The following is a 72,089-nucleotide window of genomic DNA, read 5'->3' as shown; positions in this document are numbered from 1 at the left end:
ATAATAATACTATTAGACTATATCTTTACTTAAAAAACAGTCTGTCAGATTTCCAGTCCTTCCAATTCATTTCTTACATGGAAATATGGATTAGCATAAGCCAAAAACTAAGGACTAATTAGCCTAATCTGTTGTTTTTAATTATTTTGTTGTCATGGAAGACTGATTGGGCTTGTCACGCCCTGGCCACAGAGAGGCTTTAATTCTCTATTTTGGTTAGGCCAGGTTGTGACGAGGCTGGGCATTCTAGTTTCTTTATTTCTATGTTTTGGCCGGGTATGGTTCTCAATCAGAGACAGCTGTCTATCATTGTCTCTGATTGGGAATCATACTTAGGCAGCCTTTTTCCCCACCTGTGTTTTGTGGGTAGTTGTTTTCTGTATAGTGTATGCACATTACAGAACTGGGGCCTGTTGCACAAAAGTAGAATTAAGACATCCGGGATAAATGACTCAGCTGAGCTCAATGAAGCCAAAACATGTGCGTCCAGGCTTAATTGGTTGCACAAAGACCAAGCCAGGATGAGCAGACACGGATTCATTAAGCCAGGTGAAACCAATCCTGGATAGGTGCGCGCTCACGGCTCACTCAAATAGACCCCGCCACAGATCACAGATTAACTGATTTACCATGGCAACTAGAGACCGCCTGAATGCGTAAGTAGTGCACAATTACACACTCACCGCTCCGCTGAAACATCACAATTACAATTCAAATATTTAATTCACATCTCCAAAAATGCAGTTGTACTGTAATTATGAAACGGTTAAATTTTTTATTGAAATGCACTGCAGATATGAGTGAAATTGTGTAAAGTAACTCCATCACACTGTATAAAGCTATGATACATTTTTTGATATTTTTACTGAAAACAAGACAAAAATACCAAGTAATTTTTTGCAGTGTGACTCCATTAAATGTGTGTGTGTGTGTAGATTAAACATGAACGGGCCAAAACGGACATGGCAGCAGGTCAAAATCAAATACAAGAACATTCTGCAGAATGGTATGGTCCCTGACTAATATTTAACAAAGCACAAGCATATATTGTACCCAGAAGGTGCCTGCTCACACATTGTCTGTACTGTTTTAGCAGTGAAAAAGAATACCCACAGACAAGGCACGGGTGGTGGGTCACCAAAGGCTGACCTTACCCCAGCAGAGGACATGGCCTTGGAGCTAAATAAAGGCAGGCCCGTCTTAGAGGGGATCCCTGGGGGGGAAAGAGACGAGCATAGGTTCCTCCCAAGATGCCACCCGCTTCATTCAAGGTATGTCCTTCCATCTCTACATGGGATACAACCACATTCATATTGAATCAATTTGGACTGTCTGACTTTGGTTTACCTATTGCCTTGCAGTGCCTGGCAGCACTGTGTTCCTGTTAGAGCCACCAGCACAAGCACCAGACGATGCTGATCCAGTGAGTACTCCATCAAAGGCATACTGTAGGCCTGGCATGTCTTGTCTACTAGCTTCAATATGAATCCGATTAAATGTGATAGGGTGAAGGCCCCAGTGCAACAGCACATGATGGAGACGATGATGAGGAGGAGACCATCTCTCTGGATTCCAGAAGGCATGAGGTATCATGTTAAGACTGTGAAAGTACTATTTACTCTACAATGGTGAGGAGTCCTCATCAAAATCAAAAAATCTAATTTCTTTTACAGGACCCAGATGCTATACAGTGGGAAAACCAGCCTGGCAACATAGTGCGTATTAATAAAAGGACACCACATCCTGCCAAATTCCAGCTGCGCTAATTGTATTGTGTTCACAGAGCTCACAAGCTATCAGAAAGTTGTATGGCAACCACCTCCGGCGCCAAATAGAACTGGCAGACATAGACATTCAGTACAAGAAGAAAAAGATGGAAAATCTTGCACTGGAGTCCGAAATAAAAAAGAGGACAATTAGGAAACTGGACCTTGAAATAAAAAAACTTGAGAGGGAGGTGAGATATGCCTTCAATGTACACTGTATGCTAACTGTAACACAAATGTATTAATCATTATTTTTCTTTCCTCCCCCAGCTCCAAGAAGATGACACAGCTCAAAATAAAAATTAGGTATATTCTCGTAAAGTCAAGTGAGCCATGACATATGAGCTCTTATTGTGAGCACACAGGACGGTGGCATCTTTCTAAGGTTTTTTTTATTTTCCCAGCAATCAGTACAACCAAGTCATCGTTATAAGGCATCGCCCTCTTTTGCCCACCCCCAGCACCAGGTGTGGCCACTAGCCTATATGAAGGCCCAAAATTGTGTGTTCCTTTCTGCTCTGACAATGGCATGCCCATTCGTGCGAGATGTGGTGGATGAAGAAGCACTTGTGCTGAGGAGAGCCTTCAGGCGAGAAAGGGTCTTCAGGGACCGGTTGGACCCACTGGCCTTCCCTGATGACCATCTATATGAAAGATACAGGTTTTCTGCAGATGGCATCAGGTATCTATGCAGACTACTGGGTCCCAGGATTAAGCACCGCACTGCACGGAGCCATGCACTGAGTGTGGAGCAAATGGTTTGTGTGGCCTTGCGCTTTTTTGCTAGTGGAGCCTTCCTGTACTCAGTGGGGATGCAGAACAGCTGAACAAGGCCACAATTTGCCGCACAATAAGGAGTGTGTGTCTGGCTATCAAAGCATTAGCAGATGTCTTCATCTCCTTCCCTGGCCACAGAAGACTCTGTGACATCAAAGAGGAGTTCTATAGGATTGCAGGTAAGAGGATCTACAAATTACAGGACAACTGTTAACACATAGTAGGATACTCATTACTTTGTGTGACAGGTTTCCCCAATGTCATTGGTGCAGTGGACTGCACACACATAAGGATAAAAGCCCCTCAGGTGCCCATGAGGCCGATTTTGTGAATAGGAAATCCTTTCACAGCATTAATGTTCAGGTGAACATAACTTTTTGATATTGTCCATTGACGAACACTCTGCATTGCCAGTGATGTGCATTGATTGGTGTAATATTCCTCATCTTATGATTTCAGATGGTCTGCAATGCTGACTGTGTGATCAGCAATGTTGTGGCAAAATGGCCTGGCTCAGTCCATGACTCCAGAATCTTTCGGTCCTCTGAAATCTATCAGTGCCTATCACAAGGTAAGCCACACAACCCCTATTTATAACCATCATGGCTGTGTCAAGAATATCACTGTGTTTATGAGGTAGTAATGATGAGATTTTGTGTTGACAGGTGAATTCTCTGGTGTGTTGCTGGGAGACAGGGGGTATGGCTGCCAGCCTTTTCTCCTGACACCTTTCACAGACCCCCAGGAAGCACAGCAGGCCTACAACCATGCCCATGCCAGGACCAGGGCCAGAGTTGAAATGACCTTTGGCCTCCTGAAGGCACGCTTTCACTGCCTTCACAAATTAAGGGTCAGCCCTGTTAGGGCATGTGATATTACTGTGGCTTGTGCTGTCCTCCACAATGTGGCCTGCCTGAGGAAGGAGAGGGCCCCCAGAGTGCCACCAGCCATGGACTGGGACAATCCGGCAATCTTCCCTGATGACGACAGTGGTCGGCTGCTGAGGGACCAATATGTGTTGAATTATTTTAGTTAGTATGTGTGCTTTCAATTTTGGTTAAATATGTCCTGCGGTGGCAGAGGAATTTGGGTTTTTTGGGTTCGTTTTTTGACGAATTTGGCCTCTTATGGTGTTTGTGCGGTATACTGTGTGTAATACAAGGCTGCAGGGAGGCTACTGCATCCATTCATTTGTCTGTTCAGTTGATGTGTATGGATTTGTCCTGCATTTATTTTAGTGTGCAGACATGCAGGGTGTGTTATATACAGACCTTTGAATGTGTATGTATCATTTTGTATAATATGCTTGGATTCTGTGCTTTCCATCTTGTAGAGTCACTGTGACTTCAGTTTCGAAAGGAGCTGATGGTTTACCTGCTTTGTTTTGTCCTTATTCAATAAAGGAACATAATGTTACACATTGTGTTTTTATATTCATATGGAATGTGTATTTGTTTATATGACAGAGTACTAGGGCCACACTGAAGAAAAAGGATAAAGTCATAAATTTATGAGGCTGGTTCTTTCTGCAGAAAAGCTACATATTGTTTTTACAGTTTTGATACTTATGACAATGTGATACTTAATATTCTGGCACATCAGCATGTCTTTGTTTATGAAACCATACTGAAGTACAATTTCACGAAATGCCCCACATCTGTCATTTTAACAACTGTCCTCCTTTAAAACAACTGGTTACAATATTATGACTTGTGTTTTTTTCCCCTCTGTGGCCCTAATATTCTATCATTTTATATATAGCCTTATAGTCTATGGGAAACTGTAAATTATCTAATGATAGCAACATCATCTAAAAATCCTTTTTTATCCAAAATCATTGAAATGAATGATCACAAACGTTTAATAACAGTGGGTCTAGTTATATGTGATAACAATGTATAGTGAGCAGTGAAATAACTATTGGTTTCCATTTGTGGTGACTGCTGACTGACATTAGGGATGAGATTAAATAGATCCTGGAATTTAGCCTGGTCTGGAGCAGGCTAGCTCCACAGAATAAATCTCCATGGTAATTTATACCATAACATATCCTCCTGCCCCCTATCCATCTTTAGTGCAACCGGATTACGGATCAATTGAGCCAGGATCACCAAGATATCCTGGCTTAATCCCTTATCCTAGTTTTGTGCAACAGGCCCCTGTTTCGGGATTCCACTCTTGTTTATTTTGCTTGAGTGTTTTTGTGATCAAATAAAATCATGAACACTTACCACGGTGCGCTTTGGTCCGATCCTCATTACGACAAAAGCCGTGACGGGGCTCTTTGCTTCAGTAGAAAAATAAATGCTGCTCTCGGAATGGCATGGTTTGAGCAGTACCAAGAAAGTGCTATTTGCATGTTAAAAACTAGATGGTACATTTTCAATTAAGAAAATAAAAACCACTCTCAAGGTCTTAAAATAAAATCTTATTTTGATAGTATAGAGCACAATAACACAGATAAATTTAGAAGGGAGGAACTAAAACTTGTATTATTTTGGCTGAGATCTGCACTAGGCCTTCGCGAGCTGTTGTTGCAAGAGAACATTTTTTACTGGCTGTCCATTTCCTCCGATTCTGTTGCAAAACGTTTGTTTCTTAAACGGAAGCAAATGGAACGAAACGGGGCGGCTTTTGAATTTGTCCATCAACAACAACCACAATCCACAACAACCACAATCGCCTCTCCTTCCAGTTCTCTGCTGCCAATGACTGGAACGAACTACAAAAATCTCTGAAACTGGAAACACCATCTCCCTCACTATCTTTAAGCACCAACTGTCAGAGCAGCTCACAGATTACTGCACCTGTACATAGCCCACCTATAATTTAGCCCAAACAACTACCTCTTTCCCAACTGTATTTAATTTATTTATTTATTTTGCTCCTTTGCACCCCATTATTTTTATTTCTACTTTGCACATTCTTCCATTGCAAAACTACCATTCCAGTGTTTTACTTGCTATATTGTATTTACTTTGCCACCATGGCCTTTTTTGCCTTTGCCTCCCTTCTCACCTCATTTGCTCACATTGTATATAGACTTGTTTATACTGTATTATTGACTGTATATTTGTTTTACTCCATGTGTAACTCTGTGTCGTTGTATCTGTCGAACTGCTTTGCTTTATCTTGGCCAGGTCGCAGTTGTAAATGAGAACTTGTTCTCAACTTGCCTACCTGGTTAAATAAAGGTGAAATAAAAATAAAATAAAATAAAATCCGCAGAGGGAAAATAAATGAGAGAGCAGCAGTGTGATTCACATCAGTGCGCTATGTAGCCAAGATATCAGTATCGCTCATCTCTAAGGCTATGTACCACTGCTGTCGTCCTTACCTCCAAGCATTTATTTAAATGGAATATTATGTGGATGCCGACAGCAGTCACTCCATTAGAAGACAAAGCTTGGACTGTAGCCTACAAAAGCCTTTTCCTGCGATCCATCAAACGCATTTGGTGTGTCGCGTTTTAGTTCCTCCCTATTGTGTTCAGACACGCTCAGACAGAACAAACTTAAACTTGCTGATTTGAATGTCATTGAAATCAGAAAAGTGTCATAGTTTTTGCTCAAACATCCTTTCTAAATTTAAAAGTAATCATAGAAATCAATTTTTCCCAAAATATCTGTAATGTCATTACAATATTTTTGCTGTTAATTTAACAGATTACAGCAATAGTTTTTTTTGTAGTCTATTACATGTAATCGTTACTCCCCAACCCTGGCTGCTACCCATAAATACCTTCTATTCTTTCTAAATTAATTCATACCAAACACACTACAACACTCAACTGCCAGTATTTCAAAACAGACTCATTGTCATCATCAACAGACATTAACCAAACCCAACATCACACATTAGTAAAAGGACCAGTGTCAACAAAGACAATAACACCATGAATATCAGAGAAAATAAAGCATGATGAATGTTTTGGAATAAAAGGCACCATTATCATACTTTCCATGCAGCTAGAATAACAATAGCATTACTGTAAAGCCAGGGATGCCCTGCTGTATTGAAACAATTGCAAACAAGATACACACACACACACGCTATTCTTTCTGCATGACCAGAACCAGAGAGGCATGTCTACTGTTTCACTCTCTACAGTATTTAACAAGCAATCTAGCCCATGGAGGCCTGACTGGAGCCATGTAGGAAAATGGTCAGCCGCACACATTAGAAGAGGTCTGCCCTCCCAGCACTGAAAAAGAGTTCAACTGCCAAAAGTGCCTGGAAACCCCATTCCCCCAACAAACTTTTTGATTAACTATACCAGATACGAAAGTGTCTGCATTGAAGTGATGCGTGATGACCATATAAGGAGAACAGTAAAGCTTACTGTGCGGAGTACAGACACAACGGAGGCATCTCCTTAATGGCCCTGAACTGCTTGTGACAGGCGGAATCCTCCTCTGTTGTGGACTGGTCAATTAAAGAACTGTTAGTTCCACTGGGGATGAACTATGACTGACTGACCAAATTAATCAGACAGGGGCTACGTCCCAAATGGCACCCTATTCGCTTTATAGTGCACTAATTTTGACCAGAGCTCTATCCTTGCAAACAATGATGTGTCGTTGTTAGGACGTCCATCGGACATTACAAAATTGTCGCCTAAAGTCGTCAGGTCGTTGTGTCATGGTCCCCTGGAGGTTTTGTCTCGTTCACCTGATGGTTGCAAAGAAAATGTTCTTCCTCTAAAAAATGTTCTACCCAGGGCACACCACCCTAGATTCATTACACATCACCCTGTTTACTGTTGCCTAGCCCATCAAGGCCCTGATTGGTGAACTGCTCAAGTCGTAGCTCTTTTGGCAACACTAGGGACAACCACACAAACAGTTCTTTAAACATAGTGTTTTTCAATTTACATATTTGACATACATGATTACATTATGTATGTGTATTCATACAGTAATGATAATTTCCTGGGATTGAAACACACAACCTCCTGGTTCACAGCATTCTGAACTTCCTGCTACGCCATCATGTCTGTATTAACAACTGATTTCACCTATAGGCCTATTCCTACACTTTTCACTTCAAAGTAAATCTCAGCTCTGTTAAAAATACACGGAATAAAAAACTATTATATTTTTTATAGTGATTCAGTAACATTAAAACAGAATAATATGCCCCACCAAAATTAGACAACTATATTGAAAACCCAAACTCAGATTGATGAAATAAATAAATAAAATCAATGAGAGAATAGTCAAATAAACTGATAATTAAGTACGCAGGCACTATTTTGCTAAGTGCAGAGATGTATTTTAGGTAATGAATGTGTAGGGGACAAATCCGAAAGGTTGCGGGGCGGCAGGGTAGCCTAGTGGTTAGAGCATTGGACTCGTAACCGAAAGGTTGCAAGTTCAAATACCGGCGCCGACAAGGTAAAATAAATTGTCATTCTGCCCCTGAACAAGGCAGAATTTGTTATTAACTGACTTTCCTAGTAAACTACAAATCCCAGGTGGAGTCATATTGAAAAGTCACTACTAAGTTATGTAAGGTCATTGATTAAAGATTTTTACACCATTTTAGCTGAACAGTGTTCCACTTACCTTAAAACCCCCATACAATGTAATAACTTTACATATAATTGTTTGGGACACCTTGGACAATCAATCACATGACAAAAACGTCTCAAGAATGTTCAGGGGACCATGACACAACATCCTAAAAACGTCCCTGGGACAAACTGGGAACTACACAAAACCTCCAGGGGACCATGACACAGCATCCCAAGAACGTTCAGGGGACCTTTACGGGACCATGAGACAATGTACTAAAAACTTCCCCGGGACAAACCGGGAACTATAAAATGGTCCCAGAGAGAATGTTCCCTTGGGACCATCACGCGATGTCCAAAGGACAATTAAAATGAAATTCCTGTGAATGTCCTAAAAAGGACCTGACCTGATATGGTCCAGACATGGTCATGACATGGTCCTCAGTGAAGTACTGAGAACTTACAGGGAACTACACAAAGGTCTCCCAGAGAACATTCCCTTGGGACCATCACGCAATGTCCCAAGGACTAGTAAAATAAGACCTGAGAATGTCCTTAAAAGGACCTGACATGGTCCAGACATGGTCCTCAGTGACGTCCTGGTAACTTACAAGGAACTATACAGAGGTCCCAAAGAAAACGTTCCCTTGGGGACAATTTTATAGTTCCCGGTTTGTCCCGGGGACGTTCTTCAAACGTTCTCAGAATGTCAGTGGAATAACATCACACCAAAACCCTTAAGGGTCCTAATGGGAACATAACCAAACATCCTCATGACATCACCTGTTTGCTGGGATGGGCCCTGGACAAAATTAGTGCACTACAGGGAATAGGGTGCAATTTGAGGTGCAACCAGGGTTATTAGTGCCAAAGGAAGCTTTGCAGGTGCTGGATAATGACATAACAAATACACTGGTTAACTGTACTTGTCAATTGTTCCAAGAAAAGTGGAAACCTGTCACGAGTTTACAACATAATTGTCTCCCTTTGTCTTATTTAAAAATATATATATATTTATTTGTTCCGCTAAGTAATTATACATCCGTACCATTTATCTTTGTGCTGTACATTATGCAAGATCTATTTACAAAATGTAATGTCATGTCTAGTGAACTAATAAAAAAGATATGCTTGCATTGCTCACATTGCTCCTTTTCATTGGCAGAGAAAACAATGTATAATGTAAAAGACAAAACAATGATTATACTGGTAATAACATTGAGCCAATGTCCTAATAATCAGTTGCCAGCGAGGTTGGCTTGTCTAGAGAAGCTACTATTATTACAATAAACAAATGTATTCATACTAGGGAGAAGATTGGATATGGTCTGGCCTCTTTGTTTCTCTATTCACACAGCAATCTAGTCATATTTGACTTTGTCCCAAGATATTTACATAAGAGATAAAAATAGAATATACAGTGCCATGACAAATTAACCAATTTCAACATTGACAGAAATAATGAAAATGTGTTTACATATACAATGCCTTCAGAAAGTATTCACACCCCCTGACTTTCTCTACATTTTGTTGTGTTACAGCCTGAATCTAACATGGATTAAATTGCTATTTTAAATTGCTATTTGTGTCACTGGCCTACACACAATAGCCCATAATGTCAAAGTGGAATTATGTTTTTCGACATTTTTACAAATTAATTCAAAATGAAAAGCTGAAATGTCTTGAGTCAATAAGTATTAAACCCCTTTGTTACGGCAAGCCTAAATAAGTTCAGGAGTAAAAATCTGCTTAACAAGTCACAAAATAAGTTGCATTGACTCTATATGCAATAATAGTGTTTGCCATAATTTTTTAATGATGATCTAATTTCTGTACCCCACACATACTGCTTATCGTGCGGTAGCAGAGAGAGCAGTCTATGACTTGGGTGGCTGGAGTCTTTGGCAATTTTTTGGGCCTTCCTCTGACACCGTCTGGTATAGAGGTCCTGGATGGCAGGAAGCTTGGCCACAGTGATGTACTGGGCGGTACGCATTACCCTCTGTAGCGCCTTGTGGTCAGAGAGCGAGCAGTTGCCATACAAGGCGCAGACGCAACCAGTCAGGATACTTTTGGTGGATCAGCTGTAGAACTTTCTGAGGATCAATTCCAAATCTCCTGAGGGGGATAGGCGTTGTCATGCACTCTTCACAAATTCTTGGCGTGTTTGCACCATGATAGTTCGTTGGTGATGAGGACACCAAGGAACTTGAAGCTCTCAACCTGCTTCACTACAGTCCCATCGATGAGAATGGGTGCATGATCGGCCCTCCTTTTCCTGTAGTCCACCATCAGCTCCTTTGTCTTGATCACATTGAGGGAGAGGTTGTTGTCCTGGCACCCCTCTGCCAGGTCTCTGACCTCCTCCCTGCAAACTTAATGCCATATGAACATATTCCAGTCTGTGCTAGCAAGACAGTCCTGTAGCTTAGCATCTGTGTCATCTGACCACTTCCGTATTGAGCGAGTCACTGGTACTTCCTGATTTCGTTTTTGCTTGTAAGCAGGAATCAGTAGGATAGAATTATGGTCAGATTTGCCAAATAGAGGATGAGAGGGAGCTTTGTATGCATCTCTGTGTGTGGAGTAAAGGTGGTCTTGAGATTTTTTCCTGTGTCTGCACATGTAACAAGCTGGCAGAAATGAGGTAAAACAGATTTACATTTCCCTGCATTAAACTCTCTGGCCACTAGGAGCACCGCCTCTGGATGAGCATTTTCTCGTTTGCTTAGGACCTTACACAGCTCGTTGAGTGGGGTCTTAGTGTCAGCATCGATTTGTGGTGGTAAATAAACAGCTATGAAAAAGTTAGATGAAAACGCTCTTGGTAAATAGTGTGGTCTACTGCTCATCATGAGATACTTTACTTTACTTTACAAAACCTAGAGACTTCCTTAATATTACATTTTGTAAACACAGACCGCCACTACTTCTCTTACCAGAGGCAGCTGTTCTGACTTGCCCATGAACGGAAAACCCAGCCAACTGTATATTATCCATGTCGTCGTTCAGCCACGACTTGGTGAAACATAAGATATTATAGTTTTTAATGTCCCGTTGGTAGGAAAGTCTTGAATGGAGCTCATCCAGTTTATTCTCCAATGATTGCATGTTGTCCAATAGGACAGATTTTAGAGGCGGGTTGACCACTCATCGATAAATTCTCACAATGCACCCGGACCTGCGTCCCCTGTATTGGCATCAATGCAGGATGTCACGTGTAATGCCTCAGGTCATTGTACACCGTGGCCTAAATGATTGAATTACCTACCCACGCACCACTCTGACAATGCATAATATGTGCTCCAGGGGAGACTTCATTGAACTGATAACACCTTTCCAATGCTGTGGCGGTGCTGTACTATACACTGTGACCTGGCCTCACCTTCATGGACAGCGGCCTGTAGACCTTCAGCGCCTCAGCCAGTCAGCCTGCATCCTCGGCCATAGCAAAAACAATCTTCTGGTATTACCAAATTGAGGCCAGGTCAGGATCAACAATCCCAGCAACCACTGGAAAAACATACACATGTAATACCCCTTGGACAACACACATGACTGAGGTCACTGTCAAACAATCTAACATTAGCTTCCTTAAAAGAAAAATTGTCCCTGAGACACCCCAGACTTCTTAATATAATGAGTCTCGTCCGCATTAACAGTTTGACCAGGAGACTAAGTTCCTACAAATTCATCTGCTCTGACATGCAGCACAGCCGGTGGACTATAAATAACACATTGTAACATCATTGCCGATATTAAATCCCTGAGCCAACACATCAACTTAACAAACGGTTATCATAGTGCACGTATGCAGTAGCTGGGTCTTTGTCTCAGTAAATGAGATGCATAACCTCCCCCAAGGGTAACCGTAATGTAGTCTGGCTATGAGGAGGAGCGGGGCCAGGGTCTATATATTTTAAAACACTCCTTGGAGACAGTTGTGAGAAGGAGTACATAGAAGGCTGGTAAATCCCCCCTTGGGAATAGAATTACCATAAACAGGTTTTGTCCCAAATGGCAGCCTATTCCCTACATACAGTAGTGCACTTATCAAAAGTAGTGCACTATATAGGGAAAAGGGTGCCATTTGGGATGCGAGCATAAGCTTCCGCTTCATTGTAATGGGCTCTGCTATGAGATTCTTCAGCAGCTGTTACTGGGCTGGATTCTAAAAGACAACCACACACCTCTATTCACCCTTAGGGAATAATTAACTTAACCACTGTTTTGAAACATTAGACTATAAATACACTAAGAACACCTTATAGAGAATCAGAAAGAATCATATTGCATATTATAGCTCATGCTAGATGACCAATAAATTGTTTGACTAACAGGCTGTTGGACTAATGGTCAAAGTTATAGATGTAGTACACACTGGAAGAGCTTTTTGTGTTGCCACACCAGCGGAACCTTTCCAGTTGAAAAAGGTTCCTAGAGGAACCACTCTGAAAAGGGACTTTGAGGAACCTTTTTGTGATGGGAGGGGTTTCTTTTGGCCCTTGAGGAACTCATACACTTCTGTTAGCCTCATTGAAGCTACAAAACTGTCAGTGTTCAACCTTTACTCTAACAGGTGGCCAAAAAACTATATATCCTAAAGCCACACCCCTACTAAGCAGTGGTGTAAAGTACTTAAGTAAAAATACTTTAAAGTACTACTTAAGTATATTTTTGGGGTATCTGTACTTTACTATTTATATTTTTGACAACTTTTACTTTTATTCCACTACATTCCTAAAGAAAATAATGTACATTTTACTCCTTACATTTTCCCTGACACGCAAAAATACTTGTTACATTTTGAATGCTTAGCAGGACATGAATATTGTCTAATTCCCACACTTATCAAAAGAACATCCATGGTCATCCTTACTGCCTCTGATCTGGCAGACTCACGAAACACAAATGCTTTATTTGTAAATTATGTCTGACTGTTGAAGTGTGCCCCTGGCTATTCGTAAATTTAAAAATCAATCAAATTGTGCCGTCTGGGTTTCTTAATATAAGGAATTTTCAATGGTTTATACTTTTACTTTTACTTTGATACTTAAGTATATTTTAGCGATTACATTTACTTTTGATACTTAAGTATATTTAAATCAAATACTTTTAGACTTACTCAAGTAGTATTTTACTGGGTGACTCACTTTTACTTGTGTAATTTTCTTTTAAGGTATCTTTACTTTACTCAAATATGACAATTGGGCACTTTTTCCACCACTGCTATTAAGCCACGCCTCTACTAAAGGATACCTCTAGGAACTCCTTGCTACATTGAACCATTAAAAGTTCCTCCAAGAACCCCTCAACTAATCGAAGGTGCAGATATAAACCATCGACTAGCAATGGTTCCTTGAGGATCTTCAGGGTTCCTCTCGTCACCACTAATTATAAGAGTGTTGTAAATATAATAGGAGTACTAAGTTTTAGATCTCTCACCCCAAAGTATTGATTTGATTAAAATAAGGAAGAGACAACATCATAGTGTATTTACTCTCAGTCTCGCTTGATCAATACTAAATTGAAGGAATAACAAAATCGATGGGTTTGTTTACTGACCCATATCACATCACACAACCCAGTGGCTTCCATCCAAATAACAAGTTGAACCTGGATGCTTTCCAGGAGCTTCCTGCTCCTGTGCACTTCAGATAAGGGAACAACAATTATTTAAATGTTTCCTGAAAGTTCTGAGGAGATCATTCTTCCCCGGACGATCTTCCTCAAAAAAGTCAGACTTAAAGAAATTAAAGCACTGCTTAGCAGTGCACTTCCCATTAAGTCTGTGAAAAACGTCAGAGATAGTGGATATAATGACGAGGCGTTTGTGTCTCCGCCCTAACAATGGGATTTGTTGTCCACAGAGCGGAATGGAGGACTGTCAAGCTCTGGCTTATTCCTCTCTTTGGATTGGTGTATACATTTTAATACTTTTTTGAATATTTGATGAGAAATATTGACGTCAGCCGCCTGTATTCAATGGAGAGAGATGCTATGCTACAAGCCTCATGTACAGTATATGCATAGATGGTCTCGGATTTCAACAGGGACACCGCCGATATTAAGTGTTTTTTCTTAAAGTGGCCAGAATATTACATGCATCACACATATCAGTACACTCGTAACAACCTAAGCATTGCAAAACTTATATTAAATCAAATAAGCCTCACGTATCAAAATCAAAATACATTTTTATCTTGACTAAATTAGACAAATCTGCTTAACGTGATTTCGGGCGGAGTAAAGCCTCTTGCTTCGCCTCTTCCTCTTTGATAATGTCAACCCCTACAATTACTGAAATGAGATTCAAATGTCCTTTGTGCCTTCAAGTGAAATTCTCTGTAAATATTTCTAATCAGTAAAAGTTCATATCTGAAATGGCTGAGCCTGATGACCTTGTTAACTCTCCTGCAACCCTGATACAAGAAAGAGGCCCACTGCTGTAACACTTCACCCTGCTGAAAAACAGCAGACCCTCGTGTCCCTACCACAATCAGAGACCGTGAACAAACCTGAGTGACGTGGTACATTATTAATATGACAGTCTTCAGGGGCAGCTGTAGAGCAACAGAGGTGCCCAAAATGATCTTTCCCATGTGCATCTCTTGCTGAGAGAGTGGAAATAATGCATGTTCGCTAATGCAACGTCAAACTTAACATTTGGTGCCTATGAGTTCTTCTGGCAGTTTTATGCAATAACCACCATAGAACCCCCCACCACCAATTTTAGAAGTAGGTAAAATGGTCCATTAGACATTTTTTATATGATAAAAATATACTTTTTTTTTTTTTAAATGCAGATTCGTTGAGGGACTTTTATTTGAAGGCCTCTGCTGCTGGAACATGAGTCACTTCCCCCTGTCCCCACTGACTGTTCTCACTCTCGGTTGTAACACGCAGTGTGGTAGTGTGTGAGTGAGAGAGAGAAAAAGCAGTAGTTCTGGCTGTGTGAAAAACTGATAGGGAGTGTTTCTTTGAAGTCACGAATACTTGCTAGCTACAGAACTACTTGCACAATCACTGTCTTAGTCTTCATCATAGGATCAGTGAGTTAGCAATGGATGTGTCACCACTTAAGAAGAGAAAAAAAAGAGGACAACAGTTTTTTCATTGGAGTGTAAGGACTGTAAGTAATGTTATTGGCAACTGCCTGCACACCACCCCTGGCAAACTAGCTGGCAAATGTGAGTGCTTTCAGTTTAGATGTCTTTAACTTGATTATGGGTCATGATGGTGTGTTCCATGTGTTAAGACTTTGTTTGGTGCTATCATGATCATGGCAGGATAGTGAAAGCCATGAACAGACAGACAGGCAGAGAGAGAGAGTGGCCACAAACCAACAGGTAAGCCCACAGAGTTCATAGACTGATTATCTGTCATTGTGTGATCAATCTGCATGATCATATATGATCTCTGATGAAATTATAGCATCTTGAGTCTAGAGGGTGTATTACATGTGTTAACTTCCCATTGACTGCAATGTACTGAGAAAAACATCAACCCTGTGACACTCATCTTTTCCCATTAACTACAAAGTATTAAGAAAAGCTTTAAACTTTTTGCAAAAACGTGCCAGGATGAAATTTTCCCATGATATTATGTTGGCAGGAGAGAGGCAGCCATGATTATATTTGATTTGTGTGTATAATTGTGTAGAGTGGATATTGATTCATTACAGTTTGAACTTTCATACCTATATTTAAAAAAAATATTTAAACAGTTTTTAACTGTGTATGTTGCTGGTTATTACAGTATAAAAACGGTATTATAAGTTGAAAATATTAAGTTTCAAACCATACAGTATGTAGAGCAGCAGTAGTAACAACCTGACAGGGGAAGTGAGAAAAATACTAGAAAATGTATCATACAGTAGCAGAGAAAGAATACAAAATGGTTTGTTTATTTGAATATATTCACATTAACAGTTAGACTGGTATTCAGTACGGTATGAATGGCCATGGCCCTAAGACTGATTACACTGTACCAGTGTAAGTGCCCCTCTACAAGGCCCCCCATTAGCCTTGTTTTGCCAATTTGTAAATTAAGATGTCTGTATTTCTAGTGACCAAAAGTCACTGGAAATTTGCATTTAAAACCTGTTTTGCCCCCCAAAAATACTCACCCTAATGTGTCCCCACCCCAATGTGACAATGTCAGTCTCTCCTACGCCCCTGTAGACATGAGAGTCTGTCTGACAGACTTACAGTAGAAGTTATTCTGACCCACAGCATGCATGGCGAGAGCTGAGTTGACAGAGACACAAAATAAATCTGATCAGAACGCTGAATTTAGCCAAGCTGTCACCAGGAACATACTGTAGAGTATGTGAATGTAACAAGAGCATGCATATGATTACAATTAAATTAGCACCAATTATGCTATTTTTCTGCCTCACACTTCTGTTCCAAGCCACAGGCAGAGGGGGCCGGGTGTTGGGTGGGCATGAGGTTGGGGCGGCGGGGACAGTGGAACAGACAAAATGACAGAACAACAGCCACAGTAATATAAATGTCCCCGTACCAGCTACCCTGTATGACAGATATTCCAGTCGACGAGCCCCCAAAATAGCCCTTCTAAAGCATGTCAATCAGTCAGGTAAATGATACAATTGACTGTATGCTGTAGAGGTAATTAGGTAGGCAGATTAGGATTATCCTTATTGAATGTGCAGTACCAGGCCGGTTGATGGAGAGGGCACTAGAACCGCTGAGGACTCTTGTAAACGGGATCGTCTTTCTCTGATGACCCACTGCCGATGGAATGCTAGTGGCTTGAGCTCTACTGGCTTTGACCAGCAGAGTGAGTGGAGCCATGATTTGTTTTGACTGAGCGTTTCACTGGCCACAAGTCTGATGCTCGAATGCTGCCAGAATACCACTACACTCCATTGTTCACATCCTGGTCCTGGGCAATGGAGCGGTCACATATTGTCTGCGGCCAAAATGGCAACCTATTCTCCCTATGGACCCTGGACAACAGTAGTGCACTATATAGTGTAGTTTGCCATTTCAGATGTATCCCTTGTTAAAGAGCGACTGCCCCGAAAAAACAAAATAATCTCTTTGAAAACGGCCTTTGTGGCTTCGATATGAGTCAGAGACATTTATTCTTAATGGGATCATTTTGTTCATAACGTCAGTCTCGTCTTAAACGGAGTTTGGAACCTGAGTGCGTCACAACGAGTAAATTAAGGTTAGGTTTGGATGACAATTATGTCTACAATTCATTTCCCCTTTTGCATAGCTCCACATGCAAATCGCCCCTCCACTCACGTTGGTTCTCTTCATTGAATGGGGCTCCATTGTTTTATCGCGTTCAAAGGATCAGACCGTTTGAGACTGAAAAGGCCTATACAGATTGACAATGTCTCTGGCTCCGGTTCAACAATGCATACTTCCAGTAGGATGAACAGTCAGCTATGGTTTGCATGTCCTGCTGAATGACCCTACCATGCGGAATAGGTGGTTGGAGTTGGTTCCCAATGGTAGTGTGTATACTGGTAGCTAAACCATATACTGCTGGCTTTGTATCTGATTATGTACAGTATATTTTGATAACCATTATCTATCATCGCTAGCATAGCTGACGTTAGCTAGCTACCTAACTAGCTAGCTACCTGGCTAATGTTAGCCTACCTCAATACAACTCAGATTTGGCTTGGAAACACGATAACACTGATTCCTGGTCGTGAACGGATGCCGGGACCTACCAGAAGGAGCAAAGGTGGGTATCATAACATGTCCAGCAATGTGATTGCAAAGGTTTAGCAACCTCCAAAAATAATTTATTTTTCTGTACACTTGCTATTTACGAGTCTCCCTCGACTCCTATGAAAAGGACACACCATCATGAGGCCTCATAGTGACCTGAGTTACTGCCCTGATGACACAGACAGCTCCATCAACAAAGTGTTAATTTCATAAACAAAAATAGTGCAGAAAATATTTTTTAAACACCAATTTTTCAGTGGCAGTTGACGAGACAATAACTGACTAAATAGACACACAAAAAACTATAACTAAACGAAAAATATTTTTCATTTCAGTTGAAAAAAACGAGAAGAGACTAAATTATCTCTGTAACCGAAATCTGACTAGTAAGTGAACTGCAAGAGTTTTTGGAGAAATTGAGAGCTTTTCAGTGTTATTAATTTGGGCCAATCAAAAGCATGCATGAAATTAGCAAAATAGTAAGGCTTTCTCACTGCAATGTTTCAATGCTGTTATTGGAAAATAAATACAATGCCCGGTTCATTCACGAGTCATGTGTCTGCCGTCAACCGTTCTCCAATCTGTCGGCAACAAATCATTGATTTAAATAAGGCACACGCAATGTTTGGAGACACTTTACTTATCATGTTAATTCAAAAATTCAATTCAGACCCAAATGCAATGTTTCCACAGGAAAATAGACCGTTTGACCCACAAATTGACTGAGGAAAATACTATCAACCTCAAGAGACATCTGTAACGCACCATCCCAAAATATAAACCAAGTATACTAAACATTAAGAACACCTGATCTTTCCATGTCATACACTGACCAGGTGAATCCAGGTGAAAACTATTATCCCTTATTTATGTCACTTGTTAAATCCACTTCAGTCAGTGTAGATGAAGAGGAAGAGACAGGTTAAAGAACGATTTTTAAGCCTTGAGATATGGATTGTGTATGTGTGCTATTGAGAGGGTGAATGGGCAAGACAAAAGATTGAAGTGCCTTTGAACAGGGTATGGTAGTAGGTGCCAGGTTTACCGGTTTGTGTCAAGAACTGCAAGACTGCTGGATTTTTCACGCTCAACAGTTTTCCGTGTGAATCAAGAATGGTCCACCACCCAAAGGACATCCAGCCAACTTGACACAACTGTGGGAAGCATTGGAGTCGACACCTTGTAGAGTCCATGCCCCGATGAATTGAGGCTGTTCTGAGGGCAAAAGGGGGAGGGTGCAACTCAATATTAGGAAGGTGGCCCTAATGTTTGATATACTCAGTCTATACTCTCAGGTAATAACAGATTGACAATGTTATTTAGTTTGCTGAATACTATCAGACCGCTACTGATGACAGAACCTTGATTACAATATAGCTACAGTATGTCAAAATCCGTTATGGTCCAAACATCCTCTTTTTTTAGCAGCTAAAACCATGAGTTGGTCAAACAGTAAAGTGCATTAGCCTCATGATTCCTGTATTGGAAGGGTCTTCTGACCCACTGGAATTGTGATACAGTGAATTATAATTGAAATAATCTGTCTGTAAACAGTTGTTGGAAAAAATACTTGTGTCATGCACAAAGTAGGTGTCCTAACCGACTTGCCAAAACTATAGTTTGTTAACAAGAAATGTGTGGAGTGGTTGAAAAACACGTTTTAATGACTCCAACCTAAGTGTATGTAAACTTCCCAACTTCAACTGTATCAGGATATCAAGGTAAGACCCAAGTGTAAACTGTGTGAAGTAACAATGTTTATTGTAACACCAGGGGCAGGCAAGCGACAGGTCAAGGCAGGCAGGTTCAGGGTCAGGGACAGGCAGAGTTCAGTAAGCCAGAGGTGGAGCAAAGGTGCAGGACGGTAGGCAGGCTCAGGGTCAGGCAGAGTGGTCAGACGGGCGGGTACAGGGTCAGGACAGGCAAGGGTCAAAAACCAGGAGGATGAGAAAAAGAGAGGCAGGGAAAAGACAGGGGATAATGGGGAAGATGGGTGACACCTGGAGAAGGGTGGAGACAAGCACAAAGACAGGTGAAACAGATCAGGGCGTGACAGAATATTGTGTTGTAGGACAGCTGAGCTGACTGACATAATTAAGTGGATGGCGGCAAATTGTCTACTTTTAAACTCGGACAAAACAGAGATGCTAGTTCTAGGTCCCAAGAAACAAAGAGATCTTCTGTTGAATCTGACAATGAATCTTGATGGTTGTACAGTCGTCTCAAATAAAACTGTGAAGGACCTCAGCGTTACTCTGGACCCTGATCTCTCTTTTGACGAACATATCAAGACTGTTTCAAGGACAGCTTTTTCCATCTACGTAACATTGCAAAAATCAGAAACTTTCTGTCCAAAAATTATGCAGAAAAATGCATTCATCTTTTTGTCACTTCTAGGTTAGACTACTGCAATGCTCCACTTTCCGGCTACCTGGATAAAGCACGAAATAAACTTCAGTTAGTGCTAAACACGGCTGCTAGAATCGTGACTAGAACCAAAACATTTGATCATATTACTCCAGTGCTAGCCTCTCTACACTGGCTTCCTGTTAAGGCAAGGGCTGATTTTAAAGTTTTACTGCCAACCTACAAAGCATTACATGGGCTTGCTCCTACCTATCTTTCCAATTTGGTCCTGCTGTACATACCTACACGTACACTACGTCACAAGACGCAGGCCTCCTTACTGTCCCTAGAATTTCTAAGCAAACAGCTGGAGGCAGGGCTTTCTCCTATAGAGCTCAAATTTTATGGAATGGTCTGCCTACCCATGTGAGAGACGCAGACTCGGTCACAACTTTTAAGTCTTTATTGAAGACTCATCTCTTCAGTAGGTCCTAAGATTGAGTGTAGTCTGGCCCAGGAGTGTGAAGGTGAACGGAAATATACAGGAGCAACGAACCGCCCTTGTTGTCTCTGCCTGGCCGGTTCCCCTCTCTCCACTGGGATTCTCTGCCTCTAACCCTATTACAGGTGCTGAGTCACTGGCTCACTGGTGCTCCTCCATGCCGTCCCTAGGAGGGGTGCGTCACTTGAGTGGGTTGAGTCACTGAGGTGATCTTCCTGTCTGGGTTGCCCCCCCCCCTTTTGGGTTTGTGCCATGGGAGAGATCTTCATAGGCTATACTCGGCCTTGTCTCAGGATGATAAATTGGCGATTGAAGATATCCCTCTAGTGGTGTGGGGGCTGTGCTTTGGCAAAGTGGGTGGGGTTATATCCTGTCTGTTTGGCCCTCTCAGGGGATGTCGTCAGACGGGGCCACAGTGTCTCCCGACACCTGTCTCAGCCTCCAGTATTTATGCTGTAATAGTTTATGTGTTGGGGAGCTAGGGTCAGTCTGTTATAGCTGGAGTATTTTTCCTGTCTTGTCCTGTGTGAATTTAAGTAAGCTCTCTCTAATTCTCTCTTTCTTTCTTTCTCTCTCCCGGGGGACCTGATCCCAAAGACCATGCCTCAGGACTACCTGGCCTGATAACTCCTTGCTGTCCCCTGTCCACCTGGTCGTGGTAGTGCTCCAGTTTCAACTGTTCTGCCTGTGGCTATGGAACCCTGACCTGTTCACCCTGACGTGCTACCTGTCCCAGACTTGCTGTTTTCAACTCTCTAGAGACCACAGAAGTGATAGAGATACTCTGAATGAGCGGCTATTAAAATCCAACTGACATTTACTACTGAGGAGCTGACCTGTTGCACCCTCGACAACCAATGTGATTATTATTATTTTACCTTGCTGGTCATCTATGAACATTTGAACATCTTGGCCATTTTCTGTTATAATCTCCACCCGGCACAGCCAGAAGAGGACTGGCCACCCCTCATAGCCTGGTTCCTGTTTTTTTCCTAGGTTCTGGCCTTTCTAGGAAGTTTTTCCTAGCCACCGTGCTTCTACAACTCCATTGCTTGCTGTTTGGGGTTTTAGGCTGGGTTTCTGTACAGCACTTTGTGACATCAGCTGATGTAAGAAGGGCTTTATAAATACATTTGATTGATTGAAGGCCTGCGGGCATTCAACTTGCAATAGTTGATATTGTTTCCACAGTAACTTGTACACTGTATATCCATGATGTGATGAAACATTGAAACTAAGTTGCAAGCTACTTTTGCAGCAACGCATTGTGGAACAAGTGTTATACAAAAGCACATTTCAGACACTGGCTCATGCTATCTTGCCATAACTGATTTGTCAGAGAAATACACCACATGACCAAACGTATGTGGACACCTTGCTTTGTGCACGGGGGCATTGTCATGCTGAAACAGAAAAGGGCCTTCCCAAAACTGTTGCCACAAAGTTGGAAGCACAGAATTGTCTAGCATGTCATTGTATGTTGTAGCGTTAAGATTTCACTTGATTCCACTGGAACTAAGGGGCCTAGTCCGTACCATGAAAAACCGCCCCAGGCCATTATTCCTCCTCCACCAAACTTTATGGTTGGCACTATGCATTGGGGCAGGTAGCGTTCTCCTGGCATCCACCAAAACTAGATTCTTCTGTCATTTCATTAAGCGCCCGACGAACATTTTGGAAATCAGTAGTGAGTTTTGCAACCGAGGACAGATGATTTGTATGCGCTAAGCACTTTGTTGCTCCTAGACGTTTCCACGTCACAATAACAGCACTTACAGTTGACCAGGGCAGCTCTAGCAGGACATGAGTGCAGTGGCCGATATAAACGTAATGAGTGCAGTGCTAGATAAAAACCTAAACAGTATGAAGTAGAAAATATCTTGAACTGCCACCGTTTCATTTGAAACAGAAATGTGGCTCAGTATATGGACACTTTCAAAGTATTTTTGGCAGAAGGGAAATGGAAACTGACACGGGCAAAATATAACTCCTAAATCCCATGAAGATCAATATTGGGATCAATATCAAGTTTGAGGCTAAGAGCACTGATCCGCAGAGCAAGGTTGACCTCTGTCATTTTTAAAGACCAAAGAGTAAGCTCAGGTGTTACACTGTAGAACTGTGAGGCGGTCAAACAGTATCCATCAAGATCATCCGTTAATAAATGAAAGATTACTATATGACTGAAGTAATAACCGCCTTCAATCTGATTCAGAACCTTTTTTTAGCTGGAATATTTATGAATATAGTATATAATTTCATAAAAATAAATTAACTACAATATTGTTGCTTATCAAAGAATATATCCATAATATCTGTGTGAATATCATATTATGATATCATAATATGATACAGTGTAGGGTGGCAGGGCGGCAGGGTAGCCTAGTGGTTAGAGCGTTGGACTAGTAACCGAAAGGTTGCAAGTTCGAATCCCAGAGCTGACAAGGTACAAATCTGTCGTTCTGCCCCTGAACAGGCAGTTAACCCACTGTTCCTAGGCCGTCATTGAAAATAAGAATTTGTTCTTAACTGACTTGCCTAGTAAAATAAAAAAATTGCTACCATTTAAAGGGAATTTAATGAGATTAAAACTAGTATTGATGTCATTCCTAATGTCAAATCAACTCTCTTGTGGAAATTGAAACCTATTTGATCAGTAGACTATAGATCATGAATATCATAGTGCCCTTGCTATTGATTTTAATCAATAATGTTGCATATTAGGCTATGGTCGAGTCAATATAATTAATCAAGGTTCTTGAAAAATATAATTTAAGGTCATAAGGTATTCACATTAATGTGACGGTTGCATGATCCCTTTCAGATCTGTGTTTTAGGTTCGGTCAAACTTTGAATTCCTTGACAGTTTTCTGTTCATGCTAATTCACCAGGAGAGCAGGGTGTGATTAGGTTACTGTACTGAATCATGTCAGCAACATCACAGTCAGTTGCTACAATACATCTAATCCCATATTCATATTATTTATTTGATCATTTTTGTCACTTCAATCCCTCATAATCCAGGAGCTTGGCACCTGAATTGTAATAGGTAAGTGGTACCCTACTGTAATGTCTAAGATGCCAGTGCATTGCGTGTCATGCTCTTGGTCAATATGACCAGCAGGCCATTGGGCTCATGGACCAGACGGTCTCTGTGGTTATACTAACTAACCAAGTGAAAGCATGCAGCAGGGATATCATGCACATTGGTCAGCTATTATCCAGACAGATTTCTATTTTTGACATTTTGCAGGATCTCTTGAGATGCACAATCTCGTTTTCAAGAGTGTCCAAATGAGACAAACGAAACAAACAAACAATACTTAATAACAATCATATTATGGCAACTACTGCCTAATAACAATAATAACAACAATTAAATAATAATATTAACAATACAAATAAAAAACGTAGAGCATGAAAGGTTTTGTACAATTAATAAAAACTACTACAACTACTAAAACGACGAATAAATCGAAGTACCTATAATATATACATACTTACATATAGTACTTACAAATATCTTCACATGGTGATGTTTATTAAAACACAAACAGTTTGTTCTTAACATTTGAAAAAGTGTTTTCTTAAATTCACTGTGTGATTTTAATGCCCTGATTTCTATAGGTAAATGATTCCAGTCAGGTCTTTGTATCTTAAAGACCGTACTCCAACCTCATGATGTACCCATTGAATTTATGATTGCTGCTGTTGTTGAAAGGAGTAGTTGCCATATTATTACAGATATTGTTATGTAGGCCTAATTCAACTCCAGCTCCGGCTCCAGTGCTAAATGAGAGCTAAAATGAACAATAGGCAATGCTTTAATAAGCAATTTCTTGGTCATAGTTTATGGATTATGTTTAATATCATTGAAGTGTGTCATAGATAGTTTTAATTGCACGAATGCACTGCAACCAGCGCATGACATTTCTCACTCACACAGCAAATTTGCGATCAGAATTTGTTCTGGACCTGGACACTGTGAAGAGACCTCTGGTTGCATGTCTTGTGTTGTACCGATGAGTGTCCGAACTGTGCGCTAACTGCTTGAACAGAGGTACCTTCAACACATCAATGCCTCGCATAAAGACCAATAGTGATGCAGACAATTTCTCCTCAACTTTGAGCCAGGAGAGAGACATGCATGTTACTGACACTTTCCCCCTGTGCACATATAAGTGCGATACATGCTGCTTTGTTCTGAACCAACTGCAATTGACCTATGTCCTTCTTTGCCACACATGACCAGACAGCTGGGCAGTAGTCCACATGTGACAAAACTAGGGCCTGTAGAACCTGTCTGGTTGACTGAGATGTCAAGAAGGCAGAGCAACGCCCTGTCATGGACAGACCTCTTCCCATTTTAGAAACCATTGAGTCGATATGTTTTGACTATGACAGCTTGCTATATAGGGTTACAAGCAGCTTGCTCAATAGCAACATTGTTAATTAATAGATATAATTAGGTTTGCGTTGAGCGAGTGATTTGTCCCAAAAAAGATGCTTTTAGTTTTTGAGATATTTCGCACCGGACTGTTGCTATAGTTACCCATTCTAAAACTGACTGGAGATCTAAGTTAAGTGCCTCAGTTATTTTGTCAGGCTTTATTCAAGGTCAGTGGAAAGTCATTTGTAAAAACAGAAAACAAAAATGTCCCTAGCCGGTACACCACACTCAACTGAATTTGAATGAGAGAGGCTTCCATTAACGAAACGCCTCTGTGTTCTATTACACTGAACAAAAACGCAACATGTAAAGCTCTGGTTCCATGTTTCATGAGCTGAAATAAAAGATCCCAGAAATGTTCCATATGCACAAATATCTTATTTCCCTTAGATTCTGTGACACGGTTAGCTTTTAACAGCGAGGATGGCTATTTCTTGTCCCGGAATCTTAACTGACAGGTTAAAGTCTGCTTGAAAGAAAATGAACGGTTCCAGCTCTGTAGGAGCTGTATCTACTACGCTTTGTTTCGGGACAAACTGGATCACTCGGAGTTCCAATGCGGCAATTGTTTGCTTGGCGAGGATTATAGGCTTGAGGTGGCTTCGTTGATCACACAGGTCGCCAGCCTACGTAAGAAACTGGGGAAAACGCAGAGTGGAATGTTAATCTTTTCTACACTGGTGGCTGGACGGCGTTCATATTATGACTATCTCAAACTCACTTGGACAATACCTTTGATGATACAGTGGTAGCAATACAAGGTTATAACATATACAGAAAAGACAGAAATGCCAGTGGTGGAGGTTTTGCTGTTTATATTCAAAACCACATTCCTGTAAAGATTAGAGAGGATCTCGAGTTAAATACTGTTGAAGAAATATGGCTACAGTTTAATCTGTCTCACCTAAAGTCCATTATTCTGGGAAGCTGCTATAGACCACCAAGTGCTAACAGTCAGTATCTGGATAACATGTGTGAAATACTTGATAATGTATGTGATATCAACAGAGAGGTATATTTTCTGGGTGATTTAAATATTGACTGTCTTTCATCAAGCCTCTTGTTCAGCTCAGGTGTTTGGCGTTGCCGACCTTCTAGCTGCTGCCAAACCCGCTGCTGGAAAACGCCCTTTGCTCATCAACCCCGGACTTGTCTCGTCATCATTACACACACCTGGTTCCAATCCCCACTTTTTCACGGTATATCTACTCCCTCTGTCATTTGTCTTTGTCGGTCATTGTAAATGTTGCTTGTTTTCCTGAGAGGAATCTCTCCTACTCTTTCCTGAGTACTTTATTATTTTGCACTTTGGGTTTCGTCTCGCTTTTATTATGGTGCTTTAATAAATTCAGTATTTCTGAACTGGCGACTGCCTCCTGCCTACTCCTCTCTACGCTTGTGACACCGGGGCTGAACCTGTTTTTAATTCCATTTTCTTTATGGGAGCGTGTTTGTTAACAATATCACTGAAAATATTAAAAAAGAAGGTCCAAGCGTGTTCAACAGAGGGGATCAAGCTGATTCTATACCATTTTACAGAGGACAGTTCATGAAGGAAGGCATGCTCATTAGCACCAGATGGGACTGTTTTAGGTTTTCTCACGTTTGTTGTTTTTGTTAGTTATCTCATGTGTAGTGTCTTTATAAATTAAAGAACATGAATAACCACCACGCTGCATTTTGGTCCGCCTCTACTTCACCTAAAGAGAACCGTTACAGTTTTTTAGCAAGCGTCTATGACAAATCAGGACAGGTCGTTTCACTGAGCCATTACGAACACAGGCTGTAAAACAGTGATCAACTAAGGTCATTACAGAAAACACCAGACTGATACCTATCAGGATTATTTGTGAGGATAACATCAAGGGGAGTAGCATTTTGTGGGTGTTTGGAGTCATACCTTGTGGGATTAGAAATAATCTGACAAAGATTTAGGGAGTCCCATTGCTTTAGGACTTGGTCAGGTGGTTTAAGCATGTCCCAGTTTAGGTCACCAAGCAGGACAAATTCAGACTTAGTGTAAGGGGCCAGGAGAGCGCTTAGGGCAGTTAGGGTACAGGCCCGTGCTGATGGTGGACGATAACACTCAGCAACAGTCAACAAAAAGCTTTTTGAAAGTTTAATACTTAAAACCTGCAAATCAAATTGTTTGGAGACAGACTTGGTGGAGACAACCGAGCTCTGAAGGTGATCCTTGGTGAAGATTGTCACTCCCCCACCTTTAGAAGATCTGTCTTGCCAAAAAAGGTTATAACCAGAAAGGTTAACAGCAGTGTTCAAAACACTCTTCCTTAACCACATCTCAGTAATGACCAACACATCTGGATTGGAGCTGTGAACCCACACTTTCAATTGATCCATTTTCGGTAATAAGCTTCTAGTGTTAACGTGCAGAAAACCCAGGCTTTTACGAGAGCAGAAATCAGTGAAGCAGATATCAGAGCACACGTCAGAATTGGGGCTATCAACAGTAGATGGGCCAGGGTGTTGTTGTGGAGTTAACTCTGTAAACACGCTGGATGATTTAGAATCCATTGAAGAGCTTGAACGATTCATTGACGAGAGATACTTACGAACTCAAAGAAACATGTCGCTGGTTTCGGAGGATTCAAGCATTGTCAAGGACAACCAACCAAATCTACAAAACAAAACCAGGTTGGCCAATAGGTATCAACGATGGAACCAAACCATCCCCTAGTAAGAGGGCGCGTGTGGCGAGTGGGGAGAGGTTTACTGATATGGATGTTGACTTGTTAAAATCCATTAATGAAAGGCTTGCCAAACTTGATATCTTGGATATATTACGAGAGGACATCAATGCATTATGTGCTAGTCTCGAATTCAGCCAATGTCAGATTGATGATCTAAGGAAAGAGAACACAGTGCTGAAAGGTACTGTAGACTCTATTCATAGCAAGGTGGAGCTGAAAGGTACTGTAGACTCTATTCATAGCAAGGTGGAGGTGGTGCAAAGGGAGAACAACCAACTTAAAGAAACCTTGCTTGATGTACAGTGTCGATCAATGCGGGACAATGTCATCTTTTCAGGGATACCGGAGAATGACAACAGGCTGTGAGGACACAGTCCGAGACTTTATGTCAACTCAACTAAAACTGCCCACCGATGTTGTGCGCAATGCCACTTTCTCCAGAGTCCATAGAATAGGCAAGGCCTCTGGAAATAGGCCACGGGCTATTATTGCATGTTTTGATAAATTTAAGCAAAAGGAAATGACGAAGAACATGGGGAGAGAACTCAGAAACACTGATTTTGGAATGAATGATCACTTCCCCACCGAGATCAATGAAAGGAGAAAAAAACTATATCCCATCATGAAGGAAAAGCGTTGCCTGAATCAACGAGTCTCCATGGTGATGGATAAACTTTATATCAACAGGCAACTGTATCAGGACTCTAAAGTAACTCCCTGGTTATTTTAATTTAATGTTTAAAACTGAGTTTGTGTGTTGTAGTGTATCATAACAACTTCAACTATAAGAAATACATGCTATACTGATCTCCACTTGATAAGGAAAGGGCTACATATAGCTCAGGTTAATGTATGTAGCCTTCCTAACAAAATAGATGAGGTTTTTAACTTGGTCAACATAAATAATATTCATATTTTGGCTCTGACCGAAACGCATTTAGATGCATCTGTAAATGATGGGCAAATGAACATTCAAGGATCTAGTCTACTGAGAAGGGACAGGAACAGGAATGGTGGGGGTGTAGCACTGTATATTCAGAATCATATACCTTTTAAGAGGTGGGATGACCTTAATGTAGGTCAAATAGAGGCACTATGGGCTCAAGTACATCTACCTCACCAGGCACCCATATTGGTAGGATGTGTGTATAGACCTCCTAGCTCTAAGGTGTCTTATCTGGATGACTTATGTACTGGGTTTGACCAGGCCACAGATACCAACAGAGATGTATTTATCTTGGGGGATTTTAAAATAAATTGGAAGGATCACAATAATTCGAATAGAACGAAATTGATGAGATATGCTAAGAACTGTGGTTTGAAACAAATGGTTAATGATACTACTAGATCTTCAATTAAGTCATTCAGACACATGCATTGATCTGATTTTCTGTAATATACTATTGCAATACTTAAAAGCCAGATCAATGCCAGTGGGCTGGACAGACCATAATATTGTGACCATAACCATGAACACCAAGGCTCCAAAGAAACCCCCTAGGATTGTGGTCAAAATACATTTTAAAACATTTAATCATGAGTTATTTCTAAATGATTTGGCTGCTGTACCCTGGGAGCTGATTTATCTAGAGGATGATTTAATCACGCTACAGAATGTTTTATTGATTTGCTCACTGAGGTAATGGACCATCATGCCCCTATAAGAAAGAGAACAGTTGGTGCCCGTCCATCTCCATGGATTGATGATGAACTGGGTGAAGCTTTTTCTCAAAGAAATATGGCAAAAGTCTTAGCAGCCAAGTCAAAATTAGAAATTGATGAACAGAATTATAGAACATTACGTAATTATGCAGTTAAATTGAATCGAAGGGAAAAAAAGTTATTTTACAACAATGCTTTTACTGATTGTAAAAATGATTGTAAAAAGGTATGGAACACAGTTAAGGGCTTACTTGGTACATCTATCTCATCATGCCCATCTAGTGTGGAGGTTGACGGGAGAATAATTAAAAAAAACAGTTGATATTGCCAATCATTTTGCAGATTTTTTTACACTGAAAATGTAATTACTAAGCAACAATGTAGACATACATTCTTCCAAACAAGCTATTGTCCAATGGATTGATGATCATATTATGAGCAATAAGATCTTCTCTTTTAGTCTACAAACGGTGTCAGTGGAGGAGGTGTTAAACCTATTGAAGTCATTACCTGATGGTAAATCTACAGGTTATGGTCTTATGGACAATTTATTGCTTCGCTGTGCTGCTCCCCAGATTGCAGTTCCACTGAGATACATATTTAATTGGTCACTGGAAAAGGGGTTGTTTGCAAATGTATGGAAGCATGCGAAACTGTGTCCTATTCCGAAAGACTGCAAAGAACCCATTTCTCCTGCCAATAGTCGACCAATTAGTCTATTCCCTACACTCAGTAAGATATTGGAGGGTATTGTGAGTAGACAAATGTGGGAGTATATGGAAAAGAATGATCTGATTACAGACAATCAGCATGCTTATCGCAAAAACCATTCCACTACCACTGCATTGGTTGACATGACTGACCAGTGGCTCAATGCTATGGATAATGGCAGGTTTGTAGGTGTACTATTTTTAGATTTCAGTGCAGCATTTGATTTAGTGGATCATGAAATTATTTTGACAAAATTAATGCATTATGGTTTTAAGGAGGTAGCATTGAATTGGGTACAGTCATATCTAACTGATAGGAAACCTATATCCACCTATATCAATGGTTCATTTTCTTCCCCTAATGTGTTAAACTGTGGAATACCGCAGGGCAGCTGCCTTGGGCCACTTCTCTACTTAATATACACCAATGACCTTCCCTATGCCTTGGTTGAAACTCAAGCTACTATATTTGCAGATGATACTACAATTTATGCAGCAAGACAATCGGTTCAACAGGTACATCAAGCTTTGCAAGGAGATTTGGAGAATATCAGGAAATGGGTTTGCCAAAACAAACTTGCTTTAAACACCAAGAAAACCAAAGTTATGTTGGTCTGTTCAACTAGGAAAAGGCCAAAACAGCATGGGATACAATTAAGTATGGGAGGAGTACAAATTGAAGAAGTGGCAGAAACCAAACTACTGGGAGTGCAGCTAGACAACTGCTTATCATGGTCGTCTCAAATAACTAATCTATGTAAAAAAATATATATATATTAAAACAGCATGCATAATCAGAAGAATAGCTAAATATTTACCAGGGAAAATCCTTCAGCAAATAACACAGGCATTGGTTGAGAGTCAAGTTAACTATTGTTCGGTGGTCTGGGGAAATGCATCATCTAGTGAAGTTAGGAGGCTGCAGAATGCACAGAATAAAGCAGCAAGGATTGTTTTAAGGCGGAGATATGGTTCTTCTGTTGCAGTCATGCGCAGTGTTCTTGGTTGGTCATCAATCGACAAGATAATTGAAAAAAACATGCTTATTTTATTTTATAATATACATCATTTAAAACGGCCAAGTTCTATTCACAATGGTATTCAGTTGGTAAGAGACAGACATTCCGTAAATACTAGGAATAGATTGTCCACCATCTATGCGTTATCCAGACAGAAAAAAGAAATGGGCAAAAGAACATTTCGATTTACAGCAATAAAGAAATGGAATAAATTAACTGAGCAAACTAGAAACCTTTCAACATATAAGTTAAACATTATCTTAAAACACTTTAAATATTGTATATAGAAATATTGTGGGACTATAGTAGATGAAGAATCAATATTTAGTAACCACCCTGGAGGTGGTAGTAACCACCCTGGAGTTGGTAGTAACCACCCTGGAGGTGGTAGTAACCACCCTGGAGGTGGTAGTAACCACCCTGGAGTTGGTACTAACCACCCTGGAGTTGGTAGTAACCACCCTGGAGGTGGTAGTAACCACCCTGGAGTTGGTAGTAACCACCCTGGAGGTGGTAGTAACCACCCTGGAGGTGGTAGTAACCACCCTGGAGTTGGTAGTAACCACCCTGGAGGTGGTAGTAACCACCCTGGAGGTGGTAGTAACCACCCTGGAGGTGGTAGTAACCACCCTGGAGTTGGTAGTAACCACCCTGGAGGTGGTAGTAACCACCGTGGAGTTGGTAGTAACCACCCTGGAGGTGGTAGTAACCACCCAGGAGGTGGTAGTAACCACCGTGGAGGTGGTAGTAACCACCCTGCAGGTGGTAGTAACCACCGTGGAGTTGGTAGTAACCACCGTGGAGTTGGTAGTAACCACCCTGGAGTTGGTAGTAACCACCCTGGAGGTGGTAGTAACCACCCTGGAGTTGGTAGTAACCACCCTGGAGTTGGTAGTAACCACACTGGAGTTGGTAGTAACCACCCTGGAGGTGGTCACTGAGAACTCAGAAGAGCAGAACTGAGTTACAGCTTTATAGCAAAGACACATCCTTCTGAATACATGACAAACAGCAGATGTGTGGAATGTGTCAAAAGGTTAGGATCTGCTGTGAGGACTGTCCTCATTATATAGAAGCCAGGTTCTGGCCCCCAAAACAAGGTTCCCCTTCCTTGGTACCTCATAATACACAAACACCAACTCATGCTATGGAATGCAGTCTTTAGGTTTTATCACCAAGGCCCACTCTCAGTTCACACAGACACAGATACGCGAGTACTAATAGAACCCTATTCTATTGCATAAAACAACCATTTGATGCAATAACAGTATTATAAGAACCCCTTTCATTCTCCAGGGTACACTAAAAATGTGTGAATTAAAACTGAGGGTCAACCTCTGCCTGAGATCAGTTTCAGGAAGAAGGATGAAAAGGTGAGGGGGTATATATCAAAAGTATAGCTGGTTAACAGAGAGAATGTCATCAAGCTGCCTGTATTGCTGGCCTTCCCTGCTTTTTAGAAAGTCTGAGCCTTGGGTGAAAGAGAGGTACAGTGACCTGAAGAACATTGATCGTTCAGCTAAACGGCAAAACAAAAGCAGTGTGCATATAAATGCCCACATCAGACTCAAGCATCTGGGAAGAAGCTGCATCAATCATGACAAAGGTCTGTGTATTCAAACTGCGCAACACAATTAGAAAATAAGAAGAAACAGAGATGTTCTCAAGCAGCTTATCAACACCGCTGCGTTTTTGAGCATGAGAGAATGGGCTTTTAGAGGACACGACGAGAGGGAAAGTTCCCACTAACAAGTGAAACTACAAGGAGCTTGCAGAGGTCATTTTTTGTTGCAATGCTTTACTTGCTGAACATATCGTCTTTTCTGGGATGTCAATCAATTCAGAATGATTTGTTAGCTTCCATCGCATCACCCAGGTTGAGAGAGGTTGACGCAGCAAAAAGAATGTGTGCGCGTGCCTTCAAGTAGGCTTTCCACTTTTCTACTGTATTTATATAGCAAAAATGATTTTTGTTCAGATAGGTAACTCTCAATCCATAATAAGGCAGAGGATGCAAATCCATAACACCTATGTTTTTTTCAGCAATTTTCCTTTTCTGATATATGTGTTTTCAAAATGGCACATATTTGAAACAGTATGTTAAACTTTCATTGAGTTTCCAATATGGGATATATATCTTATGGAATATGAGATGAAACTAGCCCAGTAATTACCTGTATTGGCAATCTATTTGAATTAACTCATCAATTAAAATCATGACCATTCAAACACATTATCATAATTGACAATAGGTTATGATCATTAAAAAAATCTAATCATGGCTTAATTAATCAGTATATGATTTGAATCAGAGCTCTGCCTCTATAAGAGCGTCTGCTAAATGACTTAAATGTAAATGTAAATGAAGTGCTGAGATCTTTCTTTGCTGCAAGACTGTATTTCTGACCTTTTCCAAACGCAATCATAGTTTCATGGACTCATAGTTGTATGGACCTGTGTGTCAACATTTTGATTGTATGACTTAAATTGCCCTTTTTTTCTTTAAAAAAGTGACTGCCGAAGTGAATGTGTTTTAATTCAAAGTAAACTCATCATGACCACATATAGAGAAGGGGTAGCTGCATCACAATATGGCGACGGGAGTACGGGCAAGTCGTTGTGTTGAAAGTAAACTCATCATGACCACATATAGAGAAGGGGTAGCTGCATCACAATATGGCGACGGGAGTACGGGCAAGTCGTTGTGTTGAAAGTAAACTCATCATGACCACATATAGAGAAGGGGTAGCTGCATCACAATATGGCGACGGGAGTACGGGCAAGTCGTTGTGTTGAAAGTAAACTCATCATTTTTTTTTTTTTTTTTTTTCCAAAAGAAAAGACATTTCATATGTCATATTATGTCTATATACAGTGTTGTAATATCTCTGATTGCTGAGTTGTAACATTATCTTTTTTTTCTTTTATTTAAAAAAAATAAAAAAATTTTTTATTTTTATTAACAACAAATCAATACATAAAGCACATGAGGGAACACAAGCATACATAGATTACAAACAATGGACAATCGAGCTAGGGGCGGGGCTGGGGGCGGGGCTAGGGGGTACAATATCACATTACAATTACACAAGGACCTTAAGGGACATGCATATACTTACAATTCTAACAGCTTTTTTGTTAGTAGAGCATTTAACCGTCTTAAAATACAGTTCAATTTCTTTTTGTATGATACGAAAATGTGGTTTTCTGTTTGTAAATTTACATTTGTGTATATGAAATTTGGCCAAAAGAATAATGAAATTAATTACATAAAAATGATTCCGCTTATTTCTATTGTATGTAAAGAATCCAAACAGTACATCTCTCCACAATAGTGTAAAATCTTCATAAATGTGTTCAATTATAAACCTACTGATGTCTTGCCACAGTTTTCTTACATGCATACAATGCCAAAAAAGATGCACAACTGTTTCTGGGTGGTCATTACAAAAGGAGCAATTTGAGTTGATGTTTTCCTTAAACTTCTTCATATAGTGGTTGGCAGGATAGTATTTATGAATAATTTTAAAGGAAACTTCCTTAATTTTGTTAACAAGTAGGTATGTTTGTGGCAACATCCAAACTTTTTTCCAACAGATACTATCAATAAATCCATTCCAGTAAGGCATGACATAAGGTATAGATACAACATCCTGCTGAAACAAGGATCGTATCGCTCTGTTGTTGAATGGACCAAAAGAGAAACAAATCTTTCCTACTGATGAGTCAACAGGGTCAATAGAAGGTAGGCTCTGAGGGTCAGGTCTTGACATGTTCCTGAATAACAGAGCAACACCTGAGGGAATGGCATCTAAAACAATTGCAAAATCTTTAGGTGTTACAGGGACCTTGTAAAGTGATAAGAATTCTTTATAACTGAGTAAAAGACCCTCTGCATTTACCAGTTGGCTCACCAATAGGATATTATTTCTGAACCAATATTCTAAAAACAGAGAGGTATTTTTATACAATATATCCCGATTATTCCATATATAATATCTGTGTGGAGAAAAATTGTGTTTATAAATTAAGGACCATGACAAGAAAACCTGCCGATGAAAAGCAGAAAGTTTCACTGGAACTTTGTCAATATTATAATTGCAAAACAACATGAAGTTAAGGCCACCAAAAGTAGAGAAGACATGATGAGGAATACAATTCCAGATAGAAGTGGGTCTTCTTAGGAATTGTTTTATCCAATTGATCTTGAAAGTATTATTTAAAGTAGTAAAATCCAGAAAATTCAGTCCACCATTCTCATAAGTGTTCATTACAACAGTTTTCCTAATGTAATGGGTACGGTTTCTCCAAAGAAAGTTGAAAAGCATCTGGTCTATCTCCTTGCTTATTTTACGGTCAAGATATAAAGATAGAGCACCATATGTTAGTCTAGAGATACCTTCAGCCTTGGTTATTAGGACTCTACCTTTTAAAGATAAGTCCCTCTGTAGCCATTGATTTAGTTTCTTCTGGGTTTTTTTTTAATAAGAGGGTTAAAATTTAGTAAGCCTCTAGACTTCTGATCCTTTGTAATGGTTATGCCTAAATATGTAAGTTCTTCTTTTACTGGAATACCATAATATGAAGGTGTCACACAATCTTTGACAGCCATGAGTTCACATTTCTTAATGTTAAGATATAGACCAGACGCTTTGGAAAAGGATTGTATCACATTGATCGATATGGGAATTTGGTTAGCGTCTTTCAGAAAAAGTGTAGTATCGTCAGCCAGCTGGCTTATAATAATTTCTTTACCAGCTATGGAAATACCTTGTACAGGACTATTATTTAAAGAATTTGCAAGAAGTTGGGTGATTAATAAAAACAGGTACGGAGAGATAGGACAACCTTGCCTAATTCCTCTCTTTAACTCAAATCTAGGTGAGCTGCCATATTTCAATTTGATAGAGCTGTTACCATTTGCATAGAGAGTCTTAATAGCCTTACAGAAAAAATCCCCAAAGCCAAGTCTCTCAAGGGAGTGGAAGAGAAACTGATGCTCTACTGTGTCAAATGCTTTATAAAAATCTAAAAATAATATGAAGCTATCCTCAGTTATTAGGTCTGAGTAGTCAAGTACGTCTAATACTAGTCTGACATTGTTAGAAATATGTCTGTTCCTCATGAAGCCAGACTGTGTTTCATCAATGATTGCATCCAAAACTTCTTTAATTATTTTTGCAAGTAGTGAGGCTAATATCTTATAGTCATTATTAAGAAGACAAATTGGACGCCAGTTATCGATGAGCAACACTTCTTTTTTAGGCTTAGGTATCAGTGTTATTAACCCCTGACTCATTGTAGGAGGGAGAACATTGTTTTTAATACTCTCTAAAAAGACTTTGAATAGGAAGGGAGCTACTTGTTCAGAAAATAATTTGTAAAATTCTGATGTAATTCCATCAACACCTGGTGATTTATTGTTCTTTAGATGTTTGATAGACTCTATAATCTCTTCAACTTTGATGGGTTCATCACACTGTTTAGATTCTATATCACTGATAGAGTGAACATTATTCAGTGAGTTAAAAAACATATCTGTGGATTCCTGACAGTACGTAGAGCTATACAATTTTCTGTAAAAATTGCTGCAGTATTTAGCGATTAATTTTTGGTCATCTGTAATAACACCATCAATGTTTAACTTATGGATAGTGTTATTTTTAGAGTGAAATTTCTCAAGTCTAAAGAAATAGGATGAATTCTGTTCTCCCTCCTCAATCCATTTTTTCCTAGATCTAATAAAGGCTCCTTCTGCTTTTAATTTATATATATTATCCAGTTTATTTTGTAACTCAATTAGTTCCATCTTCTCCTCCCCAAGAGGTCAGCTGGGGACCTCTGAGAAAGGGAAGTTTTCTTAATGATCACCTTTTCCTCCTCAGCTCTTCTGGTCTTAGCAAGATTACTACCATATTTTCTAAGATATTTGGACACCTCAAATTTAAAGAGCTCCCAGTTCTTGCAATAAGATTTTTCTTCACAAGCCCTTTCCCAAAAGTGTGAGAGCAGATCTTTAACCTCAAATGTAACTATATCATTATTTAATAATGAGCTATTTAGCTTCCAGTAGGATGCTCTACCAAGGTTTGTATCAGGGGTAAATATTTTGATATCAATGTAAATAGCCTTATGGTCTGTGAGGGGAGTAGTACAAATATTTGTAGTAACACACTCACTATCAATACATTTGGATATAAGCCAAAAATCTATTCTGGATTGTCTGGAGCCTGTTTTGTTACTCCAAGTGAATGATCTGTCGGCCGGAAACCTCTCTCTCCATATATCAGTAAGATCAAACTTTTCCATAAAAAGTATTAAACCCAAATTCTGATTGGTTGGCCTACCTGGGGGCCATCTATCAGTTGAATTATCTATTGTAATGTTAAAGTCCCCTCCTATCAATAATAACGAATTGGGAAATTTAGATAACCAATGAAGTATATGTTTCTCTATAGATTCAAGCAATTCATCATTCTCATGTTTGGTGTTGTACCCGTAGAAGTTTACAGTAATGAGTGTAATGTCATTGTAACTGATCACAAGACAAATAAAGTGACCAAAGGGGTCACATTCCGAGTGTAGAATATTACCACCAAAGGTATTTTTCATTGTAGTGACACCAGCAGAGCGTTCAGATCCATGGGAAAGCCAAATATCGTTGCCCCACTGTGACCTCCAGAAGTTGGCATCAGCAGAAATTGAGTGAGACTCTTGAAAAAAGCAAAAATCTGTTCGAAATTGTTTAGCAAATAAAAATAAGGCCTTGCGCTTCACACTGTTTCGTAACCCCCTAGCATTAAGAGATAATATAGACAAAGACAAAACAACAAAGATTATATAAAAGTATAAACTGTAGTAGGATGAGTCAAAGACGTAGGAGCAGTGAACGTAAACGATAAGGAACCGAGATCTGCACCATTTAAGTCAATTTAAAGTGAAAATAGCTTATTCCATAACATTTGAAATGCAACTCAACTGGAAATTATGTTCAAGACCAAACCAAGTGTTCTTGTAGTACGAGAGACTAAAAACCCTCTTTAGTGTAATCAGGAACTATTCTGAGAAATAAAACAACAAATAATAATTTAAATAAAAGGGTACCTACTATTTTAAGTACATATGAAAACTGATCATAAAATAATTGAATAACAAAATGTTTTACATATAAACGTTCCTAAGACCTTTTTTGGAAATAAGTATTAATAACTAAATAGAACAATAACCGTGTAAAGTCAGAGCAGACCTGTATGCCATTTAAAACAGTATCTTAGTTACTGTATACATAAAACATAAATTCAGCTTTCAATCTTCTTCGTAAGTTTATAAACAAAATAGGACTTCTGGTCATACAAGAACAAACTAATGAATTGAAATACCTGAGTATTCCTTTAAAATAGTCACCTGATACTTGTTAGGTAAACAACATAAGGAAAATGAGAATACCATGGCTGAAACCATCAATCAACCTGTTCCTTCTGGTGAGATTTTAGGGAGGAATATGGATTTCTGAACCGTTGATGAAACCTCGTCCTCCGACGAAGTAAGCAGCCTTCCCCTCACTTCGTGCTATCTTGATCGTTGGCCACAACTTGTTCCTTCTTTCTATGTCTTCCGGGCTGAGATGCTCGGCGAAACGCATACCATGGCTCTGAAGGAAGGTGTTCTTCCTAGCAGCTTTCCAGACAGCATCCCTGTAGAATCTGGTAGTGAATAGGATGATGATACCCCTGGGTCTTGAATCGCTTTGCTGTTGCTTCTTGCCGAGGCGATGTACAACGTCGATGTTATCACCAACTTTGTTGTTCTCTGCAGGCAAAACTTCTTGGCAGATACGGATAGCCTCTCCTCGCACATCTTCATTCTCCACCTCTGGCAAGCCGTAGAGTCTCAGGTTCCATTTTCTTGTGTATTGTTCCAGATCAGTGAGACGTCTATGGTAGACATTGTTATTCTTTTCCACCCTTTCCACATTTTTTCAACTTTTGTCACTCTCGTTTTCACATCATTAATTTCACCACATGCAAACTCCACAGTCTTTTTCAAGCCTTCGATAACCATGGTGTTCGCGGCTACCATTTTCTCAATGGCGTCACACCTGGAGTTGATGAGTAAGGAGAGGGTAGCCACGATGTCAGAGTTCATGTTGGGTTTTTTGGAGGGTGGAGGTTTGCACGGAGTAACCGGTAAAGAGGGGAATTCGTCATCTTCAGCCTTCGAAAGCATGATATTATCCATAGGCCAGGTGTAGTTATGGCAGTTGTCTATAAGCACGTTTCTCTCTTGTTGATTAGCAATAGAACGGCTAACTTTTTCCTTTCTTTTTTTGTCACGACTTTGCATGGACATGCTGAAATAAATTATCCAATTATCATTCCAGTCACAGGAAAGGTCTTATATCTTGAACAAATAAAAATAATAATGACTAAACTTTTTTTAAAACAATTTTCACAATCTTTCTGGAGTTTGGTACGGAGCTCGGTAAAAAAGCGTCTGTTCAAGCAGCCATCTTGGCCAATCTTCTGTAGTAAACTCATCATGACCACATATAGAGAAGGGGTAGCTGCATCACAATATGGCGACGGGAGTACGGGCAAGTCGTTGTGTTGTGAAAGTAAACTCATCATGACCACATATAGAGAAGGGGTAGCTGCATCGCAATATGGCGACGGGAGTACGGGCAAGTCGTTGTGTTGAAAGTAAAGCAGTGGGCGTTTGGAAAGGAGTGGGTGTGTCGAAAGCCCTCTGCTATAGGTTTCTTACCACGCAACTGCCATACATTGAGCTACCATACTGCAACTAACATACATTGAGCTAGTAATGGCTGGAATGGAGCGAATGGAATGGATTTGATACCATTCCATTTATTCTGCTCCAGCCATTACCAATTAAGGTACCACAACCCCATGTGGCCCAAACGTAGATGTTCAGATGAGCATGATGCCTCTGCAAAAAAACACTCACTGGGACTGACAAGTAGTCTAACAAATGCATGCACATAGCTCTTAAATGGTGTATTGGACTTGGGTTCAAGGACAGAGCATGAAAACAGCCAGAACAGGTATAAGCGGCTTTAAGCACCTGGATTTGGAATGACGGACTTGATAAGCCTCATCAGTTTAACTGAAAATAACTAGGCTGCGGAGAGACACAGCAGAGTGCATAGCCTTTCGATGGTGCGGTGTCAAAAGTGACTCGATTTTAAATAATACACAACGGGATTAAATCTAACGCTTCTGCGTGGACTAGCAGTTTGATTCATTTCGGTGATATCTACCTGTTATTATCAACTGGAACCCCACATAAAGAGAGCGCGCGAAAGCTTCTTGTTGGAAAGCATAGGCTAATGCCGCTCTGTGGTTCTGTCCAGCGCGCACAGGACTGAAAAGACAGACGCGCATGATTCAGGACATCAAGGCGTCTCAACAGTTTTCGGGAATGAAAACTTCAACATGGCAAAATAAACCCATCCTGCATACCTGTTTGAAACGATGCCTACATGAAAATCCCTTTCACGACTGCCGCTTTCGCTCGGACCGGCCGTCACAGAGCGGCTTCTTCTTCTTTTTCTATTGGAAGAGAGGGAGAGAGGATCCTTTTCCGTGCGAGAGCGGCTGTCCGCAGAAATGCCAGGCAACCTCACTGTCTCAAACAACACCGTGCTAGTTCTGGGTGCTGAGATTAACACCGCAAAAACCCGGGACACTGACTATAACTTCCCTGCTCTGATACTCGGAATATTGCTAATTGTGGTCATCATTTGTGGAAATTTGCTTGTATGCCTTAGCGTGTACAGGGAAAAAGCTTTGAAAACTACAACCAACTACTTCATAGTCAGTCTGGCTGTGGCTGATTTGATGTTGGCAGTTTTGGTTTTGCCACTGTTTATATATGTGGAGGTGAGTAAAATATATTTAACTATATTTGACTATCTTTATGATACCCTGTTGATGATGATTATTATTAATAGTGATAGTATTAATCATTACAATAATTACACATGATAATATGATTTTTTTTTAAATATCTAAATATGATATTCATAAGGGTCAATTAATTATGCTTAGAAGCCATTTCAAATAAGAGCACATAATGTAACATTGTAATATTGTAATATGCCATTTGTCACTCCAACCCATAGACTATGACAGAACAAACCACATGTTTAATCAATAATATAAATTGTCATTTCAAATTGATATTATGCATAGTTAATAGTATTAAATATTTACACAATTGATTATTGTCTAACAACCTATTGTCTTGAGGGGAAAGGTTTATTACATGTGTTGTAGCTCCCAATTTGTAAGTCGCTCTGGATAAGAGCGTCTGCTAAATGACTTAAATGTAATGTAATGTAGCTGATGCAAGGATGCACACTGCACAGAATAGATGATGTGCATACTGTATTAACACAGTTAACTCATTAAGGCATGTGAATCTAGATTGCTGTTGTCCAACCTTCTCTATATGGTTCGTCGACTACATTAAGTATTTGAGCCAGCTAAATTATCATTACACAACATGGCTTCGCCAGATCTATTCCTGCTGCATGGTTTTTAATACTGAATGTTCAACTTTACCAATAATGATAAAAGAATACTGTAACTACACTGAAAAAATATATAAACGCAACATGTAAAGTGTTGGTTTCATGAACTGAAATATGTGAAATATACCAGAAATGTTCCGAATGCACACACAGTTTATTTCTCTGAAATGCTGTCACACATTTTTTTACATCACTGTTAGTGAGCATTTCTCTTTTGATGACAGGTGTGGCATAGCAAGAAGCTGATTAAACAGCATGATCGTTACACAGGTGCACTTTGTGTTGGGGACAATAAAAGGCCACTAAAATGTGAAGTTTGGTCAAAACAACACAATGCCACAGATGTCTCATGTTTTGAGTGTGCAACAGGAATGTCCACCAGAGCTTTTGCCAGAGAAGTCAATGATCATTTCTTTACCATAAACTGCCTCTACTTCAACCGGCCTCACAACCGCAGACTACGTGGAACCACGCCAGCCCAGGACCTCCACATCTGGCTTCTTCACCTGCGGGATCGCCTGAGACCAGCCACCCGGACAGCTGCTGAAAAAGTGGGTTTGCACAACCAAAGAATTTCTGGACAAACTGTCAGAAACCATCTCAGGGAAGTTCATCTGTGTGCTTGTCGTCCTCACCAGGGTCTTGACCTGACTGCAGTTCGGTGTCGTTACCAACTTCAGTGGGCAAGTGCTCACCTTCGATGGCCACTGGCACGCTGGAGAAGTGTGCTCTTCACAGATGAATCCCTGTTTCAACTGTACCGGGCAGATGGCAAACAGCATAACGTATATGGCTTTGTGTGGGCGAGCAGTTTACTGATGTCAACGTCGTAAACAGTGTGCCCCATGTTGGTGGTAGGGTCTACGGACAACGAACACACTTGCATTTTATCAATGGCAATTTGAGTGCACAGAGATACCGTGACGAGGTCCTGAGGCCCATTGTCTTGCCATTCATCCGCTACCATCATCTCATGTTTCAGCATGATAATGCACAGCCCCATGTCGCAAGGATCTGTACACAATTCCTGGCATGCATACTCACCAGACATGTCACCTATTGAGCATTTTTGGGATACTCTGAATCAACGTGCACGACAGCGTGTACCAGTTCCCGCCAATATCCTGCAACTTCGCACAGCCATTGAAGAGGAGTGGGACAACATTCCACAGGCCACAATTAACAGCCTGATCAACTCTATGCGAAGGAGATGTGTCGCGCTGCATGAGGCAAATGGTGGTCACACCAGATAGTGACTGGTTTTCTGATCCATGCCCCTACTTAAAAAAATATATATCTGTGACCAACCGATGCACATCTGTATTCCCAGTCATGTGAAATCCATAGATTAGGGCCTAATGAATTTATTTCAATTGACTGATTTCCTTATATGAACTGCAACTGTTACGTCTATATTTTTGTTCGGTGTAAGTATTTCAGAAATAATCAGATAACACTGACATCCACTGTCTCTAAAAAAAATCATACACTGTATGAGGATTGGAATCTAACTTCAACCATGTAGATATAGCTACGCTGTAGGCATAAACTATTTGACCCCTCGGGCAGACGCTTGGGTTGCCTCGCCACTAATAGTACCAGAACCCCCTGAAACGAGTCACTGCACAGATGCATCCCCATTCCTTTTGCCACAGCACATGCCTCACCCGCGGCATTACACACACATTTTCCCAGCGGTAGTCATCACTGGGCCGGGAAACTGAAGCTGACTAGCACCTCCCCTATGCCCCTCTCCTCCTCCCCTAAGCCAGACAGCCACTAGTAGCCCAGAGACCCAGCAGAGGAACAATGGTTTGTCACTGACAGAACATTCCATTCCCAGGGCCACTGTCCCAAGCGCCACACTGGACACCGTTATGGCGCCTTCAGAGGGGACAAGACAGCTTGAAATAGCATCCGACTGGCCAGTCTGATGAAATTATTTAGTGGCCCATCTCCCTCCCGTCCTTGGGGTGATCGCTGATCTGACATGACTCAGTGGAAGTGGTGGAATCCAGCCAAGTTGGAACAGTGATTAGGCTACTTCAAGGCTGAGGAGAAGGAAGGAATTAGGAAAGTGTTTAGCCTATAGTGTTGAAACCGAGGCTCATGTATCACATCAAATGGCAGACTGGCAGTGAACACATGCCGCCAACCTGGCAGCCATATATGGGTCATTTTGATCAGAGAGAGAGAAGACATTAAGAAAAAGCCAATTAAAAGGTTTGTCCATTTATTCCTCAGGTGATAAAAGGCCATTAAAATCCTTTCAATTTTGATGAGAACAAAACATGCCATAACCCGGCACTGCGCACCACACCTCCATTTCCCAATCAGCCAGAGGGGCCGGGCTGGAGAGTGGTGTGTTTTACTCTGCTCAGCTGTATGACAGAGCTGCAGCAATGCTAATGAGGAAATTAAGATGTCTCACACAGCCAATCTGGTGGGTGCAGAACACTAGCCTGGCGGAATACCTTGTGGAAGTGATTAGAGGCCAGGGAGGGGCAAGGAGTTGTCAGAAGACCTTGGCTCTCTAAATTAATTTAATTATCAACTGTATTGAAGGAGACGGTACAAGGTGCCTCCCCTCTGACCTTCTTCAATGCGTTTTGAGAAGGAGGCAAGGACAGAGGATGTGGGGAATCGGGGAAAGATGAATGGAGAAAGAGACTGATGTCTTTGATGCTGCTCTCTGACCATGTGGGTTTTGTTGCTCTGATCTGTTTCAGTTCCAGGATGGTCTATGGTCACTGAACATGCACATCTGCGATGGCCTGATGACCATGGACGTGATGTTGTGTACAGCCTCCATATTCAACCTCTGTGCCATCAGCATCGACAGGTGATCAGCCTTTAACTCTCTGTTAACATTCTGTCCGATTTCTCAGGTGGTGGTCGAAGCTCTGAGGTCAAGTATCACTTTATGACAGAAACAGCATTGCATTACAAGCATGAGTCAATTAATCTTATTAGGAAAAATGACCATGCCTCCAGCAATGACCTGTCATCTCTTGTCCCCCTTCTCCCTAAAAGCACTCACTCTTAACAGAAAGCACAAATTAGGCAGACAGAAAAAAAAGGGAAAAAAACAGAAACCTCAGGATAAAATATGTATCCATGTTGATCAACTGCCAGAATTAGCATGGAATCATTAGCTAGTTGACCTGATATGATTATCCTTATCTTTGCTCACTGTTGCAAAGTCTCTCACTGAAATGAAGATGTATAGGGCCTGTTGAAGTATTTGTTGCCTCCATGTTGCCTATAGACAAGCAAACATTTTTAGCTTTCCAACAAATGGAAATCTGAAATAAATGAGAATCCAACACGTACACCAACATACATTTCCTGCATTTCTGTCAAATGTGATGTACTAGAATGACAGATCTAAGTAAATAATTCATTTACTTCATTCGTAAATATTTCTCTTCTACACAGAGTTTAGATACAACTCCTCTCAATCTCTTCTCTGGTTGATGTGATTCATTCAGGTTCATCGCTGTCTCCATCCCACTTAACTACAACCGTAAGCACGTGGACCAGAGACAGATCTTCCTGCTCTCCGCCACGTGGATCCTGGCCTTGGCGGTGGCCTCGCCCGTCATGTTCGGCATCCAAAACGTCCCACAGCGGGACCCAACAGAGTGTAAGCTAGAAGATGACAACTACGTGGTGTATTCCTCTGTCTGCTCCTTCTTCATCCCTTGCCCCATCATGCTCCTCCTCTACTGCGGAATGTTCCGGGGCTTGAGGAGGTGGGAGGAGGCGCGCAAGGCCAAGCTGAGGAGCAGCATCCAGGCCTGTAGGAAGTTCCAGGAGGCCGCTGCCTCCTTGCCCCCGCTGGCCTCCCTGCCTCCTCCGCCCCCCGTTATCAAGCGGGATGAGCTGACAGACATGAAGCGGGAACTAAAGGATATTAACCTGGAGGAGCTGGACCCTTACCCCCTAGAGTCTCCAGACGGCCCCTATAACAACTCTTCACCAGACACTCCAGACTTCCCCTATAACTCCTCAACCACTCCAGAATACAAGGCCGGTCCTGTGCCCACTGTGGTGGCCTACTGTAACATTAAGCATAACCTCCACCCCACACCCGACTCTCACAAGAAGAAGAGGGCCAAGATTAATTGCCGAGAGAGGAAGGCCATGAAAGTGCTTCCTGTCGTTGTGGGTGAGTGGAATTCTTTTTGTTCTCTCATCTGTTTGGTTGCACTTTGCGGAGCCTCTATTGTGGTAACAGTATTGGCCAGGGCACTGATGCAACTGTTCATGTAACTGTGTAACTGTTGCAGTGTCAATGCTACAGAAAGAAGGTGCCTGTCTTTGTTAAAAAACCAGCCCTCACAGAAAACACTCCCTCGACCCAAACCAAAGTTTAGAGTCAGGCAGTTCTCTTGAATTTCCATTAACGCTGCATATTAAAAAAGCTAAATAGACATTTCTGATTTAAATGCAAAATGTAGGGCTCTATTTTAATAAACCTAATGGAATGTAAAATCTTGGCACTGACCGTAGCGTTATAGGTTCGGGCGTGTGTCAGAAATATTTTTGCTATTTTCACAACTGTAATTATTGTCTCAGTAGCTGGTGGTGGTGTGAAAGGGCTGGGTTTTGATGAATAAACAAGTGGATGTGTCGTGACTTGGCCCCTCACTGGCCAATCAGAATGTACTCCATGGCTAGATGTGGTTGCTTCAAGTTGTATATTTGAGGTCTTTTATGAATTGCATTGTCATCAACTCCAATTTGAATGTTAGTCCGTTATAGCCCAATTCGTTAAATACCCTGTCCCATATTTGCTAAATATGTTGAACATGTTTTCAGTCCACATTGTTCAAATTGCATTGCTTCAATATGGAACTACATAGTTAAACATAGGCTATAGCAGTCTGGACATGAAAATGCCAAACATAGTCAATAAGGAAGATTCAACTCACTAGGCTATTGATAAGGCCTTAAAAAAACTGTGTATAATTATAATCAAATTCTACTAAAAACGAAAAAACTACTTGTTTTAAATAGTCTGTCTAAATACAGTTCCAGCCACAATAATTGCTCATCATGGGTGTATAATACAGACAAGGCAATTTAAGACTATGGAGAGTTTTCCACACATATACTGTACACATTTTTCATAGGAGCTGGATAAAGATCCAATATAAAGAGAAAAGGAGAATTTCCACTCACCATTATACTCACAAATGTAATGTTTTATAAACATCATGGTACCATCTTACAAATCAAATATGCACTTCTCCAGAAATAGCGGACGGAATTCCATTGCATTTGAGAAAAGTATGTTCCCACCATAAACCCATAGCCGGGGAATCTTTCTACATAATAATTTTGGCTGTTAATCAACTTAAATGAAAAACAAATCGCTGTTTTACGGGATTCACCGGAGCAAAAGGCACATCTCTCCTTCCATAAGCACTGTGCATCATGGATGGATAGGCTGCGCTTCCACTCTCAAAATCCATGCCATCATCAACTGCGCTGCTCAAATGCAGGTAAAACCTGACAATATTCCAGAAATGCATGGCTATGACATCTAGTCTACAGGGTAGACAAAGTGGTTCCACATTCGGCTTATTAAATTACTCTTTATGTAGTGATCAATGGAGATATTTTTAGGGCCACCGAGCCAAAACATTGGCAGTTATATAATTATAAACTGGGTGGTTCGAGATGCAGAGTGCCTGGACACAGTTTTGAGGGAGTGTGCAATTGGCAAGCTGACTGCAGGAATGTCCACCAGAGCTGTTGGCAGAGAATTTAATGTTCATTTCTCTACCATAAGCCGCCTCCAACGTTGTTTTAGAGAATTTGGTAGTACGTCCAACCAGCCTTACAACCACGTGTTACCACGCCAGCCCAGGACCTCCACATCCGGGTTCTTCACCTGCGAGATCGTCTGAGACCAGCCACCTGGACAGCTGATGAAACTGAGGAAGATTTCTGTCTGTAATAAAGCCCTTTTGTGAGGAAAACTCATTCTGATTGGCTGGGCTTGGACCCCCAGTGGGTGCACCCATGGCTGCACTCCTTCCCAGTCATGGGAAATCCATAGATTAGGGCTTCATTTATTTATTTCAATTGACTTGATTTCCTTATATGAACTGTAACTCAGTTAAAAGCGTTGAAATTGTTGCATGTTGCGTTTACATTTTTGCTCAGTATAGTTAAATCAGCCATGACAGAGGGAATGGAAGCTTGTTGTGTGCAACAGGGAGGGCCAATTGAATGCAAGTTTCACAAAAATGGTTTACTGTTAAAACATTTGTAGCGTGTCTATCTATGGGTAACAGGGTTGACATGTTATGTTCCACCCACTCAGTTTTTCACCACAAAACACCAGAAAATGCCCAAAAAGAGTAGAACCAGCTCACCAGCTTTTACATTATGATTTGACTATTATATGTCCAATGTTTCTTTTGAAAGAAAAGGGTCTATTACCCCGAATATCACACATGGACAACTTCTATGGCCAGATATGGACTATATCCTGAGATATGAGACATCCTATTTTCTCTCTTCATGTTGACAAATACTGACTGTACACATCGCATATCTGTGTTTTCTCAGCACATTCAAGATATTAAGCTATATTGTTTCCAGATATGCTCCTCTTGGCTGAGGTCCATATCCTGATCTTGATATGCTTTTTTGATATGCTGAAAATAAAGACGATTTGATGCATTTCTGAATGTTGGATTTCCTCTGGATATTGAGTCATTAGATATCCTGAGATAGAAAATAAAATGTCCATATAGTCCTGATGACAAATACTGACAGTAGGCCTACATAGTGTATGTTCTCAGCACATACGGTACAAGCCACATGCTCTTGACTGAGGTCCATATCAGGATCTTGATATGGTAAATAAGGACCATTTCGGATGCTTATTTGAGTTGAGGACATGCTCAATAATTTGACAAATATTAAATCCATATCATTCTTTCAAGACACTATACTTTTTCTATTCCCTCTAGATAAAGGCACAAGCAAACCGCAAGCTAAAGCACTGTAACTGGTAGCCTAGCAACAAGAATCATGTATTTTCTGCTGTGCAGTTCCAAGTATCATTTTTTTTATTTGGGCGGCACAAATGAGTGTGTCAATGGTGTGTGGTCGAACTGACAACTGGAGAAACAAAGAAGTGAGAAGTTGTTCAGAAAATACCTCCAAGAAGTTAATGCTAAAGTGAGTATCTAATTTGAGATGTTTTATTTATCTTAGCAACTGTAGTTCTGTCCTTGAGCTGTTCTTGTCTATTAATGTTCTGTATTATGTCATGTTTCATGTTTTGTGTGGACCCCAGAAAGAGTAGTTGCTGCTTTTGCAACAGCTAATTAGGATCCTAATAAAAATAGATTGAGGCTTCATGTGGGGGTACAAGCTACCTGGTAGACTAGTTAGCTCACAAATAACGAAAACCTTTTCACCCCCTATCAAGCCTCGAGGTGATAGCTAATGTTTTAAAACATTTAGGCATATTTTGCATTACTGATTAATATAAGATAGCTAGATTGTTCCAGTTAGTTTTGTCATCATGAATGAAGGAGGTAGAGTACCTACCTTGTGGTATGGTTATGTGAAAAAAAATGTTTTTGCAATATTGACTCAATTTTGATTCATGATTTATGCATTTACAGTTTGGAGTGGATCATAGACCAGCACTACCACCATGTTGGGTCTGGACTGCAAGGGACTGCCACTGATGACCCAATTTGCACCCATCACATCCATTGTCCATAAGAAACAGGGCAAGCAGGAGTATTGAGGGTGTGCAACTTTTATTTTCTATTAAATTAAATAAATGTTTAGCAAAGATTGGCTTACGTTTGCATTTTCACAGAAAACCTGTTGTGATTGCTGTTGTGATTGGAGCTCTATATTTGCTATGCTGCATAAAAATAAAGAAATAGCAGAGATATTCTTTGGAAATAGCAACTTAAATATGATAATGTTTCCTTTCCGTGCCTTGTATAGCTTACTACTGAATATGGTGCAAATATATGCTCAGATATGTCACCTTCAAGTGAAGATGCATGATGATTTTCAGTGCCTGAACAGGTCAAATCATTTGGCCACTGGACCTTTCATGAGTCGGATTTAGCCCATTTTCGATCAGTCATAAGAGGATGAATATTACATATCATGTAACGATATCTACTGAAATGGTTTTTTCTTTTTTAAATACGGATACATTAATTATCAGGTAATGACAACGGATATGATTTTTTTTTTTTAAATATGTGGATTCATTCATGCCTAACTATAAAGGCTTAGATGCAGTGCATTCGATACAGTGCATTTGGAAACTATTCAGACTCCTTGACTTTTTCCACATTGTTACGTTACAGCCTTATTAAATTGTTTTTTTCCTCATCAATCTAAACACATTACCCCATTATAACAAAACAAAAACTGTTTTTTTGAATTTTTTCCAAATGTATAAAAAAAAAACTGAAATATCACATTTACATAAGTATTCAGACCCTTTACTCAGTACTTAGTTGAAGCAACTTTGTAAGCGATTACAGCCTCAAGTCTTCTTTTGTATGATGCTACAAGCTTGGCACACCTGTATTTGGGGAGTTTCTCCCATTCTTCTCTGAAGATCCTTCTCTGTCAGGTTTTCAGGTCTCTCCAGTGATGATCGGGTTCAAGTCCGGCCTCTGGCTGGGTCACTCAAGGACATTCAGAGACTTGTCTCGAAGCCACTCCTGCATTGTCTTGGCTGTGTGCTTAGTGTTGTTGTTGTGTCTGGAGCAGGTTTTTTGTCAAGGATCTCACTGTACTTTGCTCCGTTCATCATTCCCTCGATCCTGACTAGTTTCCCAGACCCTGCCGCTGAAAAACCTCCCCACAGCATGATGCTGCCACCACCATGCTTCACCGCAGGGATGGCCTCAGGTTTCTTCCAGACGTGACACTTGGCATTCAGGCCAAAGAGTTCAATCTTGTTTTCATCAGACTACAGAATCTTGTTTCTAATGGTCTGAAAGTCCTTTAGGTGCCTTTTGGCAAACTCCAAGTGGGCGGTCTTGAGCCTTTTACTGACGAGTGGCTTCCATCTGGCAACTTTACTATAAAATCCTGATTGGTGGAGTTCATGTTTAAGTTGTTATTCAGCACTGTCAAAACTTTGTTCAACACTCACACTACAACCAGCACTGCAGCTGTAATGAATGAGTATAGCAAAGTTGTCTGACAAGCTTGCGTTATTGAATATTTCACTTTCTTTGGTCATAGGGGAGTAACAACATGAATTGGTGCTTGAGGCATACATAATGCAGTGCGTCTTGAGTTTCTGGCCCCTTTTCTCAGTGGAGGTAGAGCGGAGGGATGGTGAGTCAGGTGAGAGGCAGCTGCTGCCTCCCCTCAGATTGATGCAGGCCATCAGTCCAATAAAAAAAACATTATGCTCACTTAGCTGTCCCTCACAAGTAATAACAAATTATATATTACCAGTGTGATAATATACCCACATTCTTTAAATATCATTCCAAAATGATTTCAGAAGAACAACATTGGCAGAGCAATTCAAGCATAGCCAATATGCATGCTAATAACATGGCATTGTTGAATACTATTTTGTGATTGGCTTAAACAGCATTCTAGAGTGTGGATTATTTAAATGTAATGCATGGTATATTTTCACAGTATAATTCAATGGTTAATTATTACATGTTTTATGTTTGAGCTGCTTTTGAAAGCAAAAGTAAAATTGAAAACATTTTTGGCATGGTTGAATTCGATATTCATAATAGCAAGCTAGGTTTGGTTTGCTAAACTAGCAAATCAGTTTGTATGGTTACCAAGGCAACTTCTGTCGCAATCTAGTAAATTTGCTAGCAGCTTCAGTGGATGTTGAACACATTTCTAGCGGCAAATGTGTTAAATTATAGCCATGGTATAAAAGAGATAATCAATTTGTGGCTCTATGCGTTCTCTGGAAAATAATGCAACTCCGTGGAAGGTTAATTCACTATACATCACGTGTCAAGGCATATTAACTAATTATAGAGCAAACGGAATTATCACAACACATAGGTTGTAATATGGCTTTTTGTTTCCTGTATTGGCTTCCCCGGTGATTTTATCCACGCACCGCTACTGATCTTGACTCAGAAAAGGTTTGTGGCCACTGTTCTACAAATATGTAAACGGGGGCACGCTCACACCCCAGAACTCTCCCTGGACTCATACGACAGCAGGGAGAGTTCTGAGGTCCGGATTGGATGCATGTAGAAACTGTCCATTTATGGAGAATATCCTAGTTCCGTATATGAAATTCATGACATGCATTTCTGGAAAATGTCTACTACTTATATCTAATCAAATGTCAGATATCCAGAAATATATACAGTAGATAAAGATATCCCTTGATATTGACCCTTTTCGCCTAGTATTCACCATATTAAAACGAGAGTTCAGTTCACGTAACAGTTGACTTTAATAACTAGGGCTTTACAATGACTATGGTTCTGCACAGTCAGATTGGATAGTTGATTAATATAATAATTTGATTAAAACGTTTACATGCTTTGCAATAAGAACGAATCCCATAATAATCCTGTTTACTTGGACACATCTGAAATCAGGCTGCCTGATGACACTCTGATAAATGCAAAAAATCGCCAATGAAAATAAAAGTTCTACCACAGTGAACATGTTATTTTTGGGAAGCATATTTGATTCTGAGTTTGGACATATAAAGTTGTATGTGAAAACTACTTTTACGATGCAGACATTGTTGTTCCGGACTCACTTTACTCGCGCTAAAGCAGGAGGCTCGCTCGGCTGGTGCTAGCACATGCAGATCAAATACACTGCTGGAACGCCGATTAAGGTGTTTACATATCGTAATAATTTGAAAGATTGCTCAGAAAAATCAAGTGTTTTAATCGGTGTATGCTTACTTCGATTTTGACTAGAGTAAAGTGTTAACATGACTTTTGCATAATCTGCCCACTGCCATAATCCGTTTAATGTCGAATTATTAGTGTGCATGTAAATGTACTGAATGAGGGGGTTAGTAGGTTAAAACCTTCCAAGAAGTCACAGACTGCACGGAGGGACATGTCAAAATGCAGAATTTAGGCACTTTAGCAAGTCTTTATTCATATAGAAAATTCATATTTATTGAATTCTCAATGTGGTCACTACAATTGTTTTAGTAATTTAGATGCATTTAAATGCATGTTAGTGTTTTTGGTATCCTCTGGTATGTGTCAAGTACAATAAAAATGCATCTTGACAAAATATATTGTAGCGCTGGCAGCCTTTTAAGAAGACTTGGAGGCGTTGCTTGTTAGGGGTGTGGCTTTCTTGTAGAGCTTTTTGGCCTCCCATGAACCGGATTGTCATGCCAGTTAATGTGTTATGTTGTGCTCTGTGCTTTAAGGTTAAGCTTCTACATGTAAAAATCTATTTTAAAATACATTCCCAATGCATTCAACATACATTGAGTCTACAACACATTAAGAGCATATGCCCTTTCTTTTCTGATCCATTATTCATTTCACGTGTAAAGAATGGTTTTTAAAGCTTGAGACAAGGACTGTGTGTATGTGTGCCAATCAGAGGGTGAATAGGCAAGGAAAAGTATTTAAGTGCCATTGAACAGGGTATTGGTAGTATGTGCCAGGTTTGTTTCAAGAACTGTAGCACTGCTGGGGTTTTCATGCTCAACAGTGTATCAACAATGGTCCACCACCAAAAGGTCATCCAGCCAACTTGAAAAACTATTGGAAGCATTGGAGTCAACATGGGCCAGCAACTCTGGGGAACGCTTCCGACACAGTGTAGAATCCATGCCCCGATGAATTGAGGCTCAATATTAGGAAGGTGTTCCTAATGTTTGGTAAACTCAATGCATATACATTTACATTATACATTCCGTAATATGTTTGAATGTATGTAAAAAAAAAAAAAATTTAAATACATTATTTTGCCAATTTTAAATATTTCACATTCATCCTAAAATATGTATCAAAATATATATTTTAAATGTAATTATTTTCGTATAGGAAACGATGTGTCATACAAAGAATACAAGCACAAGTTGAACGCTGGCTTCAAGCATGAAATAGCCAAACAGGTTTCATCAACAACATAGTGACAGATCTTACAGCATTGAACTGGAGTTCCACATGGTATTTCTCTCAACCACCCAGCCACACAACAACCGCAAGAGATTCCTCGTAACTATTTTGGAGGGTCCATCTTCTGTGCACTGAGTGGTCTGAGTCATCAACACGAGAACTAACATACCACTCTAGCTATACAAAGCTTTCTAAAACCTCACCTCTGGCCTAAAGTCTTGTGTGGTCCTTTCGATGTTTTTACTCTCTAAACAGTTATGTCTTTCTTAAAGACCTTGTTAAGGAAAAAGGATAAACAGGGTCATTATTGGGCCTAATGAGTCATTATGATACCCTAGCCAACATTGGCGAATTACCTTAACTCTCAATCCAATCATTATGTAAGGTTTGCCTGAGGTCTTAAGACCTAGAGAGGGAGTTATCCCTACAGCGTCAGCATATTGTTGTGTAGAGGGCTCAGCCTTCTGACTGGCTGCATGGACCTGGAAACACAGCTGAGTAAACACAGATGAATGATCATCGACAGTGATCATGGAGTATGGAGTCTTGGAAGATTTGCCCCATTGTGGACTACTGTGGACAACTCTGATTTTTTTCTCCACTAATTGGTCTTTTGTCCCAATCACCTTAGATCTTTTCACATCAGATCTTTTTTAGAGCTGATCTAATTGGTCAAAATACCAATTAGTGGTGAAAAAATATCAGAATTGGGCTTCCTGTGTAAAAGCTGTCAACGAGAATCCAAGCTGACTGTAGGCCATGTGTTGGAATGTTCATGTATTCTACAACTATCAGTGGATGCTGCGGAGGGGAGGATGGCTCATAATAATGCCTGAAACAGAGCGAATGGATTTTTTAAAACCTTTATTTAACTAGGCAAGTGAGTTATTTTACCAAAAGGCCTCCTGCGGGGACGGGGATGGGGATTAAAAATAAAAAATGTATTAAATAAAAATATAGGACAACACACACATCACGACAAGAGAGAAAACACTACATAAGAGACCTAAGACAACAACATTACATGGCAGTAACACATGACAACACAGCATGGTAGCAACAACATGACAACAACGTGGTAGCAACACAACATGGTAGCAGCACAAAACAGGGTACAAACATTATTAGACACAGACAACAGCACAAAGGGCAATACAAAACATCACGCAAAGCAGCCACAACTGTCAGTAAGAGTGTCCATGATTGAGGGTTTGAATGAAGAGATTGAGATAAAACTGTCCAGTTTAAGTGTTTGTTGCAGCTTGTTCCAGTCGCTGCAGTGAACTGAAAAGAGGAGCGACCAAGGGATGTGTGTGCCTTTGGGACCTTTAACAGAATGTGACTGGCAGAACAGGTGTTGTATGTGGAGGATGAGGGCTGCAGTATATACAGTGGGGCAAAAAAGTATTTAGTCAGCCACCAATTGTGCAAGTTCTCCCACTTAAAAAAGATGAGAGGCCTGTAATTGTCATCATAGGTACACTTCAACTATGACAGACAAAATGAGAAAGAATATCCAGAAACACACATTGTAGATTTTTTTATGAATTTATTTGCAAATTATGGTGGAAAACAAGTATTTGGTCATCTACAAACAAGCAAAATTTCTGGCTCTCACAGACCTGTAACTTCTTCTTTAAGAGGCTCCTCAGTCCTCCACTCGTTACCTGTATTAATGGCACCTGTTTGAACTTGTTATCTGTATAAAAGACATCTGTCCACAACCTCAAACAGTCACACTCCAAACTCCACTATGGCCAAGACCAAAGAGCTGTCAAAGGACACCAGAAACAAAATTGTAGACCTGCACCAGGCTGGGAAGACTGAATCTGCAATAGGTAAGCAGCTTGGTTTGAAGAAATCAAATGTGGGAGCAATTATTAGGAAATGGAAGACATACAAGATCACTAATAATCTCCCTCGATCTGGGGCTCCACGCAAGATCTCACCCCGTGGGGTCAAAATGATCACAATAACGTTGAGCAAAAATCCCAGAACCACACGGGGGGACCTAGTGAATGACCTGCAGAGAGCTGGGACCAAAGTAACAAAGCCTACCATCAGTAACACACTACGCCGCCAGGGACTCAAATCCTGCAGTGCCAGACGTGTCCCCCTGCTTAAGCCAGTACATGTCCAGGCCCGTCTGAAGTTTGCTAGAGAGCATTTGGATGATCCAGAAATCCCAGAACCACACGGGGGGGCCTAGTGAATGACCTGCAGAGAGCTGGGACCAAAGTAACAAAGCCTACCATCAGTAACACACTACGCCGCCAGGGACTCAAATCCTGCAGTGCCAGACGTGTCCCCCTGCTTAAGCCAGTACATGTCCAGGCCCGTCTGAAGTTTGCTAGAGAGCATTTGGATGATCCAGAAGAAGATTGGGAGAATGTCATATGGTCAGATGAAACCAAAATATAACTTCTTGGTAAAAACTCAACTCGTTGTGTATGGAGGACAAAGAATGCTGAGTTGCATCCAAAGAACACCATACCTACTGTGAAGCATGGGGGTGGAAACATCATGTTTGGGGCTGTTTTTCTGCAAAGGGACCAGGACGACTGATCCGTGTAAAGGAAAGAATGAATGGGTCCATGTATCATGAGATTTTGAGTGAAAACCTCCTTCCATCAGCAAGGGCATTGAAGATGAAACATGGCTGGGTCTTTCAGCATGACAATGATCCCAAACACACCACCCGGGCAACGAAGGAGTGGCTTCGTAAGAAGCATTTCAAGGTCCTGGAGTGGCCTAGCCAGTCTCCAGATCTCAACTCCATAGAAAATCTTTGGAGGGAGTTGAAAGTATTGAGATAAACTTTTGTTATTGACCAAATATTTATTTTCCACCATAATTTGCAAATAAATTCATTAAAAATCCTACAATGTGATTTTCTGGATTTTTTTCCCTCATGTCTGTCATAGTTGAAGTGTACCTATGATGAAAATTACAGGCCTCTCATCTTTTTAAGTGGGAGAACTTGCACAATTGGTGGCTGACTAAGTACTTTTTTGCCCCACTGTATCTCAGATAGGGGGAGTGAGGCCTAAGAGGGTTTTTATAAATAAGCATCAACCAGTGGGTCTTGCGACAGGTATACAGAGTTTACCCGTTTACAGAAGAATATAGAGTGCCGTAATGTGTCCTATAAGGAGCATTGGTGGCAAATCTGATGGCTGAATGGTAAAGAACATCTAGCCGCTCGAGAACCCATACCTGCCGATCTATAAATTACGTCTCCTTAATCTAGCATGGGTAGGATGGTCATCTGGATCAGGGTTAGTTTGGCAGCTGAGGTGAAAGAGGAGCGATTACGATAGAGGACACAAAGTCTAGATTTAACTTTAGCCTGCAGTTTTGATATCTTCTGAGAGAAGGACAGTGTACCGTCTACCCATACTCCCAAGTACTTGTATGAGGTGACTACCTCAAGCTCTAAACCCTCAGCGGTAGTAATTAGGGATGCACAATCTATCGGTGAAGATAACGCCGATGTGCAAAGCTGAAACTTCACTGCTTGACATGTATGATGAAATCCTGGTTGAGAAGGAAACTACTGAACAAATGAACAACAAAACAGCACAGCAAGTAAGTGAAAGAAATAGGTTTTGATTATGTTTTACTGATAATGGGGACATACGTAAATGGCAACAAAATGACTTTTTGGTCAGTGTGGTGTGTGTATATGTGTGTAACCTTTACTTAACTAGGCAAGTCAGTAAAGGGCAGAGAAAGCTTGATGGACACTAAGAACGCTTTGTAGTAGAGCGTTTAACACAAAATCCGGGAAGGGGCCTACAAGAATGAAATGGTCTACCGTATCAAAACTTTAAAATAGCAGTGCAAGATTGCTTAGAATCAAGGGCAATGGTGACATTTCCCTTGAGAGGAACCCAGATTACTTACCAAAGAATACTATAGACATCAATAACGTTTTTCCAACACTTTTGATAAATAGGGCAAAATAGAAATAGGCCTATTAGCAGTTAGGATCAGATTGATCTCCCCGTTTAAATAAAGGATTAACCGTGGCTGCCTTCAAAGCAATGGGAACCTCCCCAGAGAGGAGAGACAGGTTCAAAAGGTCACAGATAGGCTTGCCGATTATAGGGGCCACAACCTTAAAGACGAAAGGATCTAAACCATCTGTTTAAGGTGCTCCTTTAGCACCTCAGACTCAGTGACCGCCAGCAGGGAGAAACTTTGTAGCAGGGCAGGGTAAAAAGAGGGAGTTTAATGCTTAAAACCAGCAAATCAAATTGTTTGGGGACAGACTTGGTGGAGACAACCGCGCTCTGAAGGTGATCCTTGGTAAAGATTGTCACTCCCCCACCTTTAGAAGATATGTCTTGCCAAAAAAGGTTAGAACCAGAAAGGTTAACAGCAGTGTTCAAAACACTCTTTCATAACCACGTCTCAGTAATGACCAAAACATCTGGATTGGAGCTGTGAACCCACACTTTCAATTGATCCATTTTAGGTAATACGTTTCTAGTCTTAACGTGGAGAAAACGCAGGCTTTTACGAGAGCAGAAATCAGTGAAACAGATATCAGAGCCGTCAGAATTGGGGATAGCAACAGTAGATGGGCCAGAGTGTACATGCACATTTCTAGATATCATCAACAGTAATACAATCAAGACACGGCAGAGGACAGGGAGCTCTGCAGTGTTGATTTAGGACATTTGAATGTGCATTAAATGGCAACAAGATCATATTATACAGCAATTTCATCAGTTAACATGAATACAAAGCCGGCAAGAGGTGGTTAGAAAAGTCTGTGTAACCAATAGAGTCAGAGTCCCGAGTGTGGGAACAAACATGGTCTGTCCCACGGTTGGGTAAACAAGAAGGTTCATAGTCAACAAAGCATGCAGGAGTCATGAGGCACATAGCAAAATGCACAAGAAAAAATATATAACTAGCCATTTGTAAGTTCAGAGTCACTCGCCCCAACAGTGTCTGTGTGCTGAAGGAGAGCGAAAGCTCGGGAGAGAGGGGGGAGTGTGGTGGGGGTACCTATACCAGACAGGGGGAGACAGGCCACAGCAGACGGTGAACAGATCGCCAGGTGGAATCCAAGCAGCAGTGCAGCAGACAACGGGAGTAGGTGCCACACCCACTTGGGAGAAGCTTTTATTTCTGGAGGCAGATTTCTTGTAGAAAATGTCAGTGGATGGTCTGTGAACAGCGGGAGGGGGCTTCAAGGCCTCTGGATTTGGGTGGTGTAGCCTACCAAGGCTTTGACACCTCTCACTTCACACCTCAGTACTAATTAAAGTTGTATCTGGTCTGACTGGTCTGTCTCAGTTCCAGGAGTTTTGATCTGGAGTGAAGGTTATGCTGTGGAATTGCCACAAACATATAGAAACCATGTGTTTGATACTTATCCACTTATTCCTCTCTAGCTATTACCACAAGCCAGTCCCCCCCAATTAAGATGCCACCAACCTCCTGTGAGACCTAGAACAATCATTCACGCTGTAGGGGTTAAAACTGCTAAATATGCTCACTAAAATACACAGTGCCTTCAGAAAGTATTCACGCCCATAGTGGTGGCTGCATCATGTAATAGGTATGCTTGTAATCGTTAAGGACTGGGGAGTTTTTCAGGATAAAAAATAAACAGAATGGAGTTAAGCACAGGCAAAATCCTATAGGAAAACCTGGTTCAATATGTTTTCCACCAGACGGAGATTAATTCACCTTTCAGCAGGACAATAACCTAAAACACAAGGCCAAATCTACACTGGAGTTGCTGACCAAGAAGACAGTGAATGTTCCTGAGTGGCCGAGTTACCGTTTTGACTTAAATCTACTTGAAAATCTATGGCACGACCTGAAAATGGTTGTCTAGCAATGAACAACAACCAATTTCACAGTTCTTGAAGAATTTAGAAAACAATAAATGGGTAAATGTTGCACCATCCAGATGAGGAAAGTTCTTAGAGACTGACTCAGAAAGAGTTAGATGTAATCGCTGCCGTAGGTGCTTCTACAAAGTATTTACTCAGGGGTGTGAATATTTATGATATTTCTGTATTTCCTTTTCAATAAATTTCAGTTAATGGATGTGTCAACATTTAATGCTAAAGCTCAGAAAACAAATAAGATTCTACGCTAAAAAAAGACAGGGTAATGTATTACCAAATGTAAAGGACAATTATCCGGAGCAAGGGCACTTCTAGCATTGCACACATTCTTTAATGCAGTTTTCCCCCTTGAGAAGTTTTGTGCCTGCTTTAAGCCAGAGAGACAATCCTGTATTCTTTCGCAGTAGATGCACACACACATATTCTGGTTGTCTGCCAATTGGAGGGTACGGGCAGAGGGCATGGCAGGAAATTGTTCTGGATGATCCTTTCGATACCCAGGCCACAATCATCCACACTGGAAAGTCACACACTAAAGGAGCATCACACGCACGCACGCACACACACACACACCTAAATGAGTCTACTAGGACAGAGAGAGAAAAAGGGGGAGAAAGATAAGGGGAGAGGGGAAGGAGCGGGGAGAAAGAGAGAAACTCCGTCACCGTCAATTAGCCTTGTGTCCTTGTGCTATCTGTGAGTCTATCTATTCAGGGATGATGTAGATTAATGGAGTTGGTGAATTCATTGAAAAGGCATGTCAGAACTGAAGCGTGGCCTATAGTATGGAATTTGGGGGAGCTTTCAGGGAGTATTTCAAACCCTGTGTTCAAGAGTCAATGTGAAGAGGGAACAACAAAATATATTCCCCCTCAGGAGACTGAAAAGATTTGGCATGGGTCCTCAGATCCTCAAAAGGTTCTACAGCTGCACCATCGAGAGCATCCTGACTGGTCGCATCACTGCCTGGTATGGCAACTGCTCGGTCTCCGACCGCAAGGCACTATAGATGGTAGTGAGAACGGCCCAGTAGATCACTGGGGTCAAGATTCCTGCCATCCAGGACCTCTATACCTGGCAGTGTCAGAGTAAGGCCTTAAAAATTGTCAAAGACTCCAGCCACCCTAGTCATAGACTGTTCTCTCTGCTACCACACGGCAAGCCGTACCGGAGCACCAAGTCTAGGTCCAAGAGGCTTCTAAACAGCTTCTACCCCCAAGACATAAGACTCCTGAACATCTAGTCAAATGGCTACCCAGACTATTTGCAGTGCCCCCCCACCCCCCTCTTTTATACCGCTGCTATTCTCTGTTGTTATCTATGCATAGTCCCTTTAATAACTCTACCTACATGTACATACTACCTCGACTAACCGGTGCCCCCACACATTGACAAGTCAATGAAATAGATTTGAAATAACGGTTGATCTTATCTGAATCAGGATACTAACAGAAATAGTAACTTACACTGCAGTAGTAGCCTACATTGTAAATAAATAGTTATGTGGGGAAAAGACTAATAGATGCCTCAAAGTCAGTTGGTGTCTGAAAATAGGGGACTCTTGGAGAGAAGACACCATTCCAACCAGCCTCACTCAAGCCTTCCATCCTTTTCTTTATTTAATAGTAGGAGGTGAGAATGGATCTACAACAACTCCAAATAGCAGGAGTGTTGGAGCTGTCTGGTCAGAACTGACTCAGAAACCCAGAAACACATTATTCCATTAGATAACGCTTTCCTAATCCTGGCCCTGGGGGTTTATAATAAGACGCCCTATGACAGGTTTCCCAACTGGTAGCCTACGGGACGGATTTCACAGGTGGTTTTATTTAGTCCCCCAAGTTATCTGAGCAAAAAAAAATAATGAATTACAATATATATATACACACACACACACAGTACCAGTCAAAAGTTTGGATACACCTACTCATTCAAAAGGTTACTCTTGATTTGCTCTATTTTCTACATTGTAGAATAATAGTGAAGACATCAACATAACACATATGGAATCATGTAGTAACCCAAAAAGTGTTAAACAAATAAAAAAATATTTTATATTTGAGATTCTTCAAAGTAGTCACCCTTTGCAGAGATGACAGCTTTACCTAGTAAAAATAAAGAAAAATCCTTGAATGAGTAGGTGTGTCCAAACTTTTAACTGGTACTGTATATACAGTTGAAGTCGGAAGTATACATACACCTTAGCCAACTACATTTAAACTGAGTTTTTCACAATTCCTGACATTTAATCTTCGTAAAAATTCCCTGTCCGAGGTCAATTAGGATCACCACCTTATTTTAAGAATGTGAAATGTCAGAATAATAGTTGAGAGAATTATTTATTTTAGCTTTTATTTCTTTCATCGCGTTCCAGGTGGGTCAGAAGTTTACATACAATCAATTAGTATTTAGTAGCATTGCCTTTAGAATGTTTAACTTCGGTAGAACATTTCGAATAGCCTTCCACAAGCTTCCCACAATAAGTTGGATCAATTTTGACCCATTCCTCCTGACAGAGCTGGTGTAACTGAGTCAGGTTTGTAGGCCTCCTTGCCCGCACATGCTTTTTCAGTTCTGCCCACACATTTTCTATAGGATTGAGGTCAGGGCTTTGTTATGGCCACTCCAATACCTTGACTTTGTTGTACTTAAGCAATTTTGCCACAACTTTGGAAGTATGCTTGGGGTTATTGACCATTTGGAAGACACATTTGCGACCAAGCTTTAACTTCCTGACTGATGTCTTGAGATGTTGCTTCAATATATCCACATCATTTTCCTACCTCATGATGCCATCTGTTTTGTGAAGCACACCAGTCCCTCCTGCAGCAAAGCACCCCCACAACATGATGGTACCACTCCCGTGCTTCACAGTTGGGATGGTGTTCTTCGGCTTGCCTCCCCATTTTTCCTCCAAACATAACGATGGTCATTATGGCCAAAAACAGTTCTATTTTTGTTTCATCAGACCAGAGGACATTTCTCCAAAAAGTATGATCTTTGTCCCCATGTGCAAACTGTAGCTTTTTTTATGGCAGTTTTGGAGCAGTGGCTTTTTCCTTGCTGAGCAGCCTTTCAGCTTATGTCAATATAGGACTTGTTTTACTGTTGATATAGATACTTTTGTACCCGTTTCCTCCAGCATCTTCACAAGGTCCTTTGTTGTTGTTCTGGGATTGATTTTCACTTTTCGCACCAAAGTACATTAATCTCTAGGAGACAGAACGCGTCTCCTTCCTGAGCGGTATGACGGCTGCGTGGTCCCATGGTGTTCATGCTTGCGTACTATTGTTTGTACAGATGAACGTGGTACCTTCAGGCGTTTGGAAATTGCTCCCAAGGATGAACCAGATTCGTGGAGGTCTACAATTTTTTTTCGGAGGTCTTGATTTCTTTAGATTTCCCATGATGTCAAGCAAAGAGGCGCTGAGTTTGAAGGTAGGCCTTGAAATACATCCACAGTTACGCCTCCAATTGACTCAAATTATGTCAATTAGCCTATCAGAAGCTTCTAAAGCCATGACATAATTTTCTGGAATTTTCCAAGCTGTTTAAAGTCACAGTCAACTTATTGTATGTAAACTTCTGACCCACTGGAATTGTGATACAGTGGAATAATCTGTCTCTAAACAATTGTTGGAAAAATTACTTGTGTCATGCACAAAGTAGATGTCCTCAACAATTTGCCAAAACTATAGTTTGTTAACAAGAAATTTGTGGAGTAGTTTAAAAATTAGTTTTAATGACTCCAACTTAAGTGTATGTAAACTTTTGCATGTTCATTACATTTGCAAAAATGTCTAAAAACATGTTTTCACTTTGTCATTATGGGGTATTGTGTCTGAGAAAAAAAACATGGGTCTCTCCTTGGCCCAGCCAGAGGGGAATGGCAGGAGTGATGGATATCTCTAATATAATTCAATGGTTCAAACACAAACCAAGGTAGATTTCTGGTGGGAAGGAACTCTACATTACATTGGATAAGACTATCTTATTCGTGCTCCTGAGGGACCTACATTAGATGACTAGGAGACTTTATTCACAGTTCAGAGCTTCTCTGAGGAATGCTGAACCGATGGAAAAAAATCAAATGCTATTTCTGCCTCACATTCAGTTGTTCAACCAAAGCCCTCCCTCCACAGTAAGTGAATGAGTCGGAGAAAGGAAAGCCCAGCTTCCAGAGAGAGTTGGTGCTCAGAGCAGGGATATGTCCCAAATGACACCCTATTCCCTATAAAGTGCACTACATTTAAACAGGGCCCATATGGCTATGATCAGTAGTGCACTATATAGGGAATAGGGTGCCATTTGGGATGGAACCCAGACCTCCCCATGCAGGATGGAACAGTTTGTTTCTGATCCATCACTCATCCTAACCCCCATTCTAGATTATTAATAGAAATCTCATCAGCATTTCTGAATTATTCAGCCGAGCGGGGGCTAGGCAGGGAAGCTGGCTGACTGGTGTAGTTCGAACGGTGGTGGAGGAGCATTTGTAGCACAGTTTATCTTATATATATACCCTACACCTGTATACACCCTTCTCATTTTTCTGCAGGCATACTTCTTTACGTACAAACATCATTTGATCTGGCAAGGTTCTGCTTATATCTGAAGTATTCACCCAATATACTTTGCTCCTGTATGAGCAATTGGTTTATGTATGGGCCAGTGTTTGATTGAAAATGTAATTTTCCTATTTACAATCCAGATCGGTTCCGTTTTATTACCATAGTCGCGTCGCGCTGATAGGAAATGACACTTTAACATTTTTTAAAATCTATATCACACCATGGGGATATGATCACACTTCATGATGTATATGTAATTGAGCTCTCAGTGATGTGTAGAATCTATTCAGCAGTGCCTCTTCAGGCTACTTCAATCTGAAATACATTCATCTGGATGGGGCTTTAAGAGGGGGGCGGCTTACAGTAGTTCTGGGCTCAGTCTTTGATTTTGATTGTGTTTGACTTGATCATTATTGCTAGCTATATCTTTTCCAATTGGCCGCTCATTCATGTCCTCAAAGTAAGACTCATCATATATTGAGCAATTCCAGTTTTATTAAATGTGGGATGCGTTCCAAATGGCACCCTGTTCCCTATAAAGTGCACTACATTTGACCAAAGCTCTTTGGGCTCTGATCAAAAAGTAGAGCACTATAAAAGGGGAAAGGGTGCCATTGGGAACACAAGCGTAGCAATACAGTTTCAAGCCTGTGTTAGCCTGACATACAATCCTTTCATAAATGAGAGAAGTCTTAGAGGTGTAATTTTACTGCGATCCCTGTGGTTTACGAAATCTAAACCTCCCTCTTTGTGTGTGTGTCTGTGCCCATTCGTGCCGTTCTGCCTGTGCGTACCTGTGTGCATGTTTTCCTATGCTTGTTGCCATGTACCTTCCTGTGTTTGTGCACTTGTGTATGTGCCTGACTACCTCTGTGTATGTGTGTGTCTATTCCATCCCAGGTGTCTTCCTGTTCTGCTGGACCCCGTTCTTCGTGGTCCACACCATGCGGGCCCTGTGTGCCACCTGTTACATCCCCCCCGCCCTGATGAGTATTGTCACCTGGCTAGGCTACGTCAACAGCGCCGTCAACCCCATCATCTACACGGTCTTCAACACAGAGTTCAGGAACTACTTCAAGAAATTCATCCACAGCTGCTGTACATACCGGTAGACAAGACGGCACAGCTAGCCTGGTTCCAGATCTGTTTGTGCCGTCTCGCAAACTCTTATGGTCAACTCCTATGGCAATGTGAGTTGGCAACACAGCACAAACATATCTGGGGCCAGGGTAAGCCACCACCGCCAATAAATGGACAAGAAAGCACAAACGATACCATTGTATAGATGTGACAATATCAAATCTGAGCTTTGTTGTACAGTATATCTTGCCATTACATAGTTTTCTCCCAATTGGGATTTTATTTTTGTACATAATGTTGTTTTCTGTTGATTTAAGCTTGTGATTTATCTTACTGTGACAGAAATGTTTGTTTGTCAGCTGGCCATATGCCGTTTCAATGTTTATTGTGGAAATCTTTGTGATGAGGAATAGCATTGAATCCCTTCAACTAAAAAAGATATTCAGAAATAGAAGCCATTTCTGAGGTTATTAGAGGTAACTGAATGTGTACAAAATGAATCTTTAAGATTAAATGTTTTTTCACTTAAAATGAGGACTTCTGTCTTCTGAACATTGAGGACCAGGGTTAAAAACATACTCCACGCCACCACTGCATCACACCTACCTCTCATCAACAAAAAAAATATAATTCTCCACACAACCACGACAATACTGCAAATCCTGAGATGACTCCTGACTTAGTCTGATAAAGATCGTCACAACAAAAGGAAACCTCTTTAAGAAATATCCCTCACGTCTGTACGGAAATTGAGGCTTTGACAAACTGAGAAGCTGTCAACTGAAAGGGCAAAAGAACAAAGAAAGTTTCCTCTGTGTTGCCTAGCAGCTCAAATCATGTATCCAAGACACGAAAAAAACAAAAAATAGAGTCATGGTTCCAACCCAAGGAGAAAGCTTTGGGAGGGAGGATTACATGTGATGGAGCAATTTCAGACACCATCTGCTTGCAGTGTGACAGGTATTGAGAGAGTAATTTAAATCCACACACTTCTTCCCCCCCAGGATGATTGGTCCATTAGCCACAGGTGGATGACAGAGGTTAGCCTAGCAACAACATCAGGTGAAGACAGAGGCCAAAAACATTAGTTCCATTTCAAAATCAGGGTAGGGTAAACTAGTGTTGATGTGCTAACATAAAAGTCAACTCCAATTGAGGGCATTCAGAAGAGTGACCTGTATATCTATGAACACATAACAGCTGTGTGAGTTGAAAGGTTTAATGTCAGTCCTTCCATAAACTTTGTTTTTCACACACCTCTTCATGAAAAGGTCTCGCTTACACTATGACATTCTTCTTCACTCTCCTCCAAGACAGCTGATGCGTATTTTATTCAAAGATATTCAAGTCTATCTCAACTAGGAGAATGGAGAGAAAGCAGAGAAGAACAATCTTTGGATAGGACTGCTGTAAAATGTGATTATGGAGGGGAAATTGTGGAGGTGGGTGGACAGAGAAGGAAGTGGGTGTCTCACTCCCAAGCTTTTAAGTAGACCTGAGTGTGTCATCTCTCATTACAATCACAAAGCTACAAAGCATCGGACTGTGTGCCAACAGATGGCCAAGGACAACTCTTCTAACTCCCTCCCGACCTCCCCATGATGCAAAGTAACTACTGGAGTGGGGTGAGTGTTTATGTCAGCAATAACGAGAAATGTGGAGGCGAAGCTACTCTTAAAATAAAGGATAACATCAAATGACAGCTGGGATACTCCACCCTGCTTAGCAAGCACGGACAAGTTGATGTCCAAGTCCAAAGCTCATCTTCACATCCCTGGGCTCTCAGAGACCAAACTTCAGAGGGAAGTTTGTCTGTCTTTGTTCATTTTCCAATGTCATTGTGTGGCTTGTATGACAGACTGAGGTGTCTCAGATGTTTTTTTCTTCATATTGCCCTTTCCAGCTGGGTTTATCCAGACTACAGGCACTAATAACTGGGATAAATGCTCAGTCACTATATATGGTGACAAATTCTTTAAAAAAATCCCGAGGCACTTTTCCTGAAAGGGTTACAGATTTACACAGGGTCCAAACCTAAACAAGTCTAGACAAAGGAGTTAGAAGTGAGCCATCTAACCATAATGAGATAAATTAATAGTGCATCCTCCTGCACACAGACTCCCTCCAATGAAACCTCTTTTCATGGAACTCGGTCACAGAATGAGAAAGGAAACTGTAGCACCAGCAGCAGCACCGTTTGGAAAGCCTCACCTTGGTAGAAGTGTTCCTGTTCTCCTGGGGTTAAATCTTTCCTCTGGTGCCCCTGGCCTGGGTCACAAATAGACCACAAATCTCACAACAGGTGCTAGCCTACAGGGTGCACACTGATTTGAAAGCAGTCAGTACCACAGGGATTCATAGCATACACACATAGTAATATGAAATGTCATGTCTCAACAGGTTCTATCAGTCAAAAGCAGTGCTTTTGGGGAATAGGGTACCATTTGGGACGCAGACCTTGTCATCCACTGAGATAGCAAGGTGCCTACTCCCCACGGACACTTCCCCAGCTCCCCTACTGGCAACCCAAATAGAAAAGCTCAAATTGCAGCAGTAAAGATGAACACATTGGGAGAATACGTGAGTGACTCACTGCAATGTTGTTGCTTATAACCTGGGGTACAGGATAGGTGTTCATCATATGGGGCTTGTTGTTGCTTATAACCTGGGGTACAAGATAGGTGTTCATCATATGGGGCTTGTTGTTGCTTATAACCTGGGGTACAGGATAGGTGTTCATCATATGGGGCTTGTTGTTGCTTATATCCCGGGGTACAGGATAGGTGTTCATCATATGGGGCTTGTTGTTGCTTATAACCTGGGGTACAGGATAGGTGTTCATCATATGGGGCTTGTTGTTGCTTATAACCTGGGGTACAGGATAGGTGTTCATCATATGGGGCTTGTTGTTGCTTATATCCCGGGGTACAGGATAGGTGTTCATCATATGGGGCTTGTTGTTGCTTATAACCTGGGGTACAGGATAGGTGTTCATCATATGGGGCTTGTTGATGCTTATAACCTGGGGTACAGGATAGGTGTTCATCATATGGGGCTTGTTGTTGCTTATAACCCGGGGTACAGGATAGGTGTTCATCATATGGGGCTTGTTGTTGCTTATAACCTGGGGTACAGGATAGGTGTTCATCATATGGGGCTTGTTGTTGCTTATAACCTGGGGTACAGGATAGGTGTTCATCATATGGGTCTTATTGTTGCTTATAACCTGGGGTACAGGATAGGTGTTCATCATATGGGGCTTGTTGTTGCTTATAACCCGGGGTACAGGATAGGTGTTCATCATATGGGGCTTGTTGTTGCTTATAACCCGGGTACAGGATAGGTGTTCATCATATGGGGCTTGTTGTTGCTTATAACCTGGGGTACAGGATAGGTGTTCATCATATGGGGCTTGTTGTTGCTTATAACCTGGGGTACAGGATAGGTGTTCATCATATGGGGCTTGTTGTTGCTTATAACCTGGGGTACAGGATAGGTGTTCATCATATGTGGCTTGGCTCCAATTTCATTAATATGATTAAAATACTATATGCCAATCCCTCAGCCATAGTATTAAAAGGCACTACTTGCTACTACTACTCTGTTCCGTAACTACAAGTAGCAGGCTAGGTGATCCCATATTTTTTCCCTCCTATTTTTATTGTCTATGGAGCTCCTGGTCCAGGCAATTTGAAAAACGATAGAAATTCCACCAATATCTCTCAATTCTACGGATTACATCATCTTACTATACACTGATGATATCTTACATTGTTTAGATAAAGTATCTCAATCCCTCCCAAAAGCTTTGAAGATCATAGACAAATTCAGCGCCATCTCAAGTTATGAAATAGATCTAAACAAATATGCCCTACTGCCTCTCAAGCCCCCGATGGAGTACTCTCTTCTTATGGAATCACAATCGTTTCCCTTTTTCAATATTTGGGAATAAATATATTTCCTTCTTCAGATGTTTTATCTTTGCCAAAAACTTTAACAGAACGCTCAACTCAATTCCATCCGACCTCAGCAGAGCCGGAAGAATATCTATTGTCAAAATTAATATATTGCCACGGCTGAATTTCTACAGTTCAATGCTTCCCTTGTCTCCCCGTTCTGGCTATTGGGATAAAATCCATAGCGGTTTCAAAATGTTCAAAACATTAGGAACACTTTCATAATATTGAGTTGCACCCTCTTTTGCCCTCAGAACAATCTCAATTCATCAGGGCATGAACTCTACAAGGTGTCGAAAGCGTTCTACAGGGATGCTGGCCCATGTTGACTCCAATGCTTTCCACAACTTGTGTCAAGTTGGCTGGATGTCCTTTGGGTGGTGGACCATTCTTGATACACACAGAAACTGTTGAGCGTGAAAAACACAGCAACGTGGCAGTTCTTGACACATTCAAACCGGTACACCTGGCACCTACTACCAAGGGCACTTAAATATTTTGTCTCCTCCCCTTCATCTACACTGATTGAAGGTGATTTAACAAGAGACATCAATAAGGGATCATGACTTTCACCTGGTCAGTCTTATGTAAAGAGCAGGTGTTGCTACTGTTTTGTACACAGTGTATATGGCAAGGTAAGTGAGCCCGGATAAAACAAACAAACTTGCAAAAAGGAAAAGATGTAGGAGCACCACACTTTATACTGTATTTCTGGGAATCAAAATGGCATGCCCATACTCCAGTATTTCACAATAATGCCTTGCGATACATATGTAGAGTGGACTTTTGTATCCCCCCCATGGCTCAAATGTGGAATCCATACACTTGCCGATATCATGGACAGTCATTGTTTGAGAACATTCCAAGATCTGAAAGACACATAACCAGGTAACTCTTTAAAAAAATTTTTTTTACTTAGGTCAGCTATACTGGCTTAGGGAGTCCCCTGGGAAACCCACCTACTGAACCATCCAATGATGGGATTTAGAACTCAATTATCTGGGCTCCCAACAGGACTGATCTCTATAATATGTATATTCTGAGCGAGCCATTAAAAAAGTATGGTCCACAGATCTGAACAACACTTTAACTGGAACAGAACATGGAAAAATATGACCTTGGCTACCCGTAATAAACCCCTTTGTGTTTGCAAACATTGCCGCACGAGGGTGATGCGCGCAAGTTGGTGGCAGAACAAGGGGGAGTTCTTACAGAGCGCCGGCCTATATTTACATATTGCTTATGAGTGCATTTCACACTACTTTTGGATTATAATTGGATTAAGGCTCATATGAATGTCCTGTTTAATATAAATGTTTGTGTCATCATCACAAATCAACTGCATTGTACAAAAAAAAAAAAAACACTTCAACTAGTAAAATGTCTCTTTGGCTAGCTTTTGCTACAGCCGTAATCAATGAATGTTTAGCATTCTAGCTAACAAATGCTGCACCCAAATTGTTATTTTGCAAAGATCACAACTAAATATAAATCTTAGCAACGGTTCAAGCAAGAATCAGAATATCATTGTAAGTGTTGAATCCCAAAAATTGATTTTGTTTACAAGTAATAAAAATGTAAATCTAGGCTGTTGAATGCGCGCTGATGGCGATGACTTTCTTACTGCCGCCAAGAGTCGCGTGCATCTGTAAAAATGGACGTGGACGTTGCAACATTAGCACAAGAACTGTTTGTTGGGAGCTTCATGAAATGGGTTTCCATGGCCGAGCAGCCACATACAAGCCTAAGATCACCATGTGCAATGACAAGCATCGACAGGAGTGGTGTAAAGCTTGCTGCCATTGGCCTCTGGAGCAGTGGAAACTTGTTCCCTGGAGTGATTAATCACGCTTCACCATCAGCCAGTCCAATAGACAAATCTGGGTTTGGCAGATGCCAGGAGAACGCTACCTGCCCCAATGCATAGCGCAAACTATAAAGTTAGGTGGAGGAGGAATAATGGTCTTGGGCTTTTTTCCATGGTTCGGGCTATGCCCCTTAACTCTAATGAAGGGAAATATTATCAATACATTCTAGACCATTCCGTGCTTCTAACTTTGTGGCAACAGTTTATTTAGGGAAGGCCCTTTCCTGTTTCAGCATGACAATGCTCCCGTGCACAAAGCGAGGTCCATACAGAAATGGTCTGTCAAGATCGGTGTGGAAGAACTCGACAGGCCTGTACAGAGCCCTGACCTCAAATCCATCGAACACCTTTGGGATGAATTGGAATGCTGACTGCGTTCCAACCCTAAACGTCCAACATCAGTGCCCGACCTCACTAATGCTCTTGTGGCTGAATGGAAGCAAGTCCCCGCAGCAATGTTCCAACATCTAGTGGAAAGCCTTCCCAGAAGAGTGGAGGCTGTAATAGCAGCAAAGGGGGACCAACTCCATATTAATTGCCCATGATTTTGGAATGAGATGTTCGACGAGCAGTTTTCCACATAGTTTATACACTACATCACCCAAAGTAAGTGTGTAAATTGACATCATTTTAGTTTTTTTGGTAAATATATATATCCATACACATATATACATACACATACCTATATATAGTTTTTTTTAAAGAATATACCTTTATTATTATTCCCCGCAAACCCTACCACCGATCCCCCAATTGGAGTAAACTAATAAACAATTTTACCTTCAATGTATACATCTTATACACATTTTACAGACACAGTCTACTTTACAATAGTTCTCTCTTGTTTGTTCTTAGTCCTTCCTCTATTTCTGATGTCCATTCAGTTCGATTTCTATTTGTAAC

At 40.8% G+C, this 72,089-nt stretch overlaps 2 protein-coding genes and 2 long non-coding RNA genes across 8 annotated transcripts in view; 3 read left to right on the top strand and 1 right to left on the bottom strand.

Annotated features, from left to right (window-relative positions):
* The window catches only part of LOC135561413 (putative nuclease HARBI1), a 5,864-nt gene extending 1,884 nt beyond the window's left edge, over positions 1-3,980 (top strand). Inside the window, exons 1-9 of one of the 5 annotated variants that reach the window (XM_065003016.1) lie at positions 1-1,006; positions 1,094-1,271; positions 1,372-1,423; positions 1,506-1,586; positions 1,674-1,715; positions 1,784-1,957; positions 2,037-2,072; positions 2,171-2,722; positions 3,003-3,088. The exon at positions 1-1,006 is cut by the window's left edge and continues 1,884 nt beyond it. In XM_065003016.1, coding sequence (XP_064859088.1) covers positions 943-1,006; positions 1,094-1,271; positions 1,372-1,423; positions 1,506-1,586; positions 1,674-1,715; positions 1,784-1,957; positions 2,037-2,072 — 627 coding nt within the window. In that variant the 5' untranslated portion in view covers positions 1-942 and the 3' untranslated portion in view covers positions 2,171-2,722; positions 3,003-3,088. The other 4 variants (XM_065003017.1, XM_065003015.1, XM_065003014.1 and 1 more) reach the window with 4 other exon arrangements.
* Positions 1-5,065, bottom strand: part of LOC135561414 (uncharacterized) — a 10,327-nt gene extending 5,262 nt beyond the window's left edge. The window contains exon 1 of the long non-coding RNA XR_010459409.1: positions 4,775-5,065. This is a non-coding gene — a long non-coding RNA (uncharacterized LOC135561414). The remainder of the gene's footprint in view (positions 1-4,774) is intronic.
* A 9,957-nt stretch (positions 5,066-15,022) lies between these two features.
* Positions 15,023-26,740, top strand: LOC135561412 (uncharacterized). Its single transcript, XR_010459408.1, has 2 exons — positions 15,023-15,190; positions 21,220-26,740. It is a non-coding gene; the product is annotated as an uncharacterized LOC135561412 (long non-coding RNA).
* A 13,413-nt stretch (positions 26,741-40,153) lies between these two features.
* Positions 40,154-65,888, top strand: LOC115144801 (D(4) dopamine receptor). Its single transcript, XM_029685872.2, has 4 exons — positions 40,154-41,073; positions 44,456-44,568; positions 45,218-45,897; positions 65,184-65,888. Exons 1-4 carry the CDS (start codon positions 40,801-40,803, stop codon positions 65,393-65,395), a joined length of 1,278 nt encoding a protein of 425 aa, XP_029541732.1. The 5' UTR covers positions 40,154-40,800; the 3' UTR covers positions 65,396-65,888.
* Positions 65,889-72,089: the final 6,201 nt, after the last annotated feature.

Source organism: Oncorhynchus nerka, linkage group LG17 (genome assembly GCF_034236695.1).
Source record: "Oncorhynchus nerka isolate Pitt River linkage group LG17, Oner_Uvic_2.0, whole genome shotgun sequence".
NCBI lineage: Eukaryota > Metazoa > Chordata > Actinopteri > Salmoniformes > Salmonidae > Oncorhynchus > Oncorhynchus nerka.
The sequence above is the reverse complement of the archived record's forward strand: the minus strand, read 5'-3'. Positions and strand labels throughout refer to the sequence as shown.

Bases quoted from the DNA above. Each gene is read 5' to 3' on its own strand.
- LOC115144801 (XM_029685872.2), top strand. From the start codon at position 40,801: ATGCCAGGCAACCTCACTGTCTCAAACAACACCGTGCTAGTTCTGGGT. The intron at 41,074-44,455 runs GTGAGTAAAATA...GATCTGTTTCAG, and splicing joins CACTGTTTATATATGTGGAG to TTCCAGGATGGTCTATGGTC. The intron at 44,569-45,217 runs GTGATCAGCCTT...TGATTCATTCAG, and splicing joins TGTGCCATCAGCATCGACAG to GTTCATCGCTGTCTCCATCC.